Source organism: Crotalus tigris, unplaced genomic scaffold, assembly GCF_016545835.1.
Source record: "Crotalus tigris isolate CLP2741 ecotype Arizona unplaced genomic scaffold, ASM1654583v1 scf7180000024379.1109085, whole genome shotgun sequence".
NCBI classification, from domain to species: domain Eukaryota; kingdom Metazoa; phylum Chordata; class Lepidosauria; order Squamata; family Viperidae; genus Crotalus; species Crotalus tigris.
Genome location: NW_024100549.1, coordinates 730,070 through 800,205, shown reverse-complemented (window position 1 = coordinate 800,205; position 70,136 = coordinate 730,070). Strand labels below are relative to the sequence as shown.

Sequence of the window (70,136 nt, the reverse complement as noted above, 5' to 3'; positions counted from 1 at the left end):
TGATCATAGAACCACGGGGATGCTGTGACAGTCGTAAGTATGAGGACTGGTCAAAAACTACTTTTTACAATGCTGTTGTAACTCTGAACCGTCTCTAAACAAATAGTCATAAGTCAAGGACTGCCTGTAATGAAAGATGTTTCTTTCAGTCTTCTATTTTGGTGAGTTAAGGTCATTTCTAGTTAATGCATAAATGCAGCAAAATTCCCAGCTCTCTAAAGTGCAAGTTGCATTAATGATTCACTTCTAATCATCCTGTGGACGGCAGGTAAATATAGTAATTTATTTGTGGCTCCGGGGTTCTGAGTGATTAGAAAAAATCGTCAGTCCTTGTTACAGAAACTCAGCCGTATCTCTAAAGTTTGCATTCTCTGAACTCATGCAGAGAGGCATAAATTCCTTAATAGAGAAGAGTGAAATGCATGTCTAGTTTGAATGTGTAGGGAAAGTGGAGTTTTCTTTCAGCTGTTGGGACTAGGGAAATACACGCCTCAGTTCCCCTGGATAGACTCTGCTTTAGTATGGAGTACATGCTTGTATATTTACATTGTATGGACAATCATGGCCAGACTTCCTTGTTTATGTTTTTTTTTAAAGAAACTGCAGGACTAAATTAATCTTTAACTAAGAAATGTGGTTCCTCAGCTTACCCAAAGTTTTAATATATTATTTTTATACTAGAACCTTCCCAGATGCATTTTTTTTTAGAACCCAGGGATATTTGCAGTTTTACATTGGATGGCAGGACCTTAGCAAATGAGAGTGACATGGTCCTGGGGAGGGGTCCTCTTGAGAACTTGGGTCACTGCCTATCCTGGTGTAGTTGCAAATTCGGAACTTATTTTCTAGTCTTGAGGAAAGTACAAAAACTAATAATAATGGAAAACTAGCTTGGTCTAGTGCAGGGGTAGGCAACCTTGGCTCTTTTATGACTTGTGGACTTCAACTCCACAATGCTGGTTCAGGAATTCTGGGAGTTGAAGTCCACAAGTCATAAAAGAGCCAAGGCTGCCTACCCCTGGTCTAGTGATTAAGACACCAAGAGATTGTAATTCTAGTCCGCACCTTAAGGCGTGAAAGCTCGCTGGGTGACTATGGGCCGATTACCAGGAAACCAAGTTCTTGTCCGTCTCAGGCATGAAAGCTGGCTGAGTACTTTTGGACCAATCAAGAGAAGGCAATGAGTTCTAGTCCCGCCTTAGGCACTTTGGGCTAATCACTCACTCTCTCTCAGCCCAACCCACCTCACAGGATGGTTGTTGTGGGTAAAATAGGAAAGGGGGGCTAATGTATTTGGTATGTTCACCACCTTGAGTTATTTATAAAAATAATAAAGGTGGGATTTAAAAAAATATATATTGAAGAGCCATTCAGATTCTCCTATATTGCATAGCTTAAATGTTGAAAAAAACAGCCTCGTCTTTACTAAACTGTGCTTGGCTGATTAATGTTTTGACAGAGCGCCAAATCAGAACGGCATTTCCCAGACTGGAAGCGGGCCAGCATACTAGATTTCATATCCCTATTCTTAGAAAACTTTTGCGGAGGCTTTAAGGATGACTGTGCAGGAGATGCTTGGGTTTTATGTATCCAAGTGTGAATGAAGCATATCTAGTGAGGGAAGCTCAATTGCTATTTAAAAACTTGAGAAAGTTCTTCTCCAAAGCCTTTCTGTTCTTTTCCAAGGGAATTCTAACTTTTGAATAAAGACATAGAGAAATGGGAGAAAAAGGAAAAGGTCAAGGCCCAAAGTTTATTCCGTGTTCCTTTTAAAAAATTAACGTGGGAAGTTGCAAAAATGTCCCAAAGATGCTTTTTCAAGAGGCAACTGGACTTTCTTGTTTTTCTTTGAAGACATTTCACTTCTCATCCAAGAAGCTTCTTCAGCTCTTGGGTGAGAAGCAAAACATCTTTAAAGAAAAACAAGAAAGTCCAGTTGCCTCTTGAAAAAGCACCATAGAGAACTTGCAAAAATGGACAGCAGCAAGTTGGAAAATAATGTCTGCTCAAAAACCAACTTGCTTTGGTCTATTTCTACCCTATCAATGATATTTTTGACTTTTAGCTCCCAATCAAGACTTCAGCTAATTAGATTAGCTATATAAATTGAATTCAATAAATAAATAAATTCTAGCCATCTTGCTTCTGTTTATGCAGTTCCCTCATCTATGGTAGACTTTCCATTCCCATCCTTCTCCTCCTCCTCCTAGTGTTTTCCCGCAGGTCCAGGCTCTGCTTTTCAGGCCAACAAGCACCATCTTGCATGTTCAAACTCAGCATCTGGATCCAACTGGGCATTTTTCATGTCCACATTTATTCTCTCTTGACATCTTTGCTTTGGCTTCCACACAGGTGCTTGCCATCTATATGGAAGGCAAGATAGGTTACGTTGTAGGTGCTGATTGTAGAACATAGTTATACCACTGTAGGCTTTTCTCCCGCATTTTCTCTGATATTGGCACAGTGCCCATTTGCTTCTGAATTGTGTCATTGCTGACACAGTCAAGGAAAGAAACACCTAACGAAGCAGACATATTTCCATGGCATGTAAAGAGCACTCAGCACTCAATCACATTTGGTGATTGCCTAGCACTCAGCACCATCTAGAGCTGCTGGACACACCCATCTCCATTCCCAAAGTCTTAAAAATCAATGTTGTGTTGCTGCTAGCGTCCCCTGGATAGTAGGAAAAATTGAAGTGTTCAAGACATCCAATTTATGACTGTACCTCGTCTCTGGATTTATTTATTTTTAAGATGCACAAAACTGTGTAGAGTTGGCCTTAAAATGCCAACTAAATAGATCTCAATAGTACTAAATGGCCTGAGTGTTATTTTTCCATCTGCTTAGCCAGAATACCAAGGGGGCGATATGGCCACAGGTCCTAGTGAGCAGTTGGAACAAAGTGAAGAACGCCCAGATTTTGTGAAAGAGTTTCTCACCCAGAAGGAAGGCATTCAGAACCATCTGAAAGAAGACAATAAAAAAGGTAGGACTGCGTTCACATGTAATTTGAGCTTTGTGTTGTTGTTTTATCATGCCTGCTAGGGAAAACTTTACTTCTCAAATGTATTTAGTTAGGCCCGGCAGATTTTTCAGACAGTGGTAGCCCTTGACTTAGACCATTGGGATCAGAATTTCTGTTGCTAAACAAAGTGGTTCTTAAGTGACTTGTGCCAAATTTTTATGGTCGTTAAGTGAATCACTGTAAATGTTAAGTGAATCATCTGGTTGTTGAGCAAATCTAGCTTCTCCCATTGACTTTGTCGGAGGGGCTGTCACAGAAACGAGAGGGTTGACTTCTTTTCCAAAGCACCTGAGGGCAGAACAAAAAGTAATGGTTAGAAAGTGATCAAGGCGAGATCCAACCTAGGAAACATTTCCTGCCAGTTAGAACAATTCGTTAGTGGCATGGCTTGCCTTTGGAGATCATGGGCGCTCCATCACTGGAGGTTTTTAAGAAGAGACTGGACAGGCATTTGTCCAGAATGGTATACGTTCTCCTGTTTGGGCAGGGGGTTGGACTAGAAGACCTTCAAGGTCCCTTCCAATGCTATGATTCTAAGTTGTAAGATCTCAAAGGGCATGAAAAATGGCTTCTTCATGTTTCCATGAAGGAAAGCAATACAATTTGCTCTGAGCTCACAAAGGAAAAGTGAAATATGGAATGGAATGGAATGGAATAGAATAGAATAGAATAGAATAGAATAGAATAGAATAGAATAGAATAGAATAGAATAGAATAGAATAGAATAGAATATATGGAGTGGAGTGGTGTGGTGTGGTGTGGTGTAGAGTGGAGTGGAATGGAATGGAATGGAATGGAATAGAATAGAATAGAATAGAATAGAATAGAATAGAATAGAATAGAATAGAATAGAATAGAATATATGGAGTGGAGTGGAGCGGTGTGGAGCGGTGTGGAGTAGAGTAGAAAAGAGCAGAGCAGAGCAGAGCAGAGCAGAGCAGAACAGAACAGAACAGAACAGAATAGAATAGAATAGAATAGAATAGAAAATATGGAATGGAGTGGAGTGGAGTGGAGAGTGGAGTAGAGTAGAGTAGAGTAGAGTAAATAGAATAGAATAGAATAGAATAGAATAGAATAGAATAGAATAGAATAGAATAGAATTCTTTATTGGCCAAGTGTGGTTGGACATACAAGGAATTTGTCTCCAGTGCGTAAGCTCTCAGTGTACATACAAGTAATAGTAATAGTCATGATCACAAACAACATGAAAATACATTCAGCATAAATCATAAAATACAAAACTTCATCATAAATCATAAGATGCAACACTTAATGATAGTGATAAAATACTAGCTAAGCAAACAACATAAACCATATTAGGATATTAAAAACAATATAAATTGCAAGATACACGCAACAAGGTTATAGACGTAAGATGATAGGTAATAGAAAAGATGAGGAATATCATAGTACTGTAATGCAGCCTTACTAAGTAGTTTGACAGTGTTTTAGGAATTAGTTGTTAAGCAGAATGAGGGCATGGGAAGAAAAACTGTCCTTATGTCTAATTGTTCTGGTGTGCAATGCCCTATAGCATCCTCTTGAGGGAAGAAGTTGAAATAGTTTATGTCCAGGGGTCTGTAGATATTTTCACAGCCCTTTTTCTGACTTGTGAAGTATACAGGTTCTTAATTAACCAGCAGAACAACCTGCCTCCAGAAGCGGTGAATGCTCTAACACTGGAAGTTTTTAAGAAGAGACTGGATAACCATTTGTCCGAAATGGTGTAGAGTTTCCTGCCTGAGCAGGGGGTTGGACTCAATGACCTCCAAGGTCCCTTCCAACTTTATTATTATTATTATTATTATTGTTGTTGTTGTTGTTGTTGTTGTTATTGGAAGAAAGGCTGGTAGCAATTGTTTTTTAGGCAGTTCTAGCTATTCATTGAAGTCTGTGTCTGTCTTGTTTGGTTGCACTTCCAAACCAGACAGTTATAGAGGTGCAAACGACAGACTCAATATTTCCTTTGTAGAACTGTATCAGTTCTATAAGGACAATAAACACAGTAAATGAAAACCATGAATAAATGTAGGATGGGTGTGTTTTAACAGATGCCAAGATACCTGCAAGTCAAGAAGAAGTGAACGGCAGCACAAACGTAAGTAGCCCACCATTGAGGCATGTTTTAAAAGTTGCTTCATGAGACATGTCGGTCTCTAGGCCTGGAGGTATCTCTCCAGGTCTTAAAGAATCTGAACCAGAAATGTTTGCTTCCAACATCTGATATTTGCCTCCAGAGTGAATGATTATTGCAGCATTTTTGTGATGGGCAACTAACCCTATCCAAATAAAACAGTTGGGACATAGTATGACGATAAGAGAATTTTACCTCTTGCTAAGACATAGGACTTAATTGGTATCCTTCCCAAGCATTTCTAAGCTACCAGGTTTTTTTCATTATTTATAATTATTTTATTATTTACAGTTATTTGCTACCCATCTCATTATTGAGTGACTCTGGTTTTTTTTTTGCACTCCTGGATAGCACAAGCTGATCATTTGCATTTGATTCAGAGCCTTCTCCCTAAACGTCTGAAAAAGACAGGAACAATTGTCAATTGGTCCAAATATTGTTGCCAAGTCAACTTCTAAATCTCCAGGCCAGCTGAGGACAAGCAGTCCTGCCGAGCTGAGTGATGATGGACACATACTGACCAGCCGCAGTCATTTGACCAAGTCATTTGCAACTTTGTCTTTCTTCTTGTACTGCTTCTAGAAATCTTGAAAATGCCCTTCTTTGTCTCTTTTTAAAATGTTACTGGGTGTATCTTTATGACCATCTAAAGCTTTTTCTAAAGCAGGGCTTCTCAACCTTGGCAACTTTAAGACTTGTGGACTTCAACTCCCAGAATTCCTCAGCCAGCAAAGCTGGCTGAGGAATTCTGGGAGTTGAAGTCCACAAGTCTTAAAGTTGCCAAGGTTGAGAAGCCCTGTTCTAAAGGTACTTGCCGTAGGAAGTTTGGGAGAGAACCACTCGTCCAATATTGAAAACTCAAATAGACAGGAAACCTCATGAATAGAATAAGAAGGTCATCTAGTCCAACCCCCCACCCCACCCAAGCAGGAGACCCTACACCATTTCTGACAGATGGCAGTACAGTCTCTTCTTGAAAGCTTCCAATGATGAAACTCCCACATGAGATGCAAATGTATGTGGGTTTTTTCCCCCAAATTTGCTATAACAAATTAGGTAATGAAGAGTAAGCTGTCCTGGTGCATTTTACTTGGTGACCCAGATGTCAGTTTTCTTCAAAATGAAGAAAAGTGAAACATTTAGAGTTGAGTTAAACACAGGAATTTAACAGAGTATAACAGTCAGTGTAACAGGAGCAGATAGTAACTTCCTTGACCTGACTTTAAATAGTGAATTTGGTGGTGGTCACAACCCCATACATTTCAATTCTTACATGCTTGGCCAGCCTTTTGTATACCCCACACCCCTAGAATGCTTCTGATATATTCTCCCACCCCTTACAAAAGTTCGAAATAATGGCAATGAATTATGCATATACACTATAATTTTGAAAACCCAAGTTTTTGCAACCCTTGGACTATCGTCTCGCACCTCCGGTTGGGAACCCCTGTGCTAGGCAGTCAAAATAGAGGAGAACTCACAATGCAAAAAATTTTATCTGAGATAGAAAAGTAGCCAAGGACACTGGAATTCCAGCGAAGCAGATCCATGAACAAACTCACATAAAAAGAAACTTATTGTCTAACCCATAATATACAAAGAAAACCTGTTCCTTGGCTCCTTGAATTTGAAAATGCTTAACAAAAGCTTGACCTCTCTGAGTCTCTCGTGTAAGATTGCTTTGTTCTGTAATAGTAATTTTGTTGTTGTTAATTGCGAAGTCGTGTCCGACCCATTGCGACCCCATTCCTCCAGGTCTTCCTGTCCCCTACCATCTTCTGGAGTCCATTTAAGCTCACGCCTCCTCTTCAGTGACTCCATCCAGCCATCTCATTCTCTGTCATCCCATTCTTCTATTGCCCTCAATCTTTCCCAGCATTAGGCCCTTCTCCAGTGAGTCCTTCCTTCCTTCTCATTAGGTGAGAATAATACTACATAAGAATAATAATAATACATAGCATTAATAAATGCTACCCTGTGTACCCGTTAAAGTAAATCTCTATTATTTTCCTGTACTGAACTGGATTGTGAGATAACAGTGTCCAACTCTGTTATTCAGTTATTCAGTATCAACCACATGTCAAAATATGATTGTCTAGTACAGGGGTAAGCAACCTTGGCTCTTTTATGACTCATGAACTTCAACTCCCAGAATTCCTCAGCCAGGTATGCTGGCTGAGGAATTCTGGGGGTTGAAGTTCACAAATCATAAAAGGGCCAGGTTTGAAGACCCTTGTTCTACACTTTCTAAAAGTTCCACACTTTCTAAACCATGAAGCAGAAAACGCTATCTCAGCCATTGAGTCCAACTCCCTGCCCTGCGTTGAAGTCCATATTAAAGCACCCATGATAGAAGGCTGTTTGAACATATCCCCTTCTAGGCAACTGGCTCCACTGTCAAACTGCTTTAATAGTAATAATAATAATAATAATAATAATAGTAATGACGACGACGACGGTGATGATGATGATGATGGCTGGCTAAGGAATTCTGGGAATTGAAGTCCACGAGTCATAAAAGAGCCAAGGTTGCCTACCCCTGCCCTAGTAGTTTATGACTCAGTAAGATATGCAAACCCAGCCACTCTATGGTTAGTTTATGGTTCAGTGGGTGGAGTTGATAGGGATTTATCCAAAACATGAGATAATACATGATGTTGTTGTTGTTGTTGTTAGCTGCGAAGTTGTCTCCAACCTATCGCAACCCCATGGACAATGTTCCTCCAGGTCTTCCTGTCCTCTACCATCTTCTGTAGTCCATTTAAGCTCACGCCTACTGCTTCAGTGATTCCATCCAGCCACCTCATTCTCTGTCGTCCCTTTCTTCTATTGCCCTCCATCTTTCTAATACGTGATACAGCAATTATTTTGTGAAAGAGTCTGAGGAGCTATGGGAAGAGATAAGAGACCGTGAAAATGGAAATAATTCCCATAATTTCAGAATGGAAAAAAAATCCAAATAGCCTTTGAACAAAGTATTATGAAAGACAAAGGAAGGCGGAAGGATATACAACAACTGAAAATAGATTTCCAGTCTTGGCTGAAACAGGCCCATCAAATATGTTTATAAATAAAGAAAAAAATAACAAGAATAGGAAAATATGACATGTTTTTAAAGAGATCAGAGAAATTATTAAAAAAAATTACCGGCTAAGGCAGGGCTGCTCAAAACTAGTAAGATCACCGTTACCTTTCTCTTTCAGGGTCTAAAGGAGGAACAGAAAAACAAGCTCCACATTGTTGAGAAAGATCTCGATGAATTTGTGGATAGCCTGACCGAAGTCCCAACATCTGGGCTTCCTAAGAAACCACCAGACGAAGAGAAGCATCTGGTGACTGAAATGGCTGCTGCAAAACTGCCTCGGGCCGAGCAAGTTGCAGAAAAAGTCCTGAGGGCTGAAAGGGTGGTTGAGAGAGCCCAACGAGTAGAAAAACCACCAGTACTGGAAAAGGTGGCAGAGAAAGTGCCAAGGGTTGAAAAGGCACCCCAAGTGGAGAAGACGGTACGGGCAGAAAGGACAGCTGAGAAACCACACCTAACAGGTAGGACGTTTTTCTGAGCCAATAAAGCATTATGTTGGATGTGCCATGAAGATTCCATGGGCAAGAGAATGAGAATGCTTAACCCTGGGAGGTTTTTTTTTTTGTATGGTGGGACTTCCATCTCATTTTTGGTTTAGAGCAGTTTTTCCAGATCTGGACAACTTGCAGACATGGGGAAAGTCCCAGAATTCTTAGCTTTACTGGGGAAGATTGATTTGTAGGAGACGATTAGTAGGGACAAAGATGATGATAGAAGGTTTATAAAATGATATGTGATAGGGGGGACAGATATCTCTCTCTCTCTCTCTCTCTCTCTCTCTCTCTCTCTCTCTCTCTGTCTTGTTCTCTCTCATCTAATTAACCAGTGGAATGGCATACCATCACTGGAGATTTTTAAGAAGAGATTAGGCAGCAATTTGTCCAGAACAGATAGTCTTTGACTTACAACAGTTTCTTTAGTGACCATTTGAAGTTACAACAGCATTTTTAAAAATGACTTTTGACCGTTTTTCATATTGATGACCATTGCAGCATCCCCATGGTCACATGATCAAAATTCATACACTTGGCAACTGACTCATGTTTATGAAGGTTGCCGTGTCCCAGGGTTATGTTATCCCCTTTTGCAACCTTCTAACAAGCAAAGTCAGTGGGGAAGCCAGATTCATTTAACAACCATGTTACTGACTTAACAACTGCAGTGATTCACTTAACAATTGTGGCCAGAAAGGTTGTAACACGGGGTAAAACTCAGTTAACAACTGTCTCACTTGTCAACAGGAAAAAGAAAGAAATTTTGGTGGATTACAATTGTCGTAAGTCGAGGATCACCTGTATAGGGTCTCCTGCTTGAGCAGGGGGTTGGACTAGAAAACCTCCAAGGTCCTTATACCCCTGTTATTCTGTATTCTGTTATTTTTTTATAATTGATCCAAAGAGTAGCAAAGGTGGCTGTCTTTGCAATCTGCATGTGGGTTTCTCCCAAGCTATGGCTTGGCCATGCAAAAAAAAAAAAAAAAAGTGGGGGGGTGGCTTGAAGTTTTTTTTAATTATTATTAAAAGTTTTACTATAATATAAATAACAATGAAAACAAGATAACAGAGAAATAGGAGGGAGAGCAAAGGTAAAGAAGTGCAAGGAAAAGAGAAAAGATGGAAAAACGTAGGGACTTCCCCTTTTTTTCAGCGCTGTTAAATACAAGTCACAACCTCAACTTTTTTCTTAACATATTTAGTAAATACTAGCATTTTGTATAACCACAAACTAATCTAATCATCAAAACCCCAAATCTTCTGTTTTGAGCATACAGTCCAGAAGCGGTTTCCAAGTAGAAACAAAGCTGAATACATTCTTTTCTTTAATTAGAATAGTTAACTTTGCCACCTCTGCCAGCTCTATTATTTTTTCCATTGGGTCTTCCGTTGTGGGGATTGATGTATCTTTCCATAGCTCTGGCCTGAATTTCTATCCTGTGTCTATTGCAAAGATTACCCTCAAAACACTCAGGGATTGGTGGCAAAAGACTTTATGGTGCGATCTGCTATGCTAATGCCCTCCCTTTTCTCTGCTTGAAGCACCGAAGATTGTCTCTGTGAAGCGAAAAACAGAAAGCCGAGCTGCTAAGGATACGCTGCCTTGGGAAGCTCTGACTTTGAACAAATGCATTCTGGTGGCAACTTTCCTGGCTCTCCTCAGTGTGAGCTGTCAGGTAGTTCAAGGTAAGAGAGAAGAGCACTTCCCCCTGGATCAAACAAAGCCCTTCCCCCCCACCTTCACACTTCATCTAGGTGCTGCCTCCATTGGAGATCAGGCCTTAAGGTTAAAAGGAAACCTTCTAAGCTGGCAAAGAGAATGTGCAACTGTGTTGAAAGAAAAATCTTTAGGTCCAGTCCAAGCCGGAATAAACAAAATGGAGGCTGTTTGGAAAGAAGGTTCTTTATTGAAAAGCAGAACAGCAACAGCATGTAGTTCTGGGGCAGCTAACAAAATGGAGCCGGGAGTGGTGAGTTTTTTATACCTTCTTGGGCTTTTGTGTTTGGAGTTCCTATGGCATGAACTTTGACCCAAGCCTGAGTGTGCTTTTCTGGTATTCTAATGGTGGTGAGTTAATCCTATTATGTCCTAAAAATCATGTCCTGCTTCTCTGGGGCTGGGGCTGATGACTATGTCCTGTGTTGGATTTTTGGGTGAGGGGTTGCTGGTTCTAATCCTATCACTCACTTGTTAGCTATCAAATTTTGCTCCAAGGGATTTCAAAAGATCCTGTCTTGAATAGGCTTCTGCAGGTAGTATTTGCTCCTGAATGGGGCTTCAGTCTTTCTGAATGGGATGATCAAATCTGCATTTCTGGCCTGTTTAGTTTCTGCTTAGGGCTAAAGAAAAACTGGCCCCCAAATATTTCCTTCTCTGGGAAGGTGGGGGGCTGACTTCCCACAACTGTCTATGGAAATTCTCAATTATCCAAGTCATGGTGGTCCCAAAGATGTTTTTCCAAAAGATGACTGGAAAAACCCCAAGAAAATTTTGGAAAAGCACCTTTGGGACGAGAATGTGTAATGATAGCACAGTTGGGTTTTTGTCTCCTGGTGGAGCTCAGCATTTGTGACCAGACAGATGCAGAAGACCAAGCTCCTATTTGTTGAGCCTGACCCTGAAGTTTCCTCTCTGCCAGATAATCATGAAACTCAAACAGTAAGGCTTGGATCAAAAATCTGGGGCCCTTTTGAGCAGAATGAGGAAGCAACTTTGGGTTTTAAAAATATTTGGAAGGGGAGATATTGAGGAGGAAGTGTCAAATACTTTTTTATTAGCCAGTTCGGTCTAGTGCAGGGGTCTTCAAACTTGGCCCTTTTATGACTTGTGGACTTCAACTTCCAGAATTCCTCAGCCAGCGTGCTTGGCTGAGGAATTCTGGGAGTTGAAGTCCACAAGTCATAAAAGGGCCAGGTTTGAAGACCCCTGGTCTAGTGGTTAAGGCATCAGGCTAAAAAGCAGGAGACCATATTGTTCAAGTCCTGTCTTAGCCATAAAAGCCAACAGTGTGACTTTGGGCCAGTCATTCTCTCTCAGCCCAAAAAAATAGGAGGAGAAAGGTGTGGTGGATATGTTCGCCACCTTGAGTTATTTATAACAATAATAAGGATGAGATAAAAATAAAATAATAATGAATACTTTTTTCTAAGATTTCTTACATTTTGAATTTATCTTTGCATACAGTATTGCAAATAAAGGTAAAAGGTGGTTAACTATCATTCTAACAACTAAAATGATTAGGCTACCCCACCTCCACTGTCTTTGAATCTTCCATCCTCAAGCTTTGGGATACCCCTCCTCACCTCATCTTGACCTCAAGCACCATGCAGGAGCCAGTTTGGCCTAGTGCAGGGGTAGGCAGCCTTGGCTCTTTTATGACTCGTGGACTTCAACTCCCAGAATTCCTGAGCCAGCCATGCTGAGGGGAAAGGGAGAGGTTTCCAAGTTGAGCTATGCTGGCTCAGGAATTCTGGGAGTTGAAGTCCACGAGTCATAAAAGAGCCAAGGTTGCCTATCCTTGGCCTAGTGGTTAAAGCACCAAACTAGAGACCAGGAGAATATGATTTCTAGCCCTGCCTTAGATATGAAAGCCAGCTGGGTGACCTTGGGCCAGTTATTTTATCTCTGCCCAACCCCACCTCACAGGGTTGTTATTGTGGGAAGAATAAGAGGAGGAAGGAATATGAGGTATGTCTGCTGCCTTATTTATAAAAGTAATAAAGACGGGACAAAAGCAAGCACAGAAATATATGCAGAAAAAAATAATGTTGCTATAGGAGCTTGTTCACCATCCCATCTTCTTTACAGAGGCCATAGAATATGGTGGGGCTGTTCTTGAGGCAGAGCTGAGTGCCTGGACCACACAAGAAGACAGTCCTGGGGAACAGGTGAGTTAAAAGTGGGGAAGAGCAAAGGAATCCACAGTAAAACTCATTTCATCAGAAGGCGAAAAAACACATACTTTAAAAACTTAACCTTAGGTTTAAATACAACTGGAATCACTTAAGACCAGAGTCTCCAACCTTTTGGGCACTAGGAACCAGTTATGTGGAGAGAGGTTTTTCTGCGGACCAGAGAGTATGTGGTTTTGTGTGCTCTCTGCACCCCACAGATGGGGCTTTGCTTGTTTGTACGGCCCGGTTGGTGGCATGCCACGGCCCTGTACCAGTCCACGGACCGGGGGTTGGGGACCCCTGGCATAAGAGATTTCCGCTTATCTTGATTCAGGAGAATTGGGTGTTCATTCTTTGTTGAGCTGTTTTGTGATGGGGAGTCTTTGCTTAACATTTTTTTCTCTCTCTCCCTCTTCTTTCCCCCGTATCCTTCAAAGGCAAAGGTAGTCCTGGTGAATGCTGAGGTCTCCCTCTTGGGCCTGTTTTGCCCACTCTCCTGCCCACCTTCAACCACATGTGCTACTGAAGTAACAATGAATTTACACAACCCTCTGTGTTCCAGCAGTAGCGTGTCAGTGCCAAATACAAGTTGTTGCTTTTCACAATCGCTTTCAGATGCTTTTTGAATAGGCAAATTTTCGTAGATTCCCGCTTGTGGCTTTTTCCAAAAACATTGAGCTGGCCACTGTAGGAAACAAGATGCTGGACAAAATGGCTCCAGAGGACTCAACGAGCACGTGAAGAGTCCTGTTTGTATTACCCTTAAGGTTAAACTATCTCAGGCCAGGACTTACGATGAAAACTATTGAATCTTTCCTGTCCTTTCCTTTCCAGGAGGAGCTGTGGTTTTACGAACGGTGGTTTGATTGGTCAGACATGGATGAACCTCCTGAAATAGAGGAGGAGGAACTCCTGGAAGTTGAGGAAGAACTTTTAGAAGTTGAGGAAGAAGAAAAAGAGGACAAGGAGACACCTTTAGAGGATGGAGAAGAAGGGACAGAACCAGTAGAAATCAAAGAGGAAGAGGAAGAAGAAGAGGAGGAAGAAACAGAGGAAGAACCACTCCCAAAGAGGGGCCTCGGGAAAATCCAGGAGAAAATCAAACGAGAAACACCTTCCAAGAGTAAAAGCCAGAAAGACCGCAAAGTTCAGGAGAAAGAAGAAGAGAAGAAGCACCTTCAGGACAGGAGACATCGCTGGGAAGGGAAGGGGAAGGAGAAGCAGCAGGAGGACAGGAAGACCCATCGCCACAAACATGGTGACACAGCCCCTCCACTGAAGGAGCATAAAGAAAAGCATCCCTTGCTGGATAAAAGAAGGGGACCCTCCAAGGATGAGCATGGCAAAGGGAAAGGCCATCTCAAGCACGAGAGGGACCCGAAGGATAGGAAGCCCTGGCAGATTCAGAAGAATTTCTTCCCCTCACCCAAGGAGAGTGCCCAGAGATTTGGGCGGCATAAGTCCCAGGAATTGAAAAGGCATGACTGAGATCCAAGGATTGCCGATTTGATGTCACTGTGGCAAGCAATATGCTGCTCACACATACACTCTCTCTCTCATTCTCTCTCTCTCTCTCTCTCTCTCTCTCTCTCTCTCTCTCTCTCTCTCTCTCTCTCTCTCTCTCTCTCTCTCTCTCTCTCTCTCCTGCACATCCTTTCCCTGAAAGTGTGGGGACACAAAGACATCCAGATTTGAAGCTGGGTGGCTCCTGTTGAGACTAGGCCTCAAGAGGCAGATTTGCCAGAGTTGGAAGCAGAGATGCTTTTTTTGCGCCTTGCCTTATCCTTCCGATAATGGTGGCGCCGGCAATCACAAGTTCTCAGGAGGGGAACAGGAGTCACTTAGCCAGATCAGTCTTTCCTGCTCTGCTGTCCCCTCAGAGTCATTGAAGAACTTCAAAAAAGAACGTCCTTTCTCCATTTGTGCTTTACCTGCCCAGTTATCTCCAAACGAAGCGCTAATGTTGGTTTCACAGCAAAGAGGAAGCCTTAAACCTTTATACTGACCTCAGTCCTTGACTTGGAGGAGCCTCACAAACACGGTGGACTTATTCCCCGATCCCTCATTATATACAGATTTGTAACAGGAATGCGTGAACTGCCTCTCTTGTACACAACTGTGTGTTTTCTTTTCTTTTCTTTTTTGAGCTGATACCAAAGCTGTGTGTTTAAACTGGAATTCCTCATTCAGAAGTCCAACAAAAGAGTCTATATGCTGGAATGGACCTTAGATGATTTTAGCAACTCCCATACCTCGATTAATAGACATCTGAATTTTTTTGGTCACTTTTCGAGAGCAAAGCAAGTCTGCACCTCAGAATTTGCTTCTTGCCTATTTTGTGGGAAAACTGGATTTTTTTCCCCTCTGTTGCACAAAATGAAGCCTATCAATGTGAAGCTAAATCAGCTCTGGTTCTTCCTACGATAAATGTTACCACAGAGAAATTGTAGCAAGTAATCAGCTAGATTGGGGAAAAGTCATGATAATTTCAGAAATAAATGTCAGGTATGAACTTAAATATTTTCATGGTTTAACATAAGGAAGAAATAGGATGCACAGTCCACAATACAGCCCTCGGTATTCCAAGTTGCCTGGGCTATTATTTTGACTTTTTGAGCTACTAAAAGCAAATTGAATGTGAACTAAAACATTTTGTCCAAGAAAATTTGCATTTTTCAGTGGAGAAGAAAAAGCTTGAATTGAGAGGGTTTGTTGCTGGTTTGTATCAACTGAACAAGAAGCATTTTAAGTTACAAGGCAACTGTTGCACGGCCATGAATTGCACTGAGTCATCAAGCTCTTTAAAATTTGGAATTGTACTATACAATTATCAAATTATAACTATGTGTGAGCAGGTTAACACATTGGGATGATTTCACCTGTAGAAAACATCTCCCAATAACATGAAAGTTTTGTTTGATTTAATACCATCAAGACGATTCCCTATGTTTAAAAGCCATTTTTATTTCCCTCTCCCAGTTACTTATCATACTACATGGAAAATTATGGGCAGAAATACGACTCAAAAACACCTCAAGATGTAACAGATCTTAATAATAAAAGTTTGAGCTTGAATCAGATTGCATTTGATCTAGTAATTAAGTCACTAAGCTAGAAACTGGGAGATTGTGAATTCTAGTCCTGCTTTAGGCATGAAAACCAACTGGGTGACTTTAGGTTAGTTACTCTTTCTCAGCCCGACCCATCTCACAGGGTTGTTGTTGTGCAGGGGTCTTCAAACTTGGTCCTTTTATGACTTGTGAACTTCAACTCCCAGAATTCCTCAGCATGCTAGCTGAGGAATTCTGGGAGTTGAAGTCCACAAGTCTTAAAGTTGCCAAGGTTGAGGACTCCTGATCTAGAAGATCTCCAAGATCCCTTAAAGCTCTATTCTGATTCTGAAAGCACCTCCCCCCTGCCACCTTGATGTTCTAGAAAGGATTGGGGGGGGGTCTAGGACAACTTGCTGCAGCCATCTTGCCATGTCCATTGCTGACTTGCCAACCCACCCCAGCCAACTTGCCAAGGCCAACTCACTACGCGACAATTCAACACAGCAGAAGTCAACACGAGATAACTGTATTGTTATCTGTCCCAGTGTCTTTGACATTCTTTTAATTTTTCTCATTCACATTTCATTTTGTCCCTCCATTAGCATCCTTTCTTTAATGATTCTATTCCACCTACAAGAGTTACGCTACTATCAAAGGAATGGTGGAATAGAATTGGCTGTGTCAAGTTGTCTTGCACTGGGATAAGTTGATTGGAGTGAGTTGGCCGGAGTGAGATGGACACTGTGAGACAGCTATGGTGAGTTGTCCCATTCTGGAACTAGGTAGGGTCTATTTTGAGACTAGGAAGGATAATGTCTGAGATGCTTTCACCATTCCCGTTACTGTTTTGTGCTCAAGATTTTGTTCATCAGACTGTTTTCTAGGCTGTGGTTCTTCCTCCTCTCCCAAGGTTATTCTCACAGCCAATTACATTTTTTTAATTTTTATTTATTTATATTCCGTCTTTTATTAATTTTTACAAAAACTGAAGGTGGCAAGCATACCTTCTTCCTCCTATTTTCCCCGACATCAACCACCAGACCAGGAATCGACTCTATGGGAAGGCGAAGATCACTTTTATTGAGATCAAATAATACAATCTTGCAAGCCTGGTTATGCTGCCTCTCCTCCCCTTCTTATACTCATGTGCATTAGGGAGGCTCCTTCTGAGCCTCTTTGGCATTTTTTTTTTTTTGGCTTCTTTTGGATTTATGTTTTTCCCCTTGTAGCTTTAGTAAGATTTTTCCTATCACCATCAAGGTCGTCTTCCTTATTCTCTGCACCTGCCTATTTAATCATAACGATTGTATTTAATTTAAAGAAAATCCAGTTTAGTTTTCTTATTGAACGCAGCAAGAAGTTTTTAATGCAGTCCCCAGAACACTTTTCAAAGTTTATCCCAAAGGGGCTTTTCAAAAGACAATTGGACTTTTCTTTTTTGTTTTTTTTCCCTTGAAAATGTTTTGCTTGTCCTCTAAGAATCTTCTTGGATGAAGAATGAACTGAATGAATGAGGAATGAATTGAAGAAGCTTCTTGGGTTAGAAGTGAAATGTTTTCAAGGGAAAAAAAAAAACAAAGTCCAGTTGCCTTTTGAAAAAGCACTTTTGGGACAACCACGACCTGGATGATTGAAAATCTCCATAGACTTGCAAAGGCTATATTCTTGGCAAGACAAAAGTACTCAACCTGGATCCACCTCCACAGGACTCAAGTAGCAATAAGGCTTTTCCCAAATATGAAGTCTTCTGATGATTTTACCCCCTGTGGAACCCTGAAGGTGGCTGTAGCAATTTTCCCAACCGTGGCAACTTTCAGATATGTGGACTTCAACTCCCAGAATTCCCCAGCCAGCCATGTTGGCTGGGGAATTCTGGGAGTTGAAGTCCACATGTCTGAAAGTTGGTACATTTGAGTAACGTTATGGCAAAGATGATGATGTTAGCTAGTAAAATGCATTTAATAAAAGTTGAACATCACAAGCCATTTTTCAAAAGATATATAAAAGAAATATATAGGGCAGCAAACTCAAAAGTTCATCCGCTAAGAAATGTTAAATATAGTTTGAAATAAGACAAATTATTAACCTTTATTTCTGTCAAGCCCAGGAAAATCATGAAGTCGAGGCAGTTCAATTGAATATAGAGGTTTATTGCAAGCTTATGCTCTCTACAAGAATCTGAACTACTAACAGTCAAAGCAAAGTGGCAGTAGGTAAGAGTCAATGGAATTCAAGGTGGGCTGCACTTAGATCTCTTATGACAGTGGTGGCGAAACTATGGCACGCGTGCCAGAGGCGGCACTCAGAGCCCTCTCTGTGGGCACGCGTGCCATGCCCTGAAAATGGCAACCGTCCCTCTTCAACTAGCTGCCCACTAACTTGCCGAGGTCCCACATGGCCGAATGTATCCCAGCACCCATGTGCTCACTGGCCTCTGTGTGCAGGGGCCGATGGTGTCAGGCAGCAGCCACCCCGGCCCCTACCTCGCCTTGCCTTGCCTCACCCCACAGGACGAGCCTCCTGCCCACCACCCCACCTGCCAGAGACCCGCTGGATCTCCCTCAACCCTGCCCGGCCCCATAGGCATCCCTCCCCACGAGCAACATTGAGGTGATCATGCCCACCTTGGCCATGCCCACCTAATCTGCCATGACCACCACAGCCACGTCCACCCAGTGGGCCATGCCCACCTGGCACCCGTGATAAATAAGTGGGTTTTGGGTTGCAGTTTGAGCACTCGGTCTCTAAAAGGTTCACCATCACTGTCTTAAGAGCACGAAGGGATTTGAGACTGATGACACGTTTAACTCCTTCCTCCGGGGCAGCCTGATCATTTTCTGCCTTATTAAGGCAGCTTTGTTGTGGTGACCCTTTCAAAGCCTATTCAACCTACTGAACAATATATCACCCATCTTAATATCATCAAGTAGAATGCAAGACACTCTAAAATATTTTCAGTTACAGCAGAGAAATGTAACAACAGCCTGAGAATACAACGGAAAAATACTGGAATGTGTTGCAAACATAATTAAGACATAGCAACTGAAATTACAAGCAGCTAAATATAAATATCGGCGAAAAGTAGCTTGGAATAAATAAACTTTCAAAGCTTCTTTTAAAAGGCATGAAAGGAGGAGCCATGTAGGTCTAGGTAGTAAACTTTTCCAAGATCTGAGGTCTCATCTTGTGTTGAATAAGATACATTAGAAAATTTGTTGGGGATTGGACTAGATGACCTCCAAGGTCCTTTCCAACATTATTATTATTATTATTATTATTATTATTATTATTATTATTATTATTATTATTATTATTATTATGTTAGGATAATAAGAGCATATCTGGATAAGCGTCCCAATGCATAGAGAGGGTGAGAAAATGAATGAGGTTTCAATCTCCCTATCATATCATTACGCCACTCCAGAGTAATACGGGCAAATGGTAGTTATTGCTGAAAATGCAACTCTAGAAGTACAGGTGGTCCTCAACTTACAACCATTTGTTTAGTGACCATTTGAAGTTACAACAGCACTGAAAACAAGTGACTTGTGACCATTTTTCACACCGTTGCAGCATCCCCATGGTCACGTGATCAAAATTTGGATGCTTGGCAACTGGCATGTAAGCATCTTTTGCAACTTTCTGACATGCCAAGTCAAGAGGGAAGCCACTTTACTCAAATAACAGTTGCAGTGATTCACTCAACAACTGTGGCAAGAAAGGCAATAAAATAGGGCAAAACTCACTTGACAATTGTCTTATTTAGCAACAGCAATTTGGGGCTCAACTGTGGTTGTAAGTTGAAGACTACCTGTACCAGCATATCACATTTTACCTTCGTGATCACCAGAGGGATTAACAGCAAGCATTAGCCCTTTGTTCCTCTCATTGTCTCATTCCTCTGTTTCCCTAACTGGAAAACTGTTCTATATAGCTGACTTCCTAAAGGAAGAGTACAGGCAGTCCTCGCTTAGTGGCCAGTCATTCAGCGACCATTTGAAGTTATGACGGTGCTGAATGAAGGGACTTAGGCTGGTCCTTGAAGTTGTGGCCATCACAGCTTCCTTATGTTTGGGGCACTTGGCAACCCGCATGCGATTAGGACGGGCAGCTCCCCGCAGTCATCCAATCTCCATTTGCAACCTTACTTGCCTGCTTCAAAGAAGCAAAGTCAACCAGGAAACCAGCAGCAAGTCACAATCCTGTGAGGTCACACTTAGCAACCAAGCACTGATGGCTGAAAACTGCAGCCAGAACTGCTATCTCGTTGATGCAGCCGTAGGAGCTTCCATTTTATGACTGCGCTGAGTTCCCAGTCCCAATTAACCGAGGACCACCTGTAATGAATTTTCTGCTCCTCCCCCACCAGAAGGCCTGAAAACTCAAGAGATTCACGCTTCCTAGTGGGGCACATCTGTTAATAAACATTATTTGCCCCTTTGGACCTTAAACATCCATCTCTAGATCCTCTGAATGGGGGAGCGATAATTCTCACCCTACACTCTACTAATTAGGATTGTCTGCAAATAAACGGGGGGGGGGGTTTCCAACTATCTCTATCATCATAAAAAGCAAGAACAATGTCGCAAGCTTGCTATGTACACAGCTGCAGAAATTTCATTGCTAGAACAGCAATGTACTGTAGTGCTGTTGTTCGAAATTGTACCCCATACTGGCCATGACAGTAGGATGCTATTTAACATCCCATCCTCCATCAGGAGGACTCTCCTGCCCTTCTCTACCTGCACCCACAGGACTCAGCCACCATATCTGGATAGGACTTAACTATCATCCCTCGATCACTGGTAAAGGTAACCATGACACTTTTGGAATATTTCACAGGGACACAGCAAGGGGCTCGCTGCAGTGGCATGCCCTGTTCATGCATACGCAGCAGGAAAATGGTGTGAGAATAATAGTCCGGGATGCGGGTGGAGAGCGGGCTCTGGCAGGGCCCCACGCAATTGTTGGCATTGTACGACTCCGGTAAAACGATATACCTGCTGGAGACCAGGTTTATCCTGAGCTCTCGTAGCCGACAGTAGTCATCCTGGACTTGAGTGCTACGGTTGGCACGTAAGGACACCTTCCTGGCCTCCCGCCAACGAGTGCGAATTACCTGGAGGGCCTTGAGCAACAGAAGGCTGTGGATTTTTCTGCGGGTCTGCGTTTCCTCCGTTTCTGCAGAATCGCTAGCGGGAAGCTTTCCCGAGCCCCTCGAAGGAAAATAGCACAAAGCTAGCAGATTGTGGAAAAGGTCGGCATTGGCTTGGAAGGAAGGCATGGCTTTCAGCTCTTGGATCACCGAATGCAGCTTCTCCAGCAGTTGCCGAAGCAACTTTCCCTCTAGGTACCATTGGCCGAGCTGGCGCTCCATGAAAGCTTGGCTGTTCTCGGGAAAAAGGACCACGAGGTGATTTTCAGACTGCACCAGCCGCTCAAAAGCCACTTTCTCTGACAAGTTGAGCAGTTCGTGAGGAAGGGCCTCCATTGTGTCAAAATCCAGCTGGAGGTGGCCCTGGGCAACAGGAGGCTCACCCGACGGGTTCAGGACTTTGTTGACAAATTGGGAGAGGGTCTCCAAAAAGTATCCAGGGTTTGTGAGCACTGACGCAGTGGCGTTGGTTTGGTTAGTGATGGTGGCAGCCTCAGAAGGTGTGTGGGCTATGCCGGAACTCAGCAAGCTGGTGCAGAGAGAGAAAGATTTTTAAAAATTATTTGGCTATCTCCTTGCTCTGCATATGCCCAACTCATCTCTGCGTTCATGCCTCATGCAGACATTCAAGGATACCAAAGTAAAGTTGCTCATGAATAAGTTAGATTCACGCTCCATGCTAAGCCATAAAACCATGTTTGTTTACTTATCACTGACGACTGACTTTTCTTGGGCTACACTGGGTGGTCTCCCTTCCTTCAATCCCCACAATAAAATCACTGAAATTGATTGGGCTGAAAGAGAGCAACCCATTGAGCTCTGCAGCTGAGACCTGGATTAGAAAGAGGAAAGCCAAGTTCCAATCTCAGACAACCACGGAACTTTTAGCAATTCTATTAGACTGGTTTATAATAATGCCATGTAGGAAAATGTGCCTGCATTTATTTCCTACCAGTTCTTGTTAAACTGAATGGAAGAAATGCAGTGGACTTGCACATACAAATAAGAGGAGTTTCTGAAGGTTCTTATGTCCTGGATGGTTAGTAGAGTTACTGGCACCCAACCCCTCAATTAAATCAAAACCATCCCAAAGGGATCCCTCTCAGGGGACCTTTTTCACTTTGAGAAATGTAGCAGAGAGGTGCTAATGATTATATACAGCAACAGGACTAGCAGTGGCATCATTGGTAATCTCCAGTAGAGCTAGTTTGGTCTAGGGGTTGAAGCATTGCTAGAAACCAGGAGACAGTGAGTTCTAGTCTTACCTGAAGTATGAAAGCTGGATGGGTAATTTTGGGGCAATCACCAGGAGACGGTGAATTCTAGTCCCACCTGAGGCATGAAAGCTGGATGGGTAATTTTAGGGCAATCACCAGGAGATGGTGAGTTCTAGTCCCACCTGAGGCATGAAAGTGGGTTGGATAATTTTGGGGCAATCACCAGGAGACGATGAGTTCTAGTCCCACCTGAGGCATGAAAATGGGTTGGGTAATTTTGGGGCAATCACCAGGAGACGATGAGTTCTAGTCCCACCTGAGGCATGAAAGTGGGTTGGGTAATTTTGGGGCAATCACCAGGAGACGGTGAGTTCTAGTCCCACCTGAGGCATGAAAGTGGGTTGGGTAATTTTGGGTCAATCACCAGGAGACGGTGAGTTCTAGTCCCACCTGAGGTATGAAAGCTGGATGGGTAATTTTAGGGCAATCACCAGGAGACGGTGAGTTCTAGTCCCACCTGAGGCATGAAAGCTGGATGGGTAATTTTGGGGCAATCACCAGGAGACGGTGAGTTCTAGTCCCACCTGAGGCATGAAAGGGGGTTGGGTAATTTTGGGGCAATCACCAGGAGACAGTGAGTTCTAGTCCCACCTGAGGTATGAAAGCTGGATGGGTAATTTTAGGGCAATCACCAGGAGACGGTGAGTTCTAGTCCCACCTGAGGTATGAAAGCTGGATGGGTAATTTTAGGGCAATCACCAGGAGACGGTGAGTTCTAGTCCCACCTGAGGTATGAAAGCTGGATGGGTAATTTTAGGGCAATCACCAGGAGACGGTGAATTCTAGTCCCACCTGAGGCATGAAAGTGGGTTGGGTAATTTTGGGTCAATCACCAGGAGACGGTGAGTTCTAGTCCCACCTGAGGCATGAAAGTGGGTTGGATAATTTTGGGGCAATCACCAGGAGACGATGAGTTCTAGTCCCACCTGAGGCATGAAAGTGGGTTGGGTAATTTTGGGGCAATCACCAGGAGACGATGAGTTCTAGTCCCACCTGAGGCATGAAAGTGGGTTGGGTAATTTTGGGGCAATCACCAGGAGACGGTGAGTTCTAGTCCCACCTGAGGCATGAAAGTGGGTTGGGTAATTTTGGGGCAATCACCAGAAGACGGTGAATTGTAGTCCCACCTGAGGCATGAAAGCTGGATGGGTAATTTTAGGGCAATCACCAGGAGATGGTGAGTTCTAGTCCCACCTGAGGCATGAAAGTGGGTTGGGTAATTTTGGGGCAATCACCAGGAGACGGTGAATTGTAGTCCCACCTGAGGCATGAAAGCTGGATGGGTAATTTTAGGGCAATCACCAGGAGATGGTGAGTTCTAGTCCCACCTGAGGCATGAAAGTGGGTTGGGTAATTTTGGGGCAATCACCAGGAGACGGTGAGTTCTAGTCCCACCTGAGGCATGAAAGTGGGTTGGGTAATTTTGGGGCAATTACCAGGAGACGGTGAGTTCTAGTCCCACCTGAGGCATGAAAGTGGGTTGGGTAATTTTGGGGTAATCACACAGGGACGGTGAGTTCTAATCCCACCTGAGGCATGAAAGCTGGCTAGTTCCTCTCTCTCAGTACAACCCACCTCACAGGATGGTTGTTGTGAGGAAAATAGGAGGAGGAAGGAATATTAGATATATTCACTGCCTTGAGTTATGTATAAAATAATAAAGGGATTAAAAAAATCTAATCATAACTAATTCCGAAGCATAAAGAGAAATGTGAAAGAGATTCTCAAGCATATCAATGGGAAGAAAAGGGAAACAAAGCAGATTTCACAGAAGAAAACATCGAGACAATAATGCAAGATAGCATCCAGCCCAGCTTTGGTTTGCAAACCTCTTGCCCGCAGACCTCAAACATTAAATAAAGAGTAATTAAATGAGTTAATTACATTCACATTAAAGTTATGCGAACATTTTAAAACGGCCATCTTCTTGCAGGAACCCTAAGCAACCAAGTCCACTGGCACATCCTGCTCTTTCAACTTTGCAAAAAAAAAAAATCAAACACGATTTCAGTGTTTTCGGAGGAGATTTTGGAAACAAAGGGTGATGAAACTGAGCATATCTGCTTTTATTTACGTTGCTGCTGCCCTTGGAAGCGACACAATGTTCCCTTCAAGGGTTTCCCAAAGTCCTTATCAGGCTTCTGGGCAGGCTAGATTGGAAGCAATTAAAGAGGCCCACAGGAATCTGAGATCTTTCTCAGAAGTCCAATTTATTTCAGGAAAGTCAAAAAGCCTTTGCAAAAGTGCATAGGAGGTCTTGCTTGAACTTTGCAATAGGCTGGACAGCCCTCTCTTAGGGGCAAGAGGCTTCATTTCTATCTCACAGATAGTCTTCGAGTTATAACCATTCGCTTAGCAACTGTTAAAGTTACAACAGTCCAGACGTATGACCATTCCTCGCGCTTATGGCTATCATAGCATCCCCCACGATCACGTAATCAGAATTTGGGTGCTTGGAAACCAGGATGAATTTACAATGATTGCAGCATCCTGTAATCCTGTAATCACCATTTGCAACCTTCTCACCCGGCTTCTGACAAGCAAGACTAAGGAGGGGGGGAACCAGATTTGCTGAACCACCGTGTGGTTCGCTTAACAATTGCAATGAGCTGCTTAACACCTGTGGCAAAAAAAAAAAAAAAAGATCATAACACCAGGCACAACTGACTTAACAACTGCCTGGCTTAGCAATGGAAATTTTGGTGTCAATTGTGGTTAAGGACTATCTATACCAGGGGTAGGCAACCTTGGCTCTTTTATGATTCGTGGACTTCAACTCCCAGAATTCCTGAGCCAGCATGGCTCAGCTTGGAAACCCTTTCCCCTCAGCATGGCTGGCTCAGGAATTCTGGGAGTTGAAGTCCACGAGTCATAAAAGAGCCAAGATTGCCTACCCCTAATCTATACCAAGGGTCTCCAAACTTGGCAACTTTAAGAGTGAGGAATTCTGAGAGATGAAGTCCACAAGTTTTAAAGTTGCCAAGTTTGGAGATTCCTAATCTATACGATAGAACCTGGCCATTTTAAAATGTAAGCAGATAAGAAGTAACTTCTCTGACCACTATTGGAAATGTGGATGCTGGATTGAATGGAGATTCCATCTCATTCAGCAGAATTTTTTTTTCTCTATTTATCGTGTAGTTGTTTTTCGGACAAAATCAGGTGTAAAAGCCAGTGGTAGAAAATATGCAGGCTGTACAGCCAATTTGACTTGTGTAAGGTACCAGGCTAGGAATCAGGTGACTGCGAGTTCTAGTCCTGCCTTAGCCAGCTGGGTGATTTTGGGCCAATCACTCTTTCTCAGTCTAATTCATCTCAAAGGGCTGTTTGGGGGAAAATCATAGGAAGAAGGAATATCAGATATGTTCTCTGCCTTGAATTATTCATAAAAACAATACAGGCATTAGCCCTTAATTTGTGAGCGCACTGGAGTCTGCCTATTACAGTCGTAAAGCGGTTCATCACATGACCGATTTGATTTTTTGACTTTTTCTTCCTTCAGAACTTTGAAGCTGGGTCATAAGTACTTTTTTTTGGGGGGGAGGATGGTCCATTGTAACTTCGAGCTGTCTCTAAGTGACCAGTCATAAGTTGAGAACTACCTGTAAAGGCGGGTTATAAATAAATTACAAGGAAAAAGCCCACACAATCAAGGAAAACCGCACCCCACTGAGAGAGGCAAATATTGGGAGAGTGGGTGCAATTGTTCTCTCCTACAGGCCTGGGATTTTACCATGTACAGGCGGAGAATGGGGTGCAGAGTTTAGAGGATGCTACCCACCTGGGTTTCAGGTATGGTAAAACATCCAACTTGCCATCCGCAGAGAGGAAAGAGGGTGGATGGGAACCAACGCCGAAGTTCTGCTTCACCAACAGCAAGACAGCCGGGGTCCTGCGGGTGAAGCACTTGGCATCAAAGCCAAACAGAAGATCTTGGGCTTCATCAGAGGAGACAGCGGCATCTGGGAGGCAAGGATACCAAAAAAAAAAAAAAAAGGAACAAGAAAATGACTTATTGGACCAGCAATGAGATTCTCCCTCTATTGTCGTAAATTTCTGAGGCTCGAGAAAAAATGGAAATGAATTAAAAGACCATAAATGTAACCTTGATGTTGTACTTCAGAGTTATCATCTTCCATGTGCTCAAGGCCTTAGTACAGGGGTCCCGAACCCCCGGTCCGTGGACCAGTACCAGGCCACAGCATGCCAGCAATCGGGCCGCACAAGCAAAGCAAAGCCCCATCCACAAGATTCAGGCAGCACACAAAACCACGCCCCCTTCGGTCTGCGGAAAAATGTCTCTCCATGGAACCGGTCCCTGGTGCCCAAAAGGTGGGGATCTCTGCTATAGCAGCTCTCAAATCTTTCATGACAAGTTGAACAAGAAATCAGAAGAAAACACAAAACCTTTTCCAGGAAACTGGTGAGACATTAGTTTGGGGGAAAAGGGGTTACCAAAAAAAGTAGAGATTAACAGGACAACAGACTTTTCTCCAGGAAAAGAAAAAGGAGGAATCTGCACAGAAAACATGAAGACAACAATGAACTGTGTCAACTGCGAGACCTTCTAACATTAACACACTCTGGTGACCTGGATTACTGCAATGTATTTTAGATGGGGCTGCCCTTGAAGGCCACAGGTAGTCCTCAACTTATGAGCATAACCGAGCCCAAAGTGATGTTGTTAAACGAGACATTTGTTAAGTGAGTTTTGCCCCATTTTACAACCTCCAGTTGCTACATTTGTTAAGTAAATCGCTGCAGTTGTTAAGTTAGTAACACAGTTGCTAAGTGAATCTAGCTTCCCCATTGACTTTGCTTATCAGAAGGTTGTAAAGGGGGATCACGTGACCCCGGGACGCTGCAACCGTCCTAAATACGAGTCAGTTGCCAAACATCCAAATGTTTTTTTTTTCTGATGTTAGACCTTTAATTCAAGATAAGAAATAGTTGAAGCAATATATCTAAACAAAGATGGTTACATAATACAAACAGATTATTAAATTGTTTAAACTGATTAAACATTAAAACATTATGCTAATCAGGAATGTTTAAAAATAAAATCCAATTTGCTGTTTGTTGAGAATAGGGGAAGCACTGAATATTTAACTCAGGTGGTCCTCAATTCACAACAGTTCATAAGCATCCAAATGTTGATCACGTGACCTTGGGGGAAATGCTGCAACAGTCATAAGTGTGAAAAACAGTCATGTCACTTTTTTCAGTGCCATTGTTACTTTGAACAGTCATTAAACAAATGGTTGTAAGTTGATGCTACCTGTACTCTGTACTTTGAATGCAGTAGCTCGCTTGATAATGGACGAGAGTAGCTAAAATCAGCAGTATAGCATTACCTTATTATGCTCCAAAATCTTTCCAGAAAATGTAAGTATTGGCAAAATTGGTAATTTAATATATAAATAAATCTGTTTTAAAATTGCAGACATGTCATAATTGGTGAGGTTTTAATTTATACTGGGGAAATCCAGAGTTACACACTAGACCAGGGGTAGGCAACCTTGGCTTTTTTATGACTCGTGGACTTCAACTCCCAGAATTCCTGAGCCAGCATGGCTCAGCTTGGAAACCTCTCCCTTTCCCCTCATCATGGTTGGCTCAGGAATTCTGGGAGTTGAAGTCCACCAGTCATAAAAGAGCCAAGGTTGCCAACCCCTGCACTAGACTGAAAACTTAAATTTCCATATCATGTCAACAAATGATCATGTGACTGTGGGGTAGCAGTGATGGTCATTAAGTTTAGGGACTGGTCATAAGTCACTTTTTTCAGTGATGCTATAACTTTGAGTGGTCACTAAACAAATATTTGCAACTCGAGGACCACCAGTATATAGACACAAGGAAACACGTATGAGAAATGTTATTAAACTACAATTCCCAGCGTTCTTCACTATTGGTCACATAGGGGAAAGGTTGCTGGGAGTTGTAGTTTAGCACTTTTGGAGGTCCACAACGTTCTTGCTTGTGAAACTTGCAAAGGGCTCCATTTTATACCAGAGAAAATCATTGCGTTTTGATCAGTTGTTTAGAATTTGTGTTTTTCTTTTTTCTTAGTTTATAATATAAAATACAAAAATACAGAAGAAGATAATAGGAAAAACAGGGGAGGGAAAAGGGAAGGGAAAAGTGTAGAAAAGAGGGGGAAAAGAAAGAAAAGGCATTGACTTCCAACTCTCTTTGGTGCAGTAGAATAAGATAATAACATCAAACCTCAACTTTTTACTTCTACATAGTAGTATAAACTAGCCAATTCTATAGGAACAAACCTATCTAATTGGTGAAACCCAAAATCAAAGTTTCATTTTTTTTCCATCTCAAGTACAAAGTCCAGAAGTGGTTTTGAAATAGAAACAAAAGTCATTGTGTTTTTTTTTCTTTAAACGAAGTAGTTAGTTTAGCCATCTCTACTAACTCCATCAACTTTTGCAGCCATTTGTCCATTGCGGGAATCATCATCATCATCAAAAGTTGGAAGGTACCTTGGAGGTCATCTAGTCCAACCCCCTGCTCAGGCAGGAAACCCTGTACCACTTCAGACAAATGGCTGTCCAATCTTATGGAAGTGTCCTTCCATAAGGTAGTCTTGCTGCCAACAACATATATAACATTAAAGTTCCAAAAAAAATTTCCAAGTCTTTTTACATTAATCCCAAAAGAAAAGTTTCTGGTTTTATCTTTATATTCACTTTGAGTATCTTCTGTATTAGGATGTGAATCCTATTCCAATATTTACTTGCTTTGTCACATGTCCACCACAAACGATAAAAAGTCCCTTCTTTACATTTGCATTTCCAACATTCATTTGAAATACCTTCATACATTCTTCACAGTTTGTCTGGTGCTAAATACCAGCAATACATCATCTTATAGAAATTTTATTTTAAATTATAATTTAGTGTAAATTTTAAACCTTTCGTCCAGATATACCCCCGTTGTTCAAGAATTACACTATATCTAAAGTTCCTTGCCCACTGGATCATGCAACATTTTACATATTCATTTTCCAAATTCAAATTCAATAACAATTTATAGACCTTAGCAATAATATGTTCATCACTACCATACAGTAGGATTTTCAATTCAATTTTATAATAATAATTAAACAAAAGTTGGAAGGGACCTTGGAGGTCATCTAGTCCAACCCCCTGCTCAGGCAGGAAACCTTATACCATTTCGGACAAATGGCTGTCCAGTCTCTTCTTAAAAACTTCCAGGGTTGGAGCATTCACCACTTCTGGAGGCAGGTTGTTCCACTGGTTAATTGTTCTAACTGTCAGGAAGTTTCTCCTTAGTTCTAGGTTGCTTCTCTCCTTGACTAGTTTTGACAAAGTCAAACCCATAACTCTTTTTGTCTGATTTAAATCTTTCTTTCAATTGTAAAATATGTAAAATATACAGACATGTCCTTTTGATTCTAACTTCTCCTTAGACTTGAGGATAGGATCACTAAAATTAAAGTTTATGATTTGACCATAAGTCCACCAGTCTGGCTTCAGTAGCATTTCTTTTCTTAAAAAAACCTTCCTGGGGAGATACCCAAAGAGGCCTCCTCATAAAAAAAAAACCCTTGTTTTATATTTATTCCAAACTCTTGAAATGGCAAATCTAACAAAGTGGTTATTAAAATCAACATTTACTTTAAGATTTACTTTAAATTTGTGTTTTTCAAATGGAGGAACAGGAGACACCCCCCCCCCTTCCGGGAACTCTCACCTACCTGTATTGTTTTGGTGCCTGATTTCCAAAGAAAGTTCATATCTTAATTCACCCGGAGAATGTCTGCCGGACATCACAGAGCCCTGGAGGACAAGGTAGCGGGTTCCTCTGGAAAGGCAAACAACCTGGGATGGGAAAATTTAAAAAAAATAAACATACACCAACATTCATATATTTGATTGAAGTCCCTCTTCAAAACATTTATTTGCATTCGTGAAATGCAGAAGCTCTCTTGATGCTTCATTCTCAGGTCAAGAATTATTTAATCCTTGCAGCCTGCTAAAAGCTCCTGCACAGCAATTTTAAGATGTGTGGACTTCAAATCTCAGAATTCCCCCTGCCGGCTGGGGAATTCTGGGAATTGAAGTTCATACATCTTTGAGTTGTTGGTATTGAGAAACTTCATCTAGTCCAGTGTTTCTCAACCTTGACAATTTTAAGGCATGTGGACTTCAACTCCCAGAATTCCACAGCCAGCATTGCTGGCTGTGGAATTCTGGGAGATGAAGTCCACATGCCTTAAAATTGTCAAGGTTGAGAAACACTGATCTAGTCCAACACTATACCAACTCTAGAAATGTACTAATTTGTACTAAACAGCTGGCAGTCCAGTTTTCATTTAAAAATCCCAGTGGAGTCCATGTCTCTTTTTTTTTAACACATTTTATTTTTTTAAATTCTTAAGAAAAAGTACTCAGGACCCACTGTGGTGGTTGGGTGGTCAAACATTCAAAAGTAAAGACATATATAAACAACTCAACTCAATACATTTCACTATTCCCTCTCTATTCCATGTCCATGTCTCTTAATGATTGTCTGCTCCAACCACAAGGAACTCCCACCTCCAAACATTCCCTAATGTTCAGACTGAATCTCATTTCTTTAAATTTCACATCCTTGGTTTCAACAGAGAGAAAATTACATGGTGGGAGGGCATTTTATGAAGCGAGGGGGGTGTCAAATCAAGTGTAAATGGTATTTTTAAAAGGTGTGGGGCTTTTCACAATTGTCGACACTATCTTGGGTTCTTTGATGTAGCATTTTTGGGAATTCTGTAGAGTGTCTATCTTAACTTGCCTTAATGTGAACTAAAGAAGCAAAAGAGCTCCTTGAATCATCCATTGTAGGACATCATCACCATCATCATTGCTTTTTAGAAAAATACTTGGTCAACTCAAACATACTTGGCAAACATACTTAATATTCCTGCCCCCTGTTTTTCCCACAACAAGCCTGCAAGGTAGGCTGGGCTCAGAGAGAGCATATTAAGTATGTTCATATTATGAGTTGTTTATAAAAATAAGAAAGCTGGGATATAAGTACTGTAGAGATAGATAAATAAATAAATAGAACTGAGGGCCAGTTGGTATATACTATAGTGATTAAGGCACCAGCCTACAAACCAGGAGATTGTAGTTCTAGTCCTGCCTTAAGCATAGAAACTGGCAGGGTGACTTTGGGCCAATCACCAAAAGACTATGAATTCTAGTCCTGCCTTGGGCGTGAAACTTGGCAGGGTGACTTTGGGCCAATCACCAGGAGACCGGGAATTCTAGTCCTGCCTTAGGCAGAGTGACTTTGGGCCAATCACCAGGAGACCGGGAATTCTAGTCCTGCCTTAGGCAGAGTGACTTTGGGCCAATCACCAGGAGACCGGGAATCCTAGTCCTGCTTTAGGCAGAGTGACTTTGGGCCAATCACCAGGAGACCGGGAATCCTAGTCCTGCCTTAGGCAGAGTGACTTTGGGCCAATCACCAGGAGACCGGGAATCCTAGTCCTGCCTTAGGCAGAGTGACTTTGGGCCAATCACCAGGAGACCGGGAATTCTAGTCCTGCCTTAGGCAGAGTGACTTTGGGCCAATCACCAGGAGACCGGGAATTCTAGTCCTGCCTTAGGCAGAGTGACTTTGGGCCAATCACCAGGAGACCGGGAATCCTAGTCCTGCCTTAGGCAGAGTGACTTTGGGCCAATCACCAGGAGACCGGGAATCCTAGTCCTGCCTTAGGCAGAGTGACTTTGGGCCAATCACCAGGAGACCGGGAATTCTAGTCCTGCCTTAGGCAGAGTGACTTTGGGCCAATCACCAGGAGACCGGGAATCCTAGTCCTGCCTTAGCCAGGGTGACTTTGGGCCAATCACCAAAAGACTATGAATTCTAGTCCTGCCTTAAGCATGAAAGCTGGCAGGGTGACTTTGGGCCAATCACCAAAAGACTGTGAGTTCTAGTCCCGCCTTAGATATGAAAGCCAACTGAGTGACTTTGGGCCAGCCCCTTTCTCTCAGCCCAATCCACCTCACAGGGTTGTAATGGAGAAAATAGGCGTGTTGGATATATTCGCCTTGAGTTATTTGTAAAAATAATACAGGTGGGATATAAATATACAAATAGATAAATATAAGTAAACAAATGTAGTTGAAATTGTGGGACGAATAGATACGTTGATCTCCTCGGAGGAACAAGACCGCATACTGCTGCATAGTTTCCAGAGACCGGTGAGGTCCCACAGATTGGGCCTCCTTCAGGTCCCGTCAGCCAGACAATGTCGGCTGGCGGGCCCTCGGGGAAGGGCCTTTTCTGTGGTGGCTCCGACGTGGTGGAATCAACTTCCCCCCGAGATTCAAACTACTCCCACCTTGCCAGCCTTCAAGAAAGCCATTAAAACTCTCCTGTTCCGGCAGGCCTGGGGTTGATGTCCCGGGGGGGGGGGCGGGATACGATTGGGACATGCTGTGTGAATGTCCTCATTTTTATTGTATATTTATTGTTTTAATTTTGTACGCCGCCCTGAGGGATTGGGCGGCATATAAATTTTATTAATAAATAAATAAATAAATAAATAAGAGCTATTAGGAATAACATGGGGGGGAGGGGGAATTGTCCCACAAACCTGCTTTTGATGTAATCCTTCCCCTCCCACTAGGAATCTCTTTGCGACCCTGGGATGCACCAGTTCCTTTTCTCCTTGATAAAAGACTAGGAGGACCAGCTGCAAGGAGCTGAGAGGCTCTTCCACATCCTTTTGAAAGGTCAGCTTAAACCTGAGTTTGGTCTTGACTTCCCATTTCACTGCCAAAAGAGAAGAAGAAAATAAAATAATAAAAAAATGGGATACAAAGCAAGGACCTCCCATTTCTCTTAAAAATAAGCCATCTGAAGTGCTACCCTGTCTCATATTGTCCAGCTCTCTTCTCTCGCTCTCCTAGTCATCGGAGTTTTGATCCGTCATCTGAGTTCTTCCTTGACTCACGTTTAAATTAATTTTCATCCTTTTATGGTACAGATACTCCTCAACGTTTGACCACAACTGAGACCAGAATGTCCATTGTCAGCAAGGGGGTTGTTAAATGAAGCATGGTTGATTTTACCATCTTTTTTTGCTGTAGCCATTAAGTGAATTACCATGGTCATTAAGCAAATTATGCGCTCGTTAAACAAATCCAGCTTCCCTCCCCCTCTCCCCCCACCAACTTTGCTTATTGGAAGCCAGTTGGGGAAGGTCGCAAATGCTGATGATGTGACCCCTGGACATTGCAAACATTGTAAGCAAATGCCAGTTGCCAAGCACACAAATTTTGATCACATGACCATGAGGATGCAGCAACAGTCATAAGGGTGAGGAATGGTTATAAATCACTTTTTTCAGCACCGGGGTAACTTCTAATGGTTGCTAACTGAATGGTTGTGAGTCAACTGGCTGAATTTTAGAAAATGGAAAACAGTTGAATCAGGAACACCCACAGGGTGTGGCCAGAATTTCAGTCAGACTATACCAGGGGTAGGCAACCTTGGCTCTTTTATGACTCGTGGACTTCAACTCCCAGAATTCCTGAGCCAACCATGCTGAGGGGACAGGGAGAGGTTTCCAAGCTGAGCCATGCTGGCTCAGGAATTCTGGGAGTTGAAGTCCACGAGTCATAAAAGAGCCAAGGTTGCCTACCCCTGGATTATACTGTGACTACCATGTTGGCTTTTTTGACTGTATCCTGCAGATGCCCCTGGCCTCAATACCATTGACCCATGTTTACATCTCAAGGAAAAATGGTATGTTCTGTTAACAAGAGTTAGATGGAGAGGAGCTTTAGCCAGACACTGGTGAATTCACACATTCTATTTGGTGGGCCTGAGGTGGAACAGGATAGATTGTGATTCAGTGCATTGGAGGAATCCAGTCACTGACTTAGTAGATTGTATGAACAAGTCCTCAAAGATGCCATAAAGGTAGTCCTCGACTTACGACCACAACTGAGCCCAACATTTCTGTTGCTAAGTGAGACATTTGTTAATATCTCACTTAGCAACAGAAATGTTGGGCTCAGTTGCGGGAAGAAAGGTCATAAAATGGGGGCAAAGCTCCATTTTGTTAAGAGACATTTATTAATGTCTCGTTTAGCAAAATGGAGTTATGTCCCATTTTATGACCTTTCTTGCCACAGTTGTTAAGTGAATCACAACAGATGTTAAGTTAGTAACAGGGTTGTTAAGTGAATCTGGCTTCCCCATTGACTTTGCTTGTCAGAAGGTCACAAAAGGGCATCAACATAACCCCAGGATACTGCAACTGTCATAAATATGAGTCAGTTGCCAGGCATCTAAATTTTGATCATGTGACCATGGGAGTGCAGCTGTGGTTGTAAATGTGAAAAACAGTCATAAGTCACTTTTTTCAGTGCCATTGTAACTTTGAACAAACAAACAAACTGTTGTAAGTTCAGGACTTTCTGTGATTTGGTGCAGTTGGGGGGGGTTACCTCATATTGTACTGATGTAGCAATTGGATTTGTTAAGTCTATGGCTAGGACCAAGATGTGGAATATGCCAAATAGGTTGAAAGACATAAAATTTCAGGAAGGAGGGCCCGGTGGCCATCTAGTCCACCTCTTTTGTTATGTCCACCTTTTGGAAAAGCAGAGCACCTGTCTGCTCCATCCTACAATGTTTCCTTTTACATTTGCTCATGAGCAGGAGCCTGCATCTTGTGTCATCCAGATTTATAAATATTAAGTATTGCAAAATTTAAAAAAAGGCTTGATTTGCTTAATGCAGGGGTCTTCAAACTTGGCCCTTTTATGATTTGTGGACTTCAACTACCAGAATTCCTCAGCCAGCATGCCTGGCTGAGAAATTCTGGGATCTGAAGTCCACAAGTCATAAAAGGGCCAAGTTTAAAGACCCCTGGCTTAATGCTTTAGCTTAGCAGATGTAATTTGAGGGGTCATTTTCTTTTGTTGGAGGCAATAATTTAAAGTTGCAGCTGAAGCTTTCATTATCATCAGAGTGATTGGGAAGATCTATTCCCCCCCCAATTATTTGCAATAGGTAGAAATGGATATTTATTCTTTGTAATCTCTGCAGCTGATCTCTATTTACTTTCCAGAAGGGCAGCTGATCCTTTCTGAAAAATTTCCCCCCCACCCCAAAAAAAGAGATATGTAGGACAGGAGCAATCCTAAGAAGGATCTGATTTGGACTTCTGAGCAATCAGCATATTTGGTCTGATGAAAAAGACTCCACACCCACAAGAAATCTGCATTTTACACCTTCAAGCTATGTTAGTCCTACTTAAGAGATTGAGCATTTTTTCCTCCTTTTCAAGATTATTTTCTCTTTTCTTAAAAAGTATTTTCCCCTTTTCCTTTGACACCCATCGATACAGGTATTGTCTGCTTGCATATTTATCTCACTGTTGCTGTTACAAAACGATCGGCTTCGATTTAGTGTACTTTAGATTTAAATCTGGTATTCCGTAGAATTGCTGAAGCCAAGGAATGTACACTGGGAGAAGGAAAGGGAAAGGGAGAGGAAGAAGAATTTTAAAAAAGCACCAGATGCTTTACATAAGCACTTTATCATTTTATGCTATTTTTATGCTCTTACTATCGCTTTATACTATTTTATCATTTTATACTATTCATCACTGTTCAAGGCAAACTTCTAAAACTTTATTGATGTTATAGAAAGTCTAAATAAAGCTTCCTAGAAACGAGAACAGAGGGAATAGCAGCAATAACGTAAGCTGTGTCTTTCCACCCCTCCCTGTCGGCACTTACCTTCTTCCAAATGCAGCATGAAGAAACGGTGTCCGGCAGGCCTGCCCAGAGAATCAGCCACACGCTGGAGTGACCCAAGAAGGTTTTGGGGTGGACTTGAGGGACATATCCCGAAAGTCTCCAGGTCCTCTTTGCTCCAGGCAGATCTGCTCAGTGCCTTCAGGAACCCGCTGTCGTAACGGCTGAGGAGGCCCCCCACCTCCAGATGGTTAGGACCCCAAAAGCTGCCCCCATCTAGCTTCACGTGACACACCGATTCCTCTGAGCTCTCGTATAGCCATGACTGAGAACTGGGTTGGGGCCATAAACTCAAGGGTCTTGCCTCCTTCTCAGCCAAGGGCAGGTGGGATGGGCTGTCTTCTGACTCTGGGGAAACCAACACAACTTTTGAAGGGGCTTCCTTGAAATCCAATGTAACCTGGATGTGTTCTTCTTCTTCTTCTTCTGAGGATTTCAGTTCTCCTAAATTGGGACTCTCCCATTGTCTCAGAGGGTTTCCTTCTAGGTGGAGGTTTCCCTTTGCAGGTGAAGAGAGGGACTCAGCTGTCAGCCAGAGACCCAGGAGGATGCTGGCAAGGCCAAGCTGCATGGTTGCTTCCCTGAAGAACTAAAGCCTTCTCCAGGATTCCCCAGAGTAAATTCAGAAGGGAGTGAAGGCATCGGATAACACACACAGGCACACACGCACACACAGACACAAAGAGATGGCCTGAATTTTTCTTCTTTAACCCATGTGACCTTGAATGATCACACCGTCCTGGAAGAATTCTTGTAACAAGCTGGCTCAAAGGAGCCGCCCTATTCTATTTGCAGGTTTTTGATATCTTTTAAGTCTGGATGCTTTAGCAAATGCAAGGCATCCAAGCAAACTCAACCTTGATGTAAACACTTTTTATCATATTTTGCCCCCAAGAGATCAAAGCAAAGCAAAACCCACATTCACACACAATTTGAACCTTTCAGTCTTTACATTGTATCCGAGTTGGCTTATCGTGTTTTTACCCCTTAATATCTTGTATAAAGGCTGTTTTTATCAGCAAAAAGTATTCGTTCCTTTAAATATTTATCGTCTAAATTAATACCTTGAAGTAGGTTAAGAGGTCTGAGAATCAGACACAATTGAACGGGGGAAAAAAAAATTCTTAAGGAGTTAAAGAACGTAAAAGCTACTAAAACAATCTGGGAAAAAAATGGTTGGGAGACATTTTGTTTGTCCTTTAGTGGTAGCCTCCAATACTTTACGGGAAGCTAAGCTGATGGAACTCACTGTTACTAGATGTGCTAATGGCCTTTTCCTTCAGAGCTGCAGATCAAGTTAGCAACTCTTTTTATCCAGAGGCTAAACTTTTTTTTTTTTTTTTTTAAATTTGGCCTCTGAGGATCTCAAGACAATGGGCAATCTATAGTCTTTACTGGAGGAACAGGATAAAAAATTTGGTCCCTTTTTTATGCATTAAGATGGTGGTGGTAATAAAATAAATGCATTTGGCTGAGAAGACATTTTAAGTTGGGAAATAGATATGTGCCCTCAAATAGCCACATCACTGTTACAAAGATCTCCACCCCTTCTAACTAAATGTCACGGTTGATTTTGTAGACCTCCCAACCCCAAAATATTAAGTGCAGCATTTGGCCATTCAAAGATTAGCTATGGGTTCAGTGGACATAGGCCAGGTCCTGCACCTTATTTTAAATGAACGTGGAGAAGATGGCTTTTGCATCACATACACATTAGCCAACCACATTTTAACCTAGCACACTGGGGGAATCCAGGCTGTGCTGGGGTCAAATCTAGAAAATGGATCCCATTTGATAAACTGTGGTGGTTAACCCTGAGTTTGCAAACTGTAGGAAGGCAGCCTTAATCATGCCTTGCTATTGGGAATCTCTCATGGATAGAGATACGGCATTAATGAAATCCTTACCCTGGGAATAGTATTTCTCAACCTCAGCGACATGTGGACTTCAACTCCTATAATTCCCCAGCCAGCCTGGGAATTTCTGGGAATTGAAGTCCACATCTTAAAAGTTGCTGAAACATTACTCTGAAAGAAAGTGAACTAGCCAACACACTTTTTGGTCCAAACCAGCACTAATTTACAAATTGTGGCTTTTGATCGATTGCACAGTATTTGGGTGTATACACATGCACACGGTAGTAGAAATTTATTTCACAGTCAAAGCCAGATCATCCTAGTCTTGCAGTCTCTGCAAGTTTATGTACTACACCTGCCGTATAGCAATACCTATAGTTTAGGTATTGCTCAGCTAATGTTGCATTCTTAGGGCTTTACCATGCAATGTTCCCGAGTGCACTCTTGATTTTTCAAAATGGCAGGAAGTTTGACTTCATCCAATTTTAACCGTGTTTAGTATGTACAATTTGGGTTAGAGGTCATGTGGCTGTAAGTCAAAGGTCTCTGTACCCTCTACTCACCAGAATCTTCATGAAGTTTCTGATTGTTCTTTGACCTCCAAACATTTATCATATAAAAATGTTAATAAATACTTTTAAAGCATTACAAATAATAACAGAGGCAAGGCTGCTCTCACTGGTGGCTGATCATCCAGCCCTGGGTCAGTCTCACTGCTAGCCCCCTCACTTTCAAGGACTGGAGTGGAGGTCTACAGGGACCTCAAAAGATGAATTGACCCCAATCAGCTTTCCATCATTTAGCCACCACATATTGATCCTCCAATATTTACTGACCCCCATTTGACCCCCCCACTTATTGGCCCAAGGATAATTCCATTGGGGTTAATATTGACCACTTTGGGAAATCCGGCTATAAATGGGTGCAATCAGTAATGACTGTTTGCAGATATCAAGGTAGAAGCAAAATCATCATTTAGCAACAATTGGAATAGGCAACTTGGACGTTAAAGGAAATGGCTGCTAAGTGAACCACAATTCGGTTTACAATCTTAATTCAGTTTTTCTTTGCTTTACAGGCCTGCAAATGGCATAAATGTGAGCATTGGTTGCAAGGTTATTTTTTCCCATAATCCTTGTAACAAGCCCCTGAACAAGGTGGTTGCTAAATTAGGACAACTGTATCTCAGTATTTGAACCCCACTGTGCTTTTTCTGCAGCCACAAATTATTTCTATATATAAAAGCAACGTTTCCTTCCTTCCTTCCTTCCTTCCTTCCCTTCCCTTCCATCTGTCCGTCCATCCATCCATCCATGGAATGTCCCCAACTATTAATTCCTGAACAAACTTGAAAACTTGAAAAATTACTTTTACTTCATTTTCAGAATTGTTTTGGCTAACATAAAAAAGAGATTATTGTGGCAAACAGCTCAATGAAAATGTCAACCCATAGGGGCAGCCATGAAAAAAAAACAAAACCAAATTCTATGATAGGGATTGTTATGGAAGGTATAAAAAAAATAACCTACACGAAGAGGGAAGTCAGCATCTGGACCCTGTTTTAGAGAACCTCAATCTTGAGCTACTCTCACTCCTAATTTGTGGAAACTGGTCAAACCAAAGTACTCTGCAGACTATTTGGATTAGTGCCGCCAGGAGTTAGTTTTGTGGGTTTAATGTTTATGCGATTGTGGTGTTAATTGCCAGGAATCCTTGCTGATTACAGCAGTATCCAAAGCAAATGACAAACCAAAAATCCAGCTGTGCTCTTCTAAGATTTCTGGCAACCAGCTTCAGTGAAGCTTGAAGCTGCCTTCTGCATTTGATTAGCTCTGGACACACATCTAAGGCTAACGGCAAGACCAGATAGCAAGAGAAGGAACCAGGATCTTGGTGGTTATTTGTTTCCCACACAGAATTATCTTAAGGAAGCAAACTCTAATGCAAAACAGATTATTTTATTTAAAATAGTCCAGAGCAGCGTTTCTCAAGCTTAGCAACTTTTTAAGGTGAGTGGACTTCAACTTCCACAATTCTCCACACTAGCAGGGGAAATTATGGGACTTGAAGTCCATACCATGTAAAGTTGACAACATTGAGAAACACTGCTCTAGGGATGAATGTTTTGGATCAGTGGTTCTCAACCTTTTTAATGCCGTGACCCCCAACCGGTCGTAAGTCGAGGACTACTCAACCGGTCGTAAGTCGAGGACTACTCAACTGGTGCAGCACCGTTTGCAGAATGGGACTTTTGGCAGGCTCAGCAGGGCAGAGACAGCCTGGACAATTCCGATTGGCTTTTGAAAGCCAATAGAATTAGACTCTATTCAAGAGAGTCTATTCTATTGGCTTTCAAAAGACAATAGAATAAAAAGGAGTAGCACAGCTAAGGAAAAGGGGGAAAAAATGGCGGACTGCGTTGTTTGGCGACCCCCGTGAAATGGTCGTTTGACCCCAAATGGGGTCCCGACCCACAGGTTGAGAACCACTGTTTTGGATTAATATTTCTTCATCAGAAGGGGAGGAACGAAAAGGTCTTTTTAATGAAGCCACAGGATTCTGAACTGAAATCACTGATGTATTTAAAAAATACACAAGGGAAGAAACGAGACAAGATCAACAGGTGCCTTTTTAAAAAAAATGCCAGAGAAAGGACATTTCAACTGGTAGGGGGTGGTGGAGGAATGCTCCCCGGTCCTTCTGTGGGGAGAGGGGGTCTCAGCATCGGGGGCATTGGAGCAGGAGGAGGGACGCCAGGGGCTGGGGGCAACTGGGGTGGACCTGGGGGCAAGGGCCCTGTCGGGGGAGGCATGGGAGGCAGAGCCATGCCCCCAGGAGGAGGAGGGGGGAGAGAATCTGGGAGTGGTGGTCGGGGGGGCAGGCCATTCATGAGAGGGGGCGGGGGAGGCCGCTTCACAGTAGCTGGTGCCGGGATACTTTGAGGAACAGGTGGCTTCTCCATCTTGAAATGAAACTGAAGGAAGAACTAAATGGGAAAAAAAGGGAGGGGAGAATATTAGATTTTACTTGACTGCAAGGATCCAGTTAGAATTCAGGGATAGGCAACCTTGGGTCTTTTATGAGTCATAAAAGAGCCAAGGTTGCCTACCCCTGAGTTAGATCTTCACAAAGGGTTTCTCAAAACCAGGGCTGAGAAAAAGCCACCACAGAAGGTTGCTTGAGTCCTTCTGATCGATTCAATCTGTGATTCCCAAAATTCCTAGCCGGGTGGGAACAATTCTGCCTCCCAACTGATTTGGAGGATATCAAGATATAGGTAATCCTCAACGTATGACTACAATTGAGCCCAATGTTTCTGTTAAGGGAGACATTTATTTTTGCCCCATTGTACGACTTTCTTGCCACTATTGTCAAGCAAATCACTGTACCCAATTAGTTAGTAACCCGGTTATTAAGTCAGTCACACGGTTGTTAAGTGAATCTGGCTCCCCCCCCCCTTGACTTTGCTTGTCAGAAGGTCGCAAAAGGTGATCACGTGACCCCCAGGACACTGCAACCGTCATAAATATGAGTCAGTTGCCGAGCGTTTGAATTCTGATCATATGATCGTGGATATGTTACCAACAAAGGTTGTTAACTGTGAAAAGTGGTCAGAAATCACTTTTTGCAGTGCCACTGTAACTTCAAATAGTCACTAAATGAACCGTTGTAAGTCTAGGGCTACCTGTATTTATATGAGACAGAAATATCCATTATTTCATACATTTTGTTCTAGAGCAGTGATGGCAAGCCTTTTAGAGACCGAGTGCCCAAACTGCAACCCAAAACCCACTTATGCATCGTCGGGTGCCGGGTGGCTGTGGCCCATTGGTTGGGTATGGCCAATTGGGTAGGCGTGGCCCATTGGGTGGATGTGGCCCACTGGGTGGGCATGGCTATGGTGGTAACGGCAGACTGGGTGGGAGTAAAAAGTTCAATCAATCAATTCCAACTTTGCAAGATCTTTTTTTTTTCCACGAGAAGTTGAAATTGACTGATTGATTGAATCTTTTTTTTTTGTACACGGCGGCAGAGGCTTAAAGCGAAAAGGTTTTATAAAACCCAGCTGAAGGCCTAGGACTGGGGCGACGGCGCATGTGTCCACAGAGAGGGCTCTGCATGCCGCCTCTGGCATCCGTGCTATAGGTTCGCCACCACTGCTCTAGAGCTTCTGTCTCTGAGGAAGATAGCTGATCTTTCCCGCTTCCAAAGAACCCACCTCCAAGTATTATGCTACAGAACAGCCATGGGGGTGCTTGTGTCTAAAGGCACCCAGCCTGCCCCTCCTAGAGCTAGGATTAAACAAACTATACTCCAGCAAGGCCATCTTTACTTTTCTAATGATGATGCTAATTAAGTTTTCTGATCTTGACTTACATTTCTTCTCAACAGTGCCTCTGCCAAGGTGAAAGAAGGTTGGTTTTAAAAGGAATTTTCAAACTATGCAGCTCCCCTCGACAGGGGCAGTTGCCAGCTTTTACCTCTTAATCATTTACCTGTTTTGTTTCTCGATTCCAGTGAGTCCAGAATTTGCCTTCAGCTTTGTCAATCTCCCTACTGGGCACCTGCAAGAGAGGAAGAGAAGAGGTTAGGAGCGGTGCCAAGCTGTTGCATCACGGGACATCAAAGGCTGTGTTCAACAGCTTATGAAAGAAGTCAGGCAGTTTGTTGAAAGTGATAATAACAGCAGGAAAAAAAAACCATCATCTTTTTTTTCTATCAAGGCCAAGAGAAAAGAGTTGAACATGCTTTGATTTTACCTCTGTCGAAAGAAGAAAACTCAAGCCATCCTAGTGGAATTGGGGCAATACACCAATATATTCCAGCATAGTGGAATTTCTCCATTATTTGTCTGTCTGTTTGTATCATGCCTTTATTATGCTTATAAATAATTCAAGGCGGTGAACATATCCAACACTTTCCTCCTATTTTCCCCATAACAACAACCTTGTGAGGTAAGTTGGGCTGAGAGTGACTACCCAAAGTCATCCAGCTGGCTTTCGTGGCTAAGGCGGGACTGGAACTCCCAGCCTCCTGGGATAGGACCAAAGTCACTCAGCTGGCTTTCAGGGCTAAAGTGAGACTTTAATTCATTGTTTTGTGCTTTCTATCTTGGAAAGCTGAGGGGAAATTTAGCAGGCCTCAACCCTGCCATCAGTGGCTAAGATTTCCTGTGCAAGCAAGTATTCATTCTCTGCCATCATCTTTAGCAATTAACTTTGCATACCTAAGAAGGAAAAATCAGGATCTTTAAATTAGCCTAATTTGTTTCAAAGACTGGGGTATGACTACTGGTAGGTCCCAGTTTTGTACCAGAACTAATATGCTGCAAACCATCAATACTCACAGGGCTGCACCCAGTGTTTGTGTCTGACACACAGCAGCAGCAGCCAGTACTTGACAATCAAAATAAACTAATGCTATCTCTCATTCGATCCATCCCATCATCAGGAAATGCCTCTTTGAGAAGGGACAAGCAACCAACCAACCAGGGAAGTTTGAGAATCAAATTCTGTTTTCAGGAATTCGATCTCAAGATGCAAACGTTCAAATGAAAATTGCAGAACCATTAGATTTTCATTACAAAGTTCAATAGAAACCGCAATCTTAAGATTTCTGATTTATGTCATTCTCCTTCCGTTCCTTTACAAAACTGAAGGCCCTCAAACCAAATCCCTTCCCAGAAGTACTTAACTTTCCACAATTAAATCTATCCTTCTGAATGTCCCAACAACAGCACAAAAGAGGCTAGACCACGGGTAGGCAACCTTGGGTCTTTTATGACTCGTGGACTTCAACTCCCAGAATTCCTAAGCCAGCAGGGCTGGCTCAGGAATTCTGGGAGTTGAAGTCCACAAGTCATGAAGGGCTAAGGTTGCCTACCCCTGGGCTAGACTAGAACATTACCTTGAAAGCGATTGTCTCATAGGGTTCTGCTGCCATCAAAAGATATTGCCAACGCCGGTCAGGAGGCTCAATTCTCTGCTCATACGCTGACATAAAACGGTGTCTCGGCATGATAGTTTCAGCAATCTCTGGGTAATCGATCTGTGTGGGGCAGAGCCAGAAGAACAGGAAGCTGGAGGGACCATTTAAATCAAACAAATCCAACGACCTGCTCATATGCATAATAGCCGAGGAGCAAAAGGACAGAAAGAGCAGGCCTCTTCTATGCTCAGTTTCACGAATAAATGCTAAATAGTTGAGGTACCAAGAGAAAAGAATATAGTAATAATAATAATAAAGTTGGAAGGGACCTTGGAGGTCATCTCGTCCAACCCCTTGTTCAGGCAAGAAACCCTATACCATTTCAGACAAATGGCTGTCCAGTTTCTTCTTAAAAACTTCCAGTGTTGGCGCATTCACCGCTTCTGGAGGCAGGTTGTTCCACTGGTTAATTGTTCTAACTGTCAGGAAGTTTCTCCTTAGTTCTAGGTTGCTTCTCTCCTTGCTTAGTTTCCACCCATTACTTCTTGTCCTGCCTTCAGGCGCTTTGGAGAATAGCTTGACTCCCTCTTCTCTGTGGCAGCCCCTGAGATATTGGAACACTGCTATCATGTTACTCCTCGTCCTTCTCTTCGTTAAACTAGACATACCCAATTCCAGCAGCCGTTCCTTATATGTTTTAGCCTCCAATCCCCTAATGATCTTTGTTGCTCTTCTCTGCACTCTAGTTTCTAGAGTCCCATCATCTTTTTTACATTGTGGTGACCAAAACTGGATGCAGTATTCCAAGTGTGTCCTTACCAAGGCATTGTAAAGTGGTATTAATATCTGTAGCTCAGGCCTGAACTGTGGGGGTCTCTGGTGCTCACTGAGCTTGGTTGTTCTCCTGCATGACAGAGAAAAATGCATACAGGAGAACAATCAAGCTCAGAGAGCACCAGGGACCCCCAAAGTTGTTGTTTTTTTTTGATGGGCCAAAGACACTTATTGAACTTATTTTTAAAAAAATATACAGGCAGTCCTCAACTTATGACCTTAATGGAGCCTGCCCATCATGATAAGTCTTGATGGTCGTAAACAGGTCAGTCACATAACTGGCCAGATTTTATCACCTTTTTTGCGGCAGTTAAGTGAGTGTGGCAGTTGTTGAATGAACCAATGGTGAACTAGAAGTAAGTGCCAGTTTTTGGCAAAACCATTGTAAACTCAGTCATGTCACCATGGAATGGGGCAAATGGCTGTAAATGCCTGAAGTAGCCCCATAGTAGGTCTGTCGCAACTTCAAATTGTCGCTAAGCAACCGGTTGTAAGTTGAGGACTACCCCACACATAATATTTACTAAAGAAATTAAAGAAAGTTAGGTGTATTTTACCTGGAAAAGGAGGCTTTGCTGGCCTGTTTCTGGGTCCCTCTGTTTGGTTACTGAAAGGATGGATAAAAGAGAGACAGTGTGCTAAGCAGGCATTTGCGACAGAATTCTTTATTTCATCAGCTTTGGGCTCCAAGACTCGGAATCAAATCTCCTATTGAATGTCCCAAAGAACTACGAAGGCTGCTTCAAACACATTGGAAGCCAAAATGGTTGAAATAACCCATTTCAAATTCACCTGTTTCCAAAGGATTGCTTTGGAATACTTTATGGTCTGTCTGTCTATCGTATGCTACCCATCTCGCCAGAAATGACTTTAGGCGTCTTATAGACATTGGATAAAATTCAGAATAAAACATTAAAACAATAAATAAAGATTTTTAAATTTAAAATTGAATTAAAATAGAACTAAGCAGGATGGAGAGGGAGGGTGTTCTCTACTGCATTAGCCACCTCCAACATGTCACACTCCCATTAAAGTCCCCAGGCTAGTTGGCACAGCCATGTCTTCAAGGCCTTTTGGAAGGTCAAAAGGGTGGGAACAGATCGGACCTCGGGGGGGGGGGGATGTTCCAGAGTCAAGGCAGAAAAGGTTCCTCTTCTGGACCCTGCCAGCCAAAATTCCTTGGCTGACAGGGTCTGCAGCATGCCCCTTCTGCCAGCACGAGTGGGGCGGGCTAATTCCATCAGGGTGAGATGATGTCTCAGGTAGCTTGGAGCCATGCCTACCTTTGTAACCTGGCCGACCAATTTTCACAAATTTCTTGACTTCCACCTTCACCTTTTCTGGAGCAGGCTGAGCTGGGGCCTCTTTGGCTTCTTTGGCTGCTCGTCGAGCTCTGCAAATGAAAGGAAGGGGAACAAAGTCATCAAAGGACTCTGAGAAAAGATGGGGGGGGGGAGGATTTCTTTCACAGAGTTCTCCACCATTGGGGGGGGGGGAGACAATAAATATTTAAGCAGCTGTGCATAAGGTCTTTAGCATTATTCCTGCACAAGTCTTGAACCCAGTCTGTCAGCTTTCATCGCCTTAAACTGCTGAGCCACCGTATGCCCCCTTGAAAAAAATACTAGTCTAGTATAAATCCAAATGGTCAAGTAAAGTCAATTTATATTGGTCCCAATACTTTATAATAACCTTGGAAACCTATCTGTTCGTAGAAATATCTGAGGCTGCTTAGAACAATTACAGAATAACAAGAAGCAATATATGCTCCAACACTGGACGTTTTTAAGAAAAGATTGGACAGCTATTTGTCTGAAATGGTATAAGTTTCCTGCCTGAGCAGGGGGTTGGACTAGATGACCTCCAAAGTCCCTTCCATCATCATCATCATCGTCATCATTATAATATACTCTGGCTTGGTTCTCCCTCCATATAAACAAAACTATCCAAATGACTTTAAACTATACTTACTAGGGATGTTTCTGAGATCAAACAAACTGTCGTGTAAAGCTTAACAATGAAACTGGCCTTCAACTGGAAGTTTCAGACAATGCACTCACGCCCACATACACACAATCTTAGGAAAAATCAGACACACTGTCCCGACAGCCAAAGTCCTCAGGAGTACTCCTAAGACAGTTTGTTATCAGGTGGAGGAAGGCTGACAGATATCATGAAAAATGCTACATCGTAGACTGCCCCAAGGCTAGAGAAAGACAACTGTGTCTTTGTAACTAGCAAACTTTGAGCTGGTTCCCAAGACACTCTTTGCTCTTGAAGAGTGTATAGTGTGGGTTTTTTTTTTTTTTGGCCTATGCAAGAATAGGGGAACAGGGGGGAGAAGTTTAGGTAAAATAAAGAAAAGAGGTGCTTGCAATTAGCAACTTACAAGTTGGTCTGATGTTTTTTCCCCTGGGTATGTGCCAAGTAGCTTCCCTATCGGATAAGAAGAAAGGATGGGTGAGATTAGTTAAATTCTAGGTCAAGCCTGGCCTCTCAAGAATAGAGCTGGGAGGGAATCAGTAAAGTCAAGCAACCTCAGGTCTCCAGCTCAGCTTTAACTCTGCACTATCAAGGGGACAATTCTGAGATAAACTTCTCCCTAAAGTGTTTTTTAAAAGGATTTTAATTAAATGGGCTATTTATTCAGACTGCTGGGTTAATTCAGCTGAACATTTTCTGTTCTTCACTGGCAGCAGTTTCCAGAGTTTCAGATGAGTCTCTTTCTTTGCCTTCTCTGGAGACGCCAGACATTGTAAAACTTTTATACGGAAAGGAAGTATTTTGCTACTCAGCTAAACGTTTTCTATAGGTAAAGAGAATGCTGACTCCATACAGTATGTTAGAAATGAGTTAACAAAACATAATTCCTGTTCACATCACATGCATTGCAAAAACAAACAAACTGAGTTAATATGACGGTCTGGTTCTTTCACTGAGCTAAGAGAATTGCTGGGTTCCCACCTGCTAAACCATCTGTAAACAATAAGGTTCCCAACCTGCTATAGACAATTGTGGGAACCCAGGCTAATATTCTAGTGCAGGGGTAGGCAACTTTGGCTCTTTTATGACTTGTGGACTTTAGCTCCCAGAATTCCTGAGCCAGCACGGCTCAGCTTGGAAACCTCTCCCTTTCCCCTCAGCATGGCTGGCTCGGGAATTCTGGAGTTGGTCTACGAGTCATAAAAGAGCCAAGATTGCCTACCCCTGGTCTAGTTCCTGTGATTCTGAGGAAGGGTTCCTTTAAAACAGACTGGAAGGAAGTTCCTTCATATCCATTCAAAGACATTATCATTTATTTGTTATACACCAAAACAAGATTCAAAGCATTTTGAACATCAATCAGCAAATGCATCCGTAACAGTTAAAATGTAAATTAAACAATTAATCAAAGTTAGGAACAATACAAGGATAAACAATATAAAGAGAGCCAGGGTTGTTTAATGGTTAAGGCACCAGACTAGAAAGTGGGAAACTGTGAATTCAAATCCTGCCTTGGCCATGAAAGCCAGATGGGTAACATTGGGCCAGTCACTCTCTCTCCGCCCAACCCACCTCACAGGGTTGCTGTTATGGAGAAAATAGGAGGAGGAAGATGTGTTGAATATTTTTGCCATGACGGGTTGTTTGCAAAAATAGTAAAGGTGGGATACAAATAAATAAAAATAATAAAGAATCACCATAGCCAAATAAAACAATGTCAATAATTAAACCAACCAGCAGGTTTTAGAATGTTAGAAAGATTCTTCCAGAAATACTTGTACTGAGATTGGGGCATTCACAATAACTTTATTGCTAAATTACACCATTTCTCAGCGGATAAAGTGCATTTGCAAAACTAAGTCCTCACCTCATTGTTGTGCAGTGTCAGACAAAGTTTGCATTCATAAGACCCCAAGTGATTTTTCATAAAATAGGGATCCTGTTGGGAAAAAAATAAGGGTTAAGTCTCAGTCAATATAGAAAGTACGTATGTACCATACGCCAGGGTGTAGACTTCACACAAACTATATATGAGACAGAACACCATAAATATTACTCTTGTCCTGGGCACAAAGCCAATCAGGCAACCTTGAGCCGGTTATTTTCTCTCAACGCTGATGACAATGGCAAACAACTTCCAAAAATTTTCCCAAGAAAACTGCAGAGACTTGTCCAGGCAGTCACCAGAAGTCAGTGCTGACTTAAAAAGCACAAAACCAAACCAAACCACTACAGATGATTTCTGGAAGTGAAGTACTTTGAACTAAAATCTAGTATCCCAACTGTGGCTTCCTTCCACATGTAATTTTTACATCCGAATTGCTATTATGGTATTTTTTAAAACAAAAATGATGCATATCCATGGAGAGATCCATACACCCAACAGATGGGTTTAATTTAATATATACTTTCATTACTAGCCCATTGCTGTCTGTTCTAATTGGTAGCTACCAATCAAAGAGAGGTCTTTCCCAAATCTGCTACCTTAGGGTGCTGCATATGGGGAATTCTGGGTGTCCCCAAAAAACCACACTTTGGATTGATGTAGTTCAGAGCAGTTTTGATGGAAAAGGGGAGGAGCCTTGAATGTTTAATGCAAAAATGCCATTCTATAGACATGAGGATTAAACTAGAGACAGGCTGTTGAAAAATGTGTTCTGTCTTAAGTAGGCCTTTCTTTATTAAGTGTACGTACTGCTTTTCCTCCAGGAGTTCATTGCGGTGTGCATCACACTTTTTCTCCTTAATTTGATCCTCCCAAACAGCTGATGAGATTGAGATGAGTGTATAGCAGAAGTCATGCAGTGGACTCTTGTGGCAGAGGATGGACCCTAACAGTTGAATGATGGTGGCTATGGACCAATAGATTAATCAGTCCTTTATTCATTATGTTATGCTTTTTATTCACCACACAACAAAAAGGTAGAAGCTCACCTTATTGATATCTATCGTTTCCAAGGCTAGTTGCCTCAACCTCTCTCTGCGGTCCCTGTTGCTTTCTGAGGCTGAGGCAACACCTCCACTCCCTGTTTTTCCACCTGGACGGTGCTGAAAATCCATGACTGAAGTCTTTGTGCTTCAAAACGCTGGGAATCAGAGACAGAGAAATTTAAGTTGGTGTACTTGAATGATGGTAAGTGAGGCTATCTATATTGTATTTTACACTGTGATCTCCCCAGAGTCAGTCTAGACTCAGGTGCTGCCTAAATGGTCTTGGTCTTAATATATCCTAAGAAAACAAGGAAAATCTGCACAAAAATTAAAATAGGTAAAATCAAATAGGTAAGCATTGTATCTCAATTGTTATAAAAAGGAATCCCTGCAGATTTCATTCTGCTAGTTGTAGTTGACTTTAGGGGATGTGCTTCAAGGCCATTCAGCCAGCACTATCCAAAGACGTTTCCACACTCATGTGGCCAGCATGATATCATGGAGCACTGATATTTCCCCCCCCCCAAAGTGGTACTATTTATCTACTCACATTTGCATGCTTTTGAACTACTAGGTTGGCAAGAGCTGGGGCAAAAACAGGAGTTTATACTGTTGCATAACACTCGGGTCTCAAACCTGGACTGTCAACCTTCTGACAAGCCCAGCATCTTACCCTGAGCCATTGTGCCACTCCTCTTGTTATAAGAAACTTTGTTTAGACAAACAGAAATAAAAATTAAAAACAAATTTTAATAACAAGGTTTCCTAATAGACTGGAATGTAGTCATCCTGAAACAAAAGCAAAATAATGATCTTTCACTAGGACACTAGTATGACATGCAAGGAGCCTTAACCTAAGTGAGAAGGCAAGTTTTTTGGTGTGGGTGACTATAATGAATCCAATTAATAATCATTATACCAAGAATAAGAGCTCAAAAGAAAAATGCTGCAACTAGCAAACTTCAATATTGTAGGAAAATGAAGTACACATTCATACACTACAATCTGTCTATATGATGACAAAACATGACCTTTCCTGTGCTTGGTGCTGCCCTAGAGGTTTGTACCATTCTCCTCTACTTCATGCTCATTCCCATTTCAACTCTTCCAGGCTAAGCTTTCATTCACCCTTGGCTACTTCTCTTCCACGGTGTGCAGGAAGATAGAAAATATTTCTCCAATGCTTTACCTTCTTCCTTCCAACCAAAACTCTGGTTTCTGCTCCATCTACAATCATCCTGCCTCCTTCCCCTGCCATGCAATCTCTCTCCTCTCTGCTCAATAGTGTACCTCCACTTTCCATTCTGCCTCCAGTGTTTCCAGTCCCATTAACTGTCATTCATTATCCGATGAACATTATTCTTTGAGGTCAACCTATTCTCCAAAGCACCTGAGGGCTGGACAAGAAGCAACGGATGGAAACTAATCAAGGAGAGAAGCAACCTAGAACTAAGGAGAAACTTCCTGACAGTTAGAACAATTAATCAGTGGAACTGTTTGCCTCCAGAAGTTGTGAGTGCTCCAATATTGGAGGTTTTCAAGAAGAGATTGGACAACCATTTGTCTGAAATGGTATATAGGGTTTCCAGCCTAAGCAGGGGGTCCCTTCCAACACTGTTATTCTGTTATTCCCCGCCTTTTGCACGATTACAAGCTTGTTCCTCTACTCCCGTGCTGGCAATGCAGGTCTTCCTTCCTCCAAGGCAGGGCATTTGCCTCTGTTGCCTCTCTTCCCACGACTGGCTGAGTTCTCGCTAAGTTTTGGGGCCTGTTTTCTCCTCCCAACAGTCCTGCTGCTCCCACTCCAGCCTCATCACCACTTAGTTATATCCTCCCGCATGTCTCTCACCCCCTGGTTTAATTCCCCATCATGGCCTCCTAGCTCTGCACTTATCTCAAAGCTGGCACTCTCTCCCCTTCTTCCTCACCTGTGCCGTTCCGACTCCCTCTCGCTTCATCGGCCGCCAAGGGACACCGAATCGCCCGAACGACCAAGTGGTTCTTCACCGCGTCGCCTTAACGTACTGGCTTTCACTTCCGGATTGGATTACCGTCGGCCCGGATATTCTCCCGGAAGTACACCAAGCGGAAGGCCGAAGAAGAGGGGAAACTTCTCAGGCGTCTGCTCTAGGAATGGAAGATCATCAGAGAGTGACCAACTTGCCGGGAGGCAGTGAGAACCGGACCCGGAAATATTACGTAAGGGTAATTCCGGTTCGTGAGAAATCCATGGCGGAAGTAAGAGTGAGAAGGCCATCGATCCGAGAGGCCGGAGGGCTGAGGGGGCGGGGCGGGGTAGGGCTGCGGTGGAAGCGATGCGGTACAACGAAAGGGAGCTGCTGTCGCTCTCCCGGCAACCGGCCGAAAAGGCGGCAGAGGTTCTCATGCGCGCCCCCAAGAAAGGAAGCGGTAAGGTGAAGGGGCAGTGACGTCACGGCGCGAAAGGGAGGGGGATGTGACGACACGAGATCGGGAAAGCTAATGCGTCATTTGAGAGCTCTGGGGAAAAGGAAGCAAACGTTCAAGCGCCTCTCTGGTGTAATTGCCCTCACTGAGGACTAGGCGCTTGAGTGGCTTTTATCAGCACTGTGGTTACTAGTCTTCAATTCCAGCTTCTGCGCAATTTTTGCCTTCCGTATTCTCTTGTTGATTTTCATGATGACTGATTCATTTACCGATTTTCCCTTTATACCTTATAAATGTATGCTGTATTTATTTTTGTCTTTTGCCTAATGCTTCTTGGCACCAAAATGTAATAAATTTATAATTAAAAGGGTTCAGCTTTAAGGTGCCACAAGCTACTGGGTAATTTTTGATAACTCTGACTGACAAACTACTTCAAGCTATTCAAGAAAGTATTTTTCAATTAGAATCTAATGGAATTAATTTAAAAATACTTGCTTGAATCAAACATATTAAAAACCCCTTCCTTAATTTGGCTGTTTTATCATAAGATTATATAACTATAAATATAAATGCACAAATCTCTATGCAGAGGTTTCTGTATTCAGAAGGCCCATCTGTCAAAACAGGGTGCTCTGCTTCGTATCTTTCCTGTAATGTTTCCGTTTCCTATTCCCTAGCACTGACCTAATATTCCCTAGTCTTGTAGCCCGCTCAGTCCTTGAGAGGGATGACTTGAGAGATTCTCCCCATCATAATGCGGCTGCCAACTCTGAGGTTTGTTTTAGGACAGTTACTTTGGCTGTTCTGATTTCAGAAGATGCTGCACTTGGAGAATTAAATTCACTGTTCACTTATTGGGTGATGTCAGCACTGTATGTGACAATTGGTAACTTGCAGTGCCACTGTGAATACTAAAGCCATTCAGTTTAAGTGAACAGTTTGGCTATTTTGCTTATTCATATGCTTGTATAAATGCAGCATTATTGCATCGGGGATTAATAAATAGACTCCTTTTTAGCACATCCTTAACCAAAGCCATACAATAACCCCTTTCCAATTCTTACGATGTCCCCCCAATTATGTTGGATTGTAATTCCTCACTCCCCCCCATCCTCTGTTGTAATCCAGTTGTATGATACACCTATTTGATTTTAATGACTTTTTAATGCCCCCTTTTTTTTTGACTCCTCCAGATTTAATCTTCTTGGTGTGAGCCTCCAGAAAGAGAATTATTAAAGTGCAGGGAAAAACTGCCCTAAGGCATTCTGAATCTACAGGACAGAATAGACTCATTTGTTATAATATCAAGTGGAACTGATTTCATTAGAGAGCTAAATATTCTTAGGGCCACTTTTGAGGATAAAAAGCTTTTTATTTACATGACATCCTTCTTCCAAGAAACTCAGGTTGACGTATTTGTCAACCAACCCACTTCTTGATATTCATCCTATAAGACAGATGAGGCCAAGAGAGGAGTACCAGATCATTTAATGAATGTTGTGACTGAGGATTAGAAGTCGGTTCTGCCAGTCATAAACTACTATTCTAACCACTCTTTGCCATTAACTGACACTGGTAGGGAGACAGAGGTATTGTGTCATATGCTGAAGCTGATAGTAGTTTAAAACAGGGGTCGTCAAACTTGGCCCTTTTATGACTTGTGCCTGGCTGAGGAATTCTGGGAATTGAAGTTCACAAGTCATAAAAGGGCCAAGTTTGAAGACCCCTGCTTTAAAAGTTGCATTTAATGTGCTACCTATGGAGCATCCTTTGATTATAACTGGTCTCGGGCAGAGCGTGGATCTGCTGGGATATGTAGATGCTGATCTGTGCTATTCCAAACTCAAGGGCTGCTTACAAGCTTCCTGCTGACAACCCAGCTATCAAACTATGGCTGCCCAGAGTCACTTGGTTGAATTGGGCAGCCATAGAAATTGAATAAATAAAGAAGAAAATAAAATAAAAGCTCTTTGTTGTGTCTGTTTTCTCTTTGCAGCCTTGAAGAAACGCCTGGTGAAGTTAGTGGTCAACTTTCTCTTTTACTTCCGAACAGACGAAGCTGAGGTAAGAGTAAACAGGTAGTCCTCGACTTACAACAGTTCATTTAGTGACCGTTCAAAGTTACAATGGCACTGAAAAATTTGGCTTATGACCGTTTTTCACACTTACAATCTTTGCAGCATCCCCATGATCATGTGATCAAAATTCAGATGCTTTGGCAACTGATTCATACTTATGACCGTTGCAGTCTTCCAGGGTCATGTGATCCTTTTTTGTGACCTTCTGACAAGCAAACCTCAATGAAAGCCAGATTCACTTAACAACCAGGTTACTAACTTATCAACTGCAGCGATCCACTTAACAACTGTGGCAAATAATGTTGTAAAATGCGAAAAACTCACTTAACAAATGTCTCACTGAACAACAGAAATGTTGGGCTCAATTGTGGTTGTAAGTCAAGGACTACCTGTAGATAGCAATTGTTCTGAAAAGTGATATGAATTGCATCTTAGTTACTCGGCCTAAGGGATTAGTACTTCTTGCAGTAGTTAGACTGATATTTTTATTGGGTGATCACTAAAAAAAATTTCCCAGTATTTGGCCATCAACTGGGATAAAGGAGTCCATGGCCCTTCAGCTATAATTGAATTGTTGGTCATGCTTTCTGAGACTAATAAAAATCAAAATATCCAATTTATCTGGAACAATAAAGTTGCCTACTCCTGTAATAAAACTAAGAGTTGGAATGTGTTTTTAAGTTCAACTTAAGCCAATTCTGAGCATTTTGTGTGTGGGGGGGAGGGGTTGTAGTGTTCTGTGGTCTGGCAGAAAATGGCAAAAAACCCCCAACCATTGGATATTATTTAATACCATGTGGTTTGCTTAATTATCACACAGGTTCACTTAATGTCCATTGTGACTTACTTTACAGACATCGTAGAAACAGTTGTAAAATTGAGTCCAATCACATGGTGCCTCAACTTACAACCATAATGACTGACGACCAAAATTTTGGGCTACATTGTATCTGTAAGTCAAGGACTACCTGTGAACATTTCCATCTTAATTGAAAAGCAGATCTGAATTTTTTTTCTTTCCCTACCCCTTTATCTCTCTTCAGCCCATTGGTGCTTTATTGTTGGAACACTGCAAGATCAGCAAAGAAGAAGAAAATGTCTTTTCCATCAGTAAGTGCTTTAGAAAGAGTTGTTAAGATGTTTGTGTCAGGAGCAAATTTTTTCCCCCTGCAAATTGGCAGCCTTTTATTTCTGACATTGAGAACATAGCAGTGTCACTGATCCATTCAGTCTAGGTTTGCTGGCTCTAACTGTCAGCTGCTTTCCCTATTTATACAGTTATTTACACACACCCATTTGTGCTATCCAGGTGATCCTGAGGGCACAGATAAACCTCCAAGTGGCATCAATGACTCTCAGAGAGAGTGCTAATGACTAGATGACTGCAAGGAATATAAATCCTTCCATCTTCCACCCTTCAGTCAGAACTGAAGAAGCTTCTTGGATGAGAAGTGAAATGTCTTCAAGGGGGAAAAAAAAGTCCAGTTGCTTTTTGAGAAAACACCTTTGGGACAAACCATGACCCAGATGACTGAGAATCTCTGTAGACCCATCTTGGTAGAATCTATGGCACACAGGTGGCACGCAGAGCCCTCTCTGTGGGCACGTGCACGGTTGCCCCAATCCTAGGCCTTCGGCTGGGTATTATAAAACCTTTTCGCTTTAGGCCTCCACTGCTGTGTGCAAAAAAAAAAAAAAAAGTTCAATCAATTTCAACTTCTCGCGGGGAAAAAAAGAGATCTTGCAAAGTTGGAATCGATTGATTGAACTTTTTAGTCCCTCCCAGTCTGCTATTACCATGCCCAGCCAATGGGCCACACCCACCAGCACCTGGTAATACATAAATGGGTTTTGGGTTGCAGTTTGGGCACTCGGTCTCTAAAAGGTTCACCATCACTGCCATAGACAGTTATTTCTACATTTTTTTTCCCAATCTCTTCCTAGTAGCGGGACTTGGGGGAGGAAGATGTGTTAAAACATTTGCTCCGTACACTCCTTTTTCAGGCAGCAGTAGAACCGCTGCTTCTCCTCTTTCCTAACTTGGGGGAAGCTGGGGAAACCTCATGTAGCTGGGTGAGAGAAAGAGAGGAAGGTCTTGAGAGTGACTAACCGGGGAACGGAACTTGGGGAGAAGACAGCTAATTTGGTGAAAACTCAACAGTCCATGATCATAATTGCAATATTGTGTAGAGTTGTGTTCATTCCAGTTTCAAAGCAGATATTTGTAGCTTGAGATCGAAACTTTCTCCATCTTTTTACTCTGGAGGAACCCTTCAAATAATTTTCAGCTCTGTGGGTACCCCTGCATAAAAAACGCAAGAAAATGGTGGTGGTGGTGGTGGGGAACTAGCACTGATGATATTACCTACTTGGGTAATGAAACGTCTGCAAAAAACCAAGCTAGGTGAGCACCAAGGACCCCACAGTTCAATCCTGAGCTACAAATATTCTCTTCTATTGACTGCAGAATATACTACATTCCTTGTGGCAAAAAAGGTCACATTTTAATTGAATTCTCTTGATATGATAATCCAGGATGTTCTTCCAATAGGTAAGGTTTTTATAGTTTTAATAAAGCAAGCTTTAGTTTGATCCTGCTTGGATTGCTGTAATTTTCTGGCAGGGTTGGTAGGTGATTAAATCATAAACCAGGAATGGCCAATTTTCCCAAGAGTAGGAACACGAGTAGCAAGGAGGTCACAGGGAAGGTGGGGCTGATTTGGGGGCGGTTTGGTGGGAGGCCTCTGATTGGAAGGGGAGAACAGAGACCTTGGGGAAAACAATGCATTTAAAGATTTTGTTGTCAAAGCCTCAAAATAAACAACAATATTGCTGAGTGTAATGGGAGTCTTTTGCCAATGTCTCAGTTGATCATGATGAGAAGACATCAGAATCCTTTGCATCTGGGCTTGAAAATCAGCATGTCCCCTAATTAGTTGGCCCATTAGCCTTTGCTCAGGTCAGTATCTGTCTTCTGGGCAAACGGTTGTCAGATTAGAGTTTTCACTACCACATGATTTAGTGGGGGCAAGTTTAGATACTGCCCTCTTCAGAGTGACTCTGTGTATGGTTTACAGATTTAAAAAAACCATAGAAAAACACAGTACACCAAGTTCAGTAAAGTAGCCAAGTAAAAACACAGATAATAATAATGATGATGATGATGTTGGAAGGGACCTTGGAGATCATCTAGTTCAACCCCCTGCTCAGGCAGGAAACCCTATACCATTTCAGACGAATGGCTGTCCAGTCTCTTTTTAAAGACTTCCAGTGTTGGAGCATTCACCGCTTCTGGAGGCAGGTTGTTCCACTGGTTAATTGTTCTAACTGTCAGGAAGTTTCTCCTTAGTTCTAGGTTGCTTCTCTCCTTGATCAGTTTCCATCCGTTGCTTCTGGTCCTCCCTTCAGGTGCTTTGGAGAATAGCTTGACTCCCTCTTCTTTGGGGCAGCCCCTGAGATATTGGAACATGGCTATCATGTCCCCCCTCGTCCTTCTTTTCATTAAACTAGACATACCCAATTCCAGAACCGTTCCTTATATGTTTTAGCCTCCAGTCTCCTAATCGTCTTTGCTGCTCTGTACTCCTTCTAGTCTCAACATTTTTTTTACAGATAAAATAAGTAAAAAAAACTAAAAGCTAATGGGAATGTTTTCAAGGTGGTAATACCCCCAGGATTGCATGCCAAGAGAATGGAGGCCAACCTCATCTCTGAAGGATGTTCCCTAGGGTAGGGGCAACAGCAGAGAAAGGTCTCTTCTTAGACCCCGACAGTTGAAATTATTTAACCAACAGGGTCCGTAACATACTTTCCCTGTTCCAGGAAAGTTGAGTTAAAGCAGTGTTTCTCAACCCTGACAATTTTAAGGCATGTGGACTTCAACTCCCAGAATTCCACAGCCAGCATTGCTGGCTGTGGAATTCTGGGAGTTGAAGTCCACATGCCTTAAAATTGTCAAGGTTGAGAAACACTGAGTTAAAGCAACAGAAGCAGTCAGGATGACTGTTTCGTGGGCTTGTTTTTCTAGGCTTCCTTGAAGAGCCAGAGAGGAAATACTACTTTGAATGTGACACAGAAGAGCAGTGCCAGGAATGGATTGAGGTCCTTCGCAAGGCCAGGTGAGGTCAACTTGTCATCTGAAGGTTGATAAATCTTATTTATTTATCTACCTATCTGTCTATCTATTTGGAGAGCACCAATTAAAGGCAAGCCGGAAGGCAGAAACAATATTATATCTGATATATTTTAATTTTTATTTGGCACCTGCAAGAGATTTAGGAACTATAACTATGTTGCCTTAAAAACATTCACCGTCACAATTATTTTTGTTAGGTATTATTGTAGATTGTGATGCTAAAGAAACTATTTAAATGTTGAATTTTATTACAGCTGCAAGGTTACTGGCTGGGCAATATTGGAGGAAAGATTCTTTGCCCACTATAGAAGAATGGTCGCTTAAAGTTTCTAATTTAGCAGAAATGGCCAAAATTTCTGCTTATTTGAAGGATCATTCACAAGAAAGATACATCTCGGTGTGGAGAAGATGGATAAATTATGTACAGAATAAATATGGGATTAGAAAGTATCATTTAGTTTTTGAATAACTTATAGTTTAAAGTAGAAATTGTTTATATTGTTATTTTTGTTTTTAATTTTTTTGAAATCTTGTATTTGAGTTAAAGTATTTTACGGATTTGGTTATTGGTATAGTTGGATAAGCTTAGAATTTGTTTGCTTATTTGTAACCCGGTAACCAGCTCTGGGAAGTGAGGGGGGGGGTTAGGGTTAGGGGGGGAGGGAGGGAGGGATATTGTATTGTAATAAAATGGAAAAATTGTATAAAACTTTTCAATAAAAAAAAACATTCACCGCCTACATTGGGGCTGCTTTGGAAAAGCCCCTTGCTTAATAAATAGGTTCATTTCTGCTGGGTGGCATTTCTTTCTTACCATCAGAGAGCAAAATGGTCTCTTCCCAACAAACAAACCTTGGATCAGTTCTTTCAGTTCTCCTCTTCTCCTTTGATCCTACAGTTACGAATTCATGAGAAGCAGCTTGATCTTTTATCGGAATGAGATCCAGAAGATGACCGGAAAGGTAAGCCAGTGGCTGCAAATGACAGTTCTTATTCCAGAGCATCCTGATTGCTAAGACTATTTAAGGCCTTTGAGATGTACACACCAGCCAGATTCAGACACTTCCCACCAAGCTGCGCTGCGAATTATTTTAATTTGGGGGGGTATGTTGTGTGAATGCAGTTCTTGTTTGTAAATCACGGTATAGAATTCTGTGGTTTGTGGGAATCCAGCCCATTATGGCTTAGCTAATAAAATTGGCTTACCTCCACTGCAAGGGTAAACTCGTGATTTGAGTGGCTTGAAATTAGTTTGTGATGCTGTTTGAGGGGGGCTTTGGAGTGCTTCCTCTTAGAATGGGTCACATAGGGCAGCTTCTTTTCTGAGGGCATTTGATAACATTTACTGGCTAGAACAGTGTTGGCTGGGGTATTCTGGGAGTTGTAGTCCACACATCTCAAAATGGCTAAGGATGGGAAACACTGGGCTAGCAGATAGCAACTGAAGCAAGACAGGGTAGACATGAATAGCTTTCTGCTCCTATTCTCATGTGAATATAGATACAATTGTATACTCACTCGGAAATGTGATTTCAAGAGACTGGGGCAGGGGTAGGCAACCTTGGCTCTTTTATGACTCGTGGACTTCAACTCCCAGAATTCCTGCTGAAGGGACAGGGAAAGGTGGCTCAGGAATTCTGGGAGTTGAAGTCCATGAGTCATAAAAGAGCCAAGGTTGCCTACCCCTGGACTGGGGGATAAATCAAGCTGAAATCTTAACAAGCATCTACTGTTTAAAGTCCTCCAAAGGCTGCATTATGATTCTCAGATGAGATACAGGAGCAAAAGGCTACATGCCGTGTTGTTCACCGCCAAGCCAGGGCATCTGCTAACTTGGAAGGAGATACAGATGAGCTCAGTGGAACATATGCCAGATGAATGTAGGTAGCTGGCAATTTTAACCAGCATAGAAGAGAACACAAACGACTTGCTAGAGCAAGCTGTCAACCTTCCACCTTCTTGCTTCTTTGGCTGCAGGATCCCTTGGAGCAATATGGCATCTCAGAGGAAGCCCGTTTCCAGCTGGGGGCACGGAAACTTTAACCCACATAAGGTGAACACAGGAACTCCCAACTGCTGAAATGTCAACAAGAGTAAATTCTCTATTTTTTTTTATGAACTGAAGGGAGGGGAAAGGGAATCTGTTTCTTAAAAAAAAAAAAAAACCATCCACACCATCCCTTCCACTGCTTTGTGATCCCAGTTTTGCTACTACCAATAGCCACAGCTGTAATGAAAAGATTATTATTGATAAGGAGGATCAGTTTTGTGGCTGGGTTAATTTTATTAGTTCTGCCTCTATTGCTATAGACACGTGTGCAGAGCAAATACGCTTGTAAAAATGAAGGGAATGGGGAAAGGGAGCTTCACATTTGGAAGGAGGCCTTGATTTTAATGCTCGTTTCAATCCTCTTTGGTAAGGCACTGAGGTTTTAGTGAAGATGGCAGAACGTGTAGTCCAGTGTTTCTCAACCTTGACAATTTTAAGGCATGTGGACTTCAACTCCCAGAATTCCACAGCCAGCATTGCTGGCTGTGGAATTCTGGGAGTTGAAGTCCACATGCCTTAAAATTGTCAAGGTTGAGAAACACTGGCTGTAGTCCATCAGCAGAGATAAATGTAATAGGTATCCTAGTTCTGCAGTGTTCACACTCCCAGATCCTCCCAAACGTCTGCCAGGGGTAGTTCCTACCATCTCCCTGCATTGAGTCTAATTAAGCATTTGACTCAGACCGGAAGAACAGAGCAGATACTGTATTTACCTGCCTGCAGGTTGGAGAGACTGTCTCTTCAGGGGTTACTGCAATCAATTATGAAGCTTACCAAGGTCAGCAATTCCTCCCAGACACAAAATGGGACAGGCAGTCTTTAACCTATTCTAGACGTGAAGTGTTTTAAGTGGGAGGCTGGCTGTTAAATGAACGCAGCAAGCACTGTGCCTCTTTGAACATAGGAGTGTCGATGTTAATCAGTGTCCACAATAGATAGGGCCAAAGCTTGCTGATCTGAAACAGGAGATCTTCAGCCTTTGATGCAGTAAACAAATCATTTGGCATCGCTGGCAGCCTTACAATCGGTAGTAATTATCTCCTGCAAGAATAAAAAGCGAACCTAGAGACTCTTTTCAATCTTCCAGGCTTGGTGTTTTAAGTTACGGGTGACAAGCGTAGTGGTTCATTGCAGCCGTGAAGATGCACTCCTAAATCCTCTAGTGTCTGTAAAATTTCTCTTTTTACCCGCTACATTTGGGTGTGTTTTGTCCTTGGGTGTTACTCAGTCCTTCTGTTGCTTCTTCCAGTATCTTTCCTGTCCAACTTTGAGAACTGGCAGCTGAATGTATTTTAAGACATGTGAAATTTCTTCAGGCATTTTAAAAGTTTTCTTAATTTTATCAAGAAACAGGGGAAAACGCTTCTCAAATCGAATGCCTGTGGTTATTTAGAAAAGCGTTTAGAGCCTTTAGAAATTCAAGATGTACTGTACTACATTTTACACCCTCAAATCTCCCTTCTCTTCCCCTACCATTCCATCTCTGTATAATAAAAAAGCAATTACTTTTCCATTGATGGGGTTACTTATTTTGCCTTATTTACCTGCTTTTATTTTCTGCTGCTCTGCCATTACTCTTAAAAGAATTTGTTAATGAGTAGCTTTGGGCTTTCAGCATACCTTTATTTAGTGACTTATTATCTACTTGTACTTCAGGATAGGTAAATATTTGGAAAGAAACTTGCTGAGGTCTAGTGAATGGCATCCTAGACCAGTGGTTCTCAACCTTTTTAATGCCGCGACCCCCCCCCAACCAGTCATAAGTCGAGGACTACTCAACCGGTCGTAAGTCGAGGACTACTCAACTGGTGCAGCACCGTTTGCAGACTGGAGCTTTTGGCGGGCTCAGCAGGGCAGAGACAGCCTGGATTATTCCTATTGGCTTTTGAAAGCCAATAGAATTAGACTCTATTCAAGAGAGTCTATTCTGCTGGCTTTCAAAAGCCAATAGAATAAAAGGGAGTAGCACAGATAAGGAAAAGGGGAAAAAAATGGTGGATTGCGTTGTTTGGTGACCCCCATGAAATGGTCGTTCGACCCCAAATGGGGTCCTGACCCACAGGTTGAGAACCACTGCCCTAGACATATTGAAAAATTAGATCAGCAATCTTGCATACATTGAAAGATATGGTACAATAACAACTGCCAGCTCCTTCAGAACTCTGGGATGCAATCTGTCAGAACCTTATACAGAATAACAGAGTTGGAAGGGCCCTTATAGGTCATCTAGTCCATCTAGGTCATCCTGCTCAAGGAGACCCTATGCCATTTCTGACGAGTGGGTGTTCATTTTTATCAACCAAGTGGTCAAGCCAGAAGCACGTATCTTGAGTTGGCAACAAAACACATTAAGTCAAAACCAGTTTGCTTCTTTGTGATGTAACAGGTTGTGTGGCTTGTAAAGCACAATTCATGCTTTCTGTAACTCTTCCAGTTACTTAACTACCTATTCTCAGGACAAAACACATTTCTCCGACACTTTCCTTGAGAATTCCCCCCCCCCCCCCGAAGCTATAATTGGAGCAAGAATTCTTGCAGATCAGGAGAACGAAAAAGCTTATTTGGGCAGAGCCATATTATTTGTAGATAGGGAAAACTGCCATGCATGTGAGAATCTCTAAGGATTTTAATGCCTCCCACGTTTAACCTCAGGCCCATCTGCAGTCTTAAATTTGTCACTGAAATGACAAAAAGTCAAAATTTTAAGGGTGAGCAACCCGATACTTTCCAAATGTTTTAAACCAAATACCCCCGACTATCTCAATATGGGCCATGTTTGTGGATTCTGACAGGACTCAGCATCTGAAGGCAAGAAGTTAGCCGATTCTGCCATTACCATAATTGATAGAATTAGTGATATCTGGACATTAGAGTGAAAAGCGGGGGGGGCAAGCAGGTCTTTTGATAGAATGGCTCTAAGGCAGTGATGGCAAACCTTTCTAAGCATCAGGCTAGAAACCAGGAGACCGAATCTTAGCCATGAAAGCCAGCTAGCTGACTTGGGCTAATCCTCTCTCTCAGCCCGACTTAACCTCACAGGGTTGCTGTTGGGGGGGGGGGAATAGGAGGAAGGAGGAGTATTAGGTATGTTCGCCGCCTTGAGTTGTTTATAAAAAAAAAAAATAAAGGCGGGATATAAATAAATGACACAGGTGTCACGGATGACACACCAGGCTTCCAGACCCTCTGCAAATCATGTGAGACGGTCTTGCTCTCATGCAGCCTCTGAAGCATCTAAAAACCTTGTAAGTCTTTTCATGCAACTTCCAAATGGTCCGGAGAGGCCCTGTGTGTGTGTGTGTGTGTGTGTGTGTGTGTGTATCAGTATTACATGCCAACAGTCAAGGTAGGCATTTTCCGAATTTTAGATACACCGAGCCCAAAAGGCTCACCATCCTTGCTCTAAGGCAGAGGTAGGGAACTATGGCCCCTTTATGATTTGTGGACTTCAACTCCCAGAATTTCTGAGCCTGCCATGGGAGTTGAAGTCCACAAGTCATAAAAGGGCCATAGTTCCCTACCTCTGCCCTAAGGTACGGCATTCAGTACATTAGAGTTTCTGCAAAGACTTCTCTGGTTCAGCATGCTAATGACAACAAACGTTCCCAGGAAACAGAGAGTATCAATGATGGCTATCTGATATTTGATCCCAGTCAAAAGCCCCATTAGATTGTGGAAGGCTTTTATATTTTATGTTTATATAATATAATTGCTAGATCTGTCTTTGTCATTAACATTTGCTTAGCAATCAGAGCCACATAAAGTCATGACCACAACTGCATTTCATGGCAAAGGATTCTTAATACAGCGTCCTGCGTTTGGAAGAGAAAAAAAAAAAAAATCCCAAGCCAACTTCAAAATGAATTGAAGCACCACATTAGTACAGTGTATTAAAATACATACATTTTTAATATAAAGACAAACTTCAAAGCCATTTTTCTTTCATTTACAAATCAAAGTGAAGTGTGGGAAGATTCAAAGAGAAGATTAGAATGGAAATTCTAGAACTGGAAAGATCAGAAGAGTGGAAAATATATAGATAAGCTTATTATTACATACATATATATACACATGCCAGAATTTTTCATGGGACTTTTATGGAAGAATGGCAGATAAAACTTAAGGAGCAAAAGTTTAAAAAACAAGACGAGACAAAGATACAGTGGACTAGGATTATCCTATCTGGACTGCAAGGCTCTGGACAGCCACTAGAGGGCAGCAAGGAGATTTCTGCATCTTTGCCATCATCTGGTTCTTTGCAGCTCAGACCTCTGTAGTCCTACCACAGCGGAAAATTTGATTTTTAAATAAATGTCATGTTCATGGGCTAATGTATACAAATCAATTCCTAGACCCTAGGAAAAAAAACATCCCATATTGCCACCTTTTAAGAAAATGGATACTCTCTTCAATCCATTTTACAAATGGATTTTATATAATTTTTTTTTACTATTTTACAAATGAATTCCTGAGCAGCAGCAATTTCCATTACTGACTGAAGTTCCCCTTCAACTCCAACACAGACTTCCGTTCCATTCTGCAGAGAATATATCCAAAAGGCTCAAAAATGCAAAACGCTGACACGAGTCACCAGACTAGGCTTGTCTTACCCATCTTTTTTTTCCTCTTTTTTTTTAAAAACAAGAAAAGAAAAAAACCCTAGAAAGTTAAAAGTTAGCAAGGGTAATCTTTGAATACCTGCAGCATGACCTAGGTGAGGGTGGGGGTGGGGTAGGAGAGAAGCATGTGGGAGAAAATAAATTAAAAATTGAAAATCCCCCCCCCCTATTAAGTTTCTGAAATTTGCAGGGGACCATACTTCAGCTTGAACCAGGCATTTGAAAAGGCTGCCACCCTGGAATCCAGAGAGTCCCCCTAAACTTGGGTTACTCTCCCCATATCCCCAAATTATTTACTGGATATTATAAACTGCAACTCTTGTGAACTTCGGGCAAGATTTTTAAAAGATCTCCCTGGATATTAAGGATCCACACAAGCTAATTTGGAAACTTTGGGGATGAAATCTTAAATGTTTAACCTCCTGCATGAAAAAGACCAGATCAGATTCCTCGGTGAAAGTTCTGCTCCATCATCTGTAGGTCCCTGCAATAGATAATATCTCTCGGGAGAACACACGCCATTCCCTCAGTTCTCTTAACTGCCAAACAATTATGTCCCTCAAATGCAAGTTTCTCTGATTTTTGCTGCTGTGATAGCACACATGAATTTACACAACATCCCCTCCCCAAACGTTCCAATTTCATCCCATTGCGGACAATTATTTCATTCGCTGATTTTGGGCTCTGAGCATAAATTTAAAAAAAAATGCTTACATATCAGGCCAAAGAGAAGATGCAAGGTAGTCAAGATATTTCAAGGCAGACGAAGGGAAGCAAAAGACATGAAACGGTTATACGTATTTCAAGACTGCACGCTTCCCAGTACACAGATGAAAGAGGTGCCATCAAGACACTCAGCACTGATAAAGCCACATTTCATTAATCAATCCAGGACAAGAACCTTACACAAGAACAAACAACAAACAAGATTATCTATAACAGTGACAGATTGGCTGTACCTGTTCTTGGAAGAAACTAAGAAGAAACATGGATAAGACAGATCCCAGGCTGGCCTGAGAAAGCACCCAGATTAATAGCACCATAACCTCTGTTGAAATGGGGTTGGGCTGAATGTTTGCACTTGTTCTCCTGAAAATGTAACTGCGGGAAATACAGGCAGTGATTTTCTAATCAGCTTAAAATTAATTTTCTGTGCATTTATAGGTTGAAAAATACTTAGCAGGTAAGATCTGGTTTCCTTCTTTAGCTGCATGCAGGATGCAGCTGAGATTGGATACATGCAGGAATAATACCCACAAAACTCAGCAAGCACTGAAGTGCCTAGGAAGGAATATGGCTAGTTCACTCCACTTAAACATCCCAGCTGACCCAGAAATGTTCCAAGGAGTTCTTAGCCATTAATTTTCTTCTCAGCCAGGACAAACTCCACGTCGAAAAGGGCACAAGTTTTATTTCCCGATACCCAGTAGTGCAAAGAACTGATTGGAGTACCACAGAGCAGGGGTTCTCAACCTTGGCAACTTTAAGACTTGTGGACTTCAACTCCCAGAATTCCTCAGCCAGCTTAGCTTAGCTGGCTGAGGAATTCTGGGAGTTGAAGTCCACAAGTCTTAAAGTTGCCAAGGTTGAGAACCCCTGCCATAGAGATTGCTCTCGGCCTCAGAAATAGTGAGATAATCAAGTGCTCAGCCACGTAGCTGGAGAGAACGTTTCACAACAGTGAGGCTTCATCAATCCAACTTCTGGCATTATGCATTTTTTACACCTGAACAGCACCAACAAGAAATTAAATGCTCATCGTGGAATAAGGCAGACTGCTTGGGGGAGATAGATAGCTTCATAGCCCCCTCTTCTGGAATCTTGCTCGTCCAAAGACAAACATTTACGTAATAGGTGCTCTATTAAAATCAATTTCATTGAAATGTGTATTTAGATCAGCGCACCCATTATTTTTTTAAAAAAATTAACCATATGCTGTGTTATTCTGTAGCTCAAATATATTCTGAACAGGTTCCTAATCCATGGCCCCTTATTTAAACTTTTCAGGGGAAGGCAACAGAACAACAAAATTGGGGATTTATTAGGCTTTCTAAGATAGATAGGGGACGAAAAATAGAAAAAAAAAACAGATAAGATGCCGCCACACACACTTCTGGAGCTTGCCCTTGCAACCACAACACAGAGAGAATTGAGAAGGGGGGGGGGATTTTAAAGAATGCAGGGGAATATGCTATACGTGCTTCAAGTTATACTGTAACTCTTATATCAAGTATGAAAAATCCTTTCCTCTCCTTTATAGCCAGCCAGAACGCAACAGCCCTCTTGTGCAATGTTTTTCAAATTCAGCTACTTTAAGACACATGGACTTCAACTCCCAGAATTCCCCAGCCAGCCTTGAAGTCTTCCCCATCTTACACTTACAAGTTGCTGAGATGGACAAAGACTGGAACTCCATGTTCCTGTGCCTTAAAATCCAGGGACTCAAATAACGTCATCATTTCCTAATCATCTTCCTTTCCTCAAGGCAGGGCAAGCTAGGAAAAATAGCCATCCCGCTATTACAGTGTTTCTCAACCTTGACAATTTTAAGGCATGTGGACTTCAACTCCCAGAATTCCACAGCCAGCATTGCTGGCTGTGGAATTCTGGGAGTTGAAGTCCACATGCCTTAAAATTGTCAAGGTTGAGAAACACTGTGCTATTATGTCTGTGCTATTCCCACTCAGAGAAGGATAGAATATTAAATTGGCAACTTTTAAAGAATGTCTGAAGCTGTTGAACACGGGGGCTGGAGGACCTAATACAATTTATATATCTGAAGGTTATCCTCTCCATGTGTATATTGACAGTTCTTCATATACCCTATATAGGGTAACATATAGAAAATAGAAGCTGATACACCTGTCACTTGTTTCAGGACAGATATGAAACCAATTACAGGACCGCTGTAGAATGCAAAAGCTAACTTCATGGGAGTTCCCAACACACTTTTAAATAGCACAAAGCATGAAAAAGAGCTTAAGAGACAGAGAATGCTCTGCAGACACTTTTGGCTCACATTCCTCCTCTTCTCTAGATGCCAATTTGCAGCTCGGTGTCTGCATTGGGAGTGACATCTGCCAATAAAGGACAAAAATACCTAATTCCTAATGGAAGACAAGAGACTGTAGAGGAGGAGGCTGCATAAAACCCTAGAGAAGAAATGATTCCTTTCAAACCTAATGAAAAACGGAGCAGAAGTTAAATGACAATGCAGAATTATTTTAGCAAGAGAGAGAGAGAGAGAGTCAAGATTCTGGCACTATCGGGAAGAAAACCTGGGAGTATTTCCTCAAAAAAAGTCCTTAACAAATAATGAGCTGCTTCCTCACCTTCCTTTCTATCAGGTGAGAGTGAGCAGATTTCAGGGTATAGCCAGGGGTCTTCAAACTTGGCCCTGTTATGACTTGAGGACTTCAACTCCCAGAATTCCTCAGCCAGGCACGCGTGCCTGGCTGAGGAATTCTGGGAGTTGAAGTCCACAAGTCATAAAAGGGCCAAGTTTGAAGACCCCTGATATAAGCTCTGATAACTCCACACCTATGAAAAACTTGGGTGCAGGTTATTTGTCTTTTAGAAGAATTGTCCCAAAGGTACTTTTTCAAAAGACAACTGGACTTTGTTTTTCCTGGAAGACGTTTCGCTTCTCCTCCCAAGAAGCTTCTTCAGTTCTGGATGAGAGAACTGAAGAAGCTTTTGGGATGAGAAGCGAAACGTTTTTAAATATCATCATCAGAAAGCTCATCTTTCTTTCTAAAGCAGTGTTTCTCAACCTTGACAATTTTAAGGCGTGTGGACTTCAACTCCCAGAATCCCACAGCCAGCATTGCTGGCTGTGGGATTCTGGGAGTTGAAGTCCACACGCCTTAAAATTGTCAAGGTTGAGAAACGCTGTTCTAAAGCATTTTTCCCACCCAGCCTGATTTCCTTCACCTGCTCTCACAATTTCATTCAACTTTGGTGAGGCTTGCTGAGATTAAGAGAAGCAGTAGTCTAAAATAGCCAGAAGGTTATGCATTGTGGGACCAAAAAGGCAAAAATGGAATTACTGTAGAGTTATCCAGAGCTTTAAGCCTGCGTGCATGTATTTTCTAAAGTTGAAAAAGGTATGGGGGTTTTTAATATGATCAACTCATTCTCACTGAATGGGAACACGGACATATTTTTAACCTTCCTCTTCATACAACTCGTACTTCAACTTGTGATTCTTGCTCCTTTATGTTCCAAGGGTTTACACCAAAGTTTCCCTTCCCTTTCACACTTGCTTTTACATGCTTGAAAAAAATTAAACCAGACTTTATATCCCTCTTCCTATTTTACTATGAACAGTCTGATACAAAAATAAATGAGAAGTCACTGTCACTTTCTACAAAATATTTGTTGCTTTTCCCAAACCGTGTGCCTTATATTTTCCTCCGTAAACTGATAAGTCCCAAATCACAGATTTGATTTTTTTTTCCCTTAAAAAATATACTCAGCGTAATGATAAAAATTAACTTTTGAGTGTTGTGGTTTGCTTCCTCTCATGTGAAAGTAAACAATATTAAAAGCTTCATTAAAAGCAAATGCCATATATATCAAAACCAGCACGTGTTCAATTTGATAAAACAAAACCCAAGGCTGCTTCTCAATCAAGTATTAAAATCTTGCTAATTAAAAAAATACACTGTACTTCAAACAAATCAACTCCGCAGAGGAACCTGAGGACAGCCTCTTCTTGACACAAGATTCAGCTGCCTGGACTTCTCAAGTTTGACAGAGAAACAGTCAGACCAACATCAAAGGACATATATGCCTTTGTAAAATGTAGGCAACTCCCTCTAAACGAGGGAGGTGGTTACAGAGAAGATAAAGCGGGATAGGAATCTTCTCTTCCTATCTAGCTCCTGGATAAGTTCCTAAGAGATCTGCAAATGCATAAGCTCACCAGGTATTCCCAAGGGGAAGGTGTAAAAGGCAAACTAGCTGGTTGGATGATCTTATAAATTAATTTTCACACAATATGAACCCCAGAAAATGCAACGCCAAAACCCCTAAACCAGGGGTTCTCAACCTTGGCAACTTTAAGATTTGTGGACTTCAACTCCCAGAAAAGCTGGCTGAGGAATTCTGGGAATTGAAGTCCACAAGTCTTAAAGTTGCCAAGGTTGAGAACCCCTGCGACCTAAACAAAGAGGGAGAGAAAGAGAAAATATTCCTAATTACCAGCCAAGAACCCAATGGCCCTCTGGATGATGGCAAATCACATCATCCTTGACCAACAGCCAGCTGGGACTGATGAAGGCTGGGATCTAATGACAAGACAAGACAAAAAAAAAAACCCGATCTGGAAAACAAAACGCAGAAGCTAGTCTACTCACAGCTTCACAGAGTCAGCCTGCATGGCAACTACGA

At 42.2% G+C, this 70,136-nt stretch overlaps 4 protein-coding genes and 1 long non-coding RNA gene across 10 annotated transcripts in view; 3 read left to right on the top strand and 2 right to left on the bottom strand.

Annotated features, from left to right (window-relative positions):
- Positions 1–15,715, top strand: part of JSRP1 (junctional sarcoplasmic reticulum protein 1) — a 21,616-nt gene extending 5,901 nt beyond the window's left edge. For 4 of the 6 annotated variants that reach the window (XM_039328494.1, XM_039328495.1, XM_039328493.1 and 1 more), the window contains exons 2-7: positions 2,851–2,989; positions 5,083–5,129; positions 8,369–8,708; positions 10,284–10,427; positions 12,550–12,629; positions 13,470–15,715. In XM_039328494.1, coding sequence (XP_039184428.1) covers positions 2,872–2,989; positions 5,083–5,129; positions 8,369–8,708; positions 10,284–10,427; positions 12,550–12,629; positions 13,470–14,123 — 1,383 coding nt within the window. In that variant the 5' untranslated portion in view covers positions 2,851–2,871 and the 3' untranslated portion in view covers positions 14,124–15,715. The remainder of the gene's footprint in view (positions 1–2,850; positions 2,990–5,082; positions 5,130–8,368; positions 8,709–10,283; positions 10,428–12,549; positions 12,630–13,469) is intronic. The other 2 variants (XM_039328497.1, XM_039328498.1) reach the window with 1 other exon arrangement.
- Positions 15,716–18,331: 2,616 nt separating this feature from the next.
- On the bottom strand, positions 18,332–39,957 carry AMH (anti-Mullerian hormone). The gene is made up of 5 exons (XM_039328492.1): positions 35,905–39,957; positions 32,745–32,923; positions 29,856–29,979; positions 25,902–26,082; positions 18,332–21,372 (listed from the first exon to the last, which is right to left on the bottom strand). Exons 1-5 carry the CDS (start codon positions 36,491–36,493, stop codon positions 20,427–20,429), a joined length of 2,019 nt encoding a protein of 672 aa, XP_039184426.1. The 5' UTR covers positions 36,494–39,957; the 3' UTR covers positions 18,332–20,426.
- Positions 39,958–40,338: 381 nt separating this feature from the next.
- Positions 40,339–51,531, bottom strand: SF3A2 (splicing factor 3a subunit 2). Its single transcript, XM_039328501.1, has 9 exons — positions 51,383–51,531; positions 49,458–49,609; positions 48,391–48,462; positions 46,930–46,976; positions 45,824–45,933; positions 45,098–45,147; positions 43,686–43,826; positions 42,275–42,343; positions 40,339–40,764 (listed from the first exon to the last, which is right to left on the bottom strand). Exons 2-9 carry the CDS (start codon positions 49,581–49,583, stop codon positions 40,438–40,440), a joined length of 942 nt encoding a protein of 313 aa, XP_039184435.1. The 5' UTR covers positions 49,584–49,609; positions 51,383–51,531; the 3' UTR covers positions 40,339–40,437.
- A 174-nt stretch (positions 51,532–51,705) lies between these two features.
- On the top strand, positions 51,706–60,520 carry PLEKHJ1 (pleckstrin homology domain containing J1). Its single transcript, XM_039328479.1, has 6 exons — positions 51,706–51,863; positions 53,857–53,924; positions 54,982–55,048; positions 57,966–58,056; positions 58,972–59,035; positions 60,051–60,520. Exons 1-6 carry the CDS (start codon positions 51,770–51,772, stop codon positions 60,114–60,116), a joined length of 450 nt encoding a protein of 149 aa, XP_039184413.1. The 5' UTR covers positions 51,706–51,769; the 3' UTR covers positions 60,117–60,520.
- Positions 60,521–63,673: 3,153 nt separating this feature from the next.
- LOC120301366 lies at positions 63,674–66,829 on the top strand. Its single transcript, XR_005554865.1, has 2 exons — positions 63,674–66,206; positions 66,350–66,829. It is a non-coding gene; the product is annotated as an uncharacterized LOC120301366 (long non-coding RNA).
- Positions 66,830–70,136: the final 3,307 nt, after the last annotated feature.

What these genes read in the sequence shown, in the direction of transcription:
- PLEKHJ1 (XM_039328479.1), top strand. Translation starts at nt 51,770, where the DNA reads ATGCGGTACAACGAAAGGGAGCTGCTGTCGCTCTCCCGGCAACCGGCC. An exon ending in CGCCCCCAAGAAAGGAAGCG is followed by an intron (nt 51,864 to 53,856) that starts GTAAGGTGAAGG and finishes TTCTCTTTGCAG; the next exon opens with CCTTGAAGAAACGCCTGGTG. An exon ending in AGAAAATGTCTTTTCCATCA is followed by an intron (nt 55,049 to 57,965) that starts GTAAGTGCTTTA and finishes TTGTTTTTCTAG; the next exon opens with GCTTCCTTGAAGAGCCAGAG.
- SF3A2 (XM_039328501.1), bottom strand. Translation starts at nt 49,583, where the DNA reads ATGGATTTTCAGCACCGTCCAGGTGGAAAAACAGGGAGTGGAGGTGTT. An exon ending in AAACGATAGATATCAATAAG is followed by an intron (nt 48,463 to 49,457) that starts GTGAGCTTCTAC and finishes TTTTCCCAACAG; the next exon opens with GATCCCTATTTTATGAAAAA. An exon ending in TGACACTGCACAACAATGAG is followed by an intron (nt 46,977 to 48,390) that starts GTGAGGACTTAG and finishes CTTATCCGATAG; the next exon opens with GGAAGCTACTTGGCACATAC.
- AMH (XM_039328492.1), bottom strand. Translation starts at nt 36,493, where the DNA reads ATGCAGCTTGGCCTTGCCAGCATCCTCCTGGGTCTCTGGCTGACAGCT. An exon ending in CATGCTGCATTTGGAAGAAG is followed by an intron (nt 32,924 to 35,904) that starts GTAAGTGCCGAC and finishes CTCTTTTGGCAG; the next exon opens with TGAAATGGGAAGTCAAGACC. An exon ending in CAGGCACCAAAACAATACAG is followed by an intron (nt 26,083 to 29,855) that starts GTAGGTGAGAGT and finishes CTTGCCTCCCAG; the next exon opens with ATGCCGCTGTCTCCTCTGAT.